Source organism: Pyrus communis, chromosome 16, assembly GCF_963583255.1.
Source record: "Pyrus communis chromosome 16, drPyrComm1.1, whole genome shotgun sequence".
NCBI lineage: Eukaryota > Viridiplantae > Streptophyta > Magnoliopsida > Rosales > Rosaceae > Pyrus > Pyrus communis.
In genome coordinates this window covers 15,410,142-15,480,902 of record NC_084818.1, presented here as the reverse complement: position 1 = coordinate 15,480,902, position 70,761 = coordinate 15,410,142, and the positions used below count along the sequence as shown (strand labels likewise).

Genomic DNA, 70,761 nt, shown 5'->3' with positions numbered 1-70,761 from the left:
TTAAGGGCTAAAATATACGAAAACTTACATGTCACCAACCTCCAAAACCGGTCAAGTTCGAACAGGGCGATCCCGACGTCGAAACACTTCCAACGAAGCACTCCGAGGCTCCTTGGGACCTCACTAAGACACATATGAGCTTCAAAAATCCAAAAACATGCTAAATCAATGTTTGCATGAATAGTACTCAATTCGGAAAACCTCGAATCGACGTGAAAATCGTGGTTTCCTCACCTGAAAATGGTACGTCTGTGTTCCTCTCAGTCTCACGAGTTTGAAGGTGCAATTGATCCCTTCGATCTGTGATGATTTATGTGAGTTGTGTGTGTGTCCGTACGTTGAAGGAAGAAGAAGAAGAAAGATAGATGACTCAGGAGAGAGAGAGAGACAGGGAAAGGGACAGGGAGAAGTGGAGTGTGTGGCTGGGTGTGTGTGGTTCCAAACATGCCAACGAGGCACACAAACAACCAAGACAACATAACGAAAACAACTAGGGGTAGAATTGTAATTTCACACGTACGTTTTAATAATCCCGGGACGGGATGTCACAATTCGTATAGAATTAATTGTGTATATCAAACATTCAAATAGGGGTATTTTAGGCATCAAAATTTTTTAAATGTGTAAAGTCTAATTTAATTAATGAATGAATGATATTATTCTCATCCCAATGTCTTATCTTTCCACCCACCTTTTAATGAACTTTTTAATTACAAATTTGTCCATTTACAAAAAGACTGATAAGGACATTAATTATTTTGTTTTGCTTAATTTTAAAAAAAAAAAAAAAAAAAAAGGTTGGGCATGGGAGACAATTTGTCTACCTTAAACCCTAACTCATATATTTTCATCTCCTTTCATTCAAAGAAAGTAAACAAATAGCGATGGACTTAAAAGATGACTTTTTTATTGAACATGCCGGTGGAAGATGACGCTTCTAGGGAAGAGGTAGAAGATTATGTATCCATTGAAAAGGTAGAAGAATAATTTATGTGTAGGTCATTTGAATTTGTCCATCGTATTTTTAAATTTGTCGTTGCCGAATTCTTTTGAATTTGAATACCTCTATCGTTTCCATTTGAATTTGCAGATCTTAGTGGTTTTCATTTACATATTATTTGTTATATTTTTTAAGAGACAATTTTATAATTTCATATGTACGTATTTATTCAAGGTTATTTTGGGAATAATAGTGTGTGGGAAAATAGCATTTTAATTTTTTAACTTTTTAAGGTGGGTGGGATTATAACGTGGGTGGGAAAATAAGACAATGGGGTGGCTCTTGTAGCTCTCTTAATAAATTTGCTGATTTGGAATCTAGTCAATGGGTTTTACTAGAGTAAAAAGCTTATGTCGGGTTTTATGTGGAGAAAATTAATCTTTAGGGGCCAAAGTCATATTTTCAGTTAAAAATATAAAAAATTATAATTTTTTCTATAAATCCTTAACCATGTTCTTTGTCACATCCCACCCCGGGCCTCCACTGCATCCCGGGCTCGACTTCGCCGTAGCACGATATTGTCCGCTTTGGGCCCCTACCACACCCTCACGGTTTTGTTTCTGGGAACTCACAGGAGAACTTCCCAGTGGGTCACCCATCATGGGAGTGCTTTCGCGCGTTACTCGCTTAACTTCCGAGTTCTCATGGAACCCGAAGCCAGTGAGCTCCCAAAAGGCCTTGTGCTAGGTAGAGATGGGAATTCTAGCAGCAGAGTTCCGTATCAACGAGAATTCGTGGTACTTTTCAGTACAAATGTCTTCTTATGATGGTATAATCATTATCTTACCTTACTGTACTATACCTATGCTCTGTATCACACGTGAAATGGGTTCATACCCGCTCACCGAGCACTCGTGTATTTAGGCACTTTCAAATTTTTATTTATTCACATTTTATAGATTATCACACTTTATGGCTTCGTCACCTTCCAGGTGTTGGCCAGCACGGCTCAATTCGGGGTCTTAATGGACATTCTAAGTCGGGGTATGTCATTCTTCCACTTTACACTACATTTTAATATTTTCAAATACTTTCAACCAATATTTCATTATTATCCGAAATTAAAAATAAGTTATTTTTTATTATTTTATAAAAATAAAAAATACTAATATTTTAATACGAATTGCTTGGGCTATTCAATTTAGGGGTGGAGATGCACTTAAGCAATTACTATTCATTCCAGGCAGTTATTGTTCATTTAAGGGGATTGAGTTGCCTATTACCCAAAAGGGCCTTTCTACATTGGAAGTGCTCTAAAAGAGAAACACTCATGTATCATGTACCGTGGTCGTTCAAGTGTTATAATATGAGTGAACGATAGAGCTTATATTTCTAGTATGAAAGAATGATGAATGTCAATGTATGAAAGAATGAATTAGTAATACCACGAAGCAGTCTCCATTTTTTTTTTAATTTTTTATTTTATTACAAATAGTATTATTAATCTAAGTTGTACTAAAAGATAAAATGAATTTAAACTCGAAACATATTGAGCTAAAGTTAAATACTCTAATCACCGGGGCAATTCAATGCACTACCTGTATAGAAGTTTTTATGTTCACTATGATTATGTCTGCAGAATGACTCATGAATGTGAATTTTAATCAAAACCTTTAATATTTATAAGGTCTTTTACCCAAAATGGTCCCTTTGGTCTCTAAGATTTAAAATTGATAAAAATGATCCGTGAGTTTGTCTACTGTAAATCATTTTGGTCCTTTAGTGAAAAATATCCGTTAAAGAAGATCAAAATGACAAAAATACCCTCAAATTTTGTTAAATTATTTTGGCAACATGATTGAGATTAAAGGGCATCGCAATATTCAGCATATCTCAATAGCACTCAACATGAAGTGTTGGCATTATTTAAAAGTGGTCTCAACATAACTCATAAAGAATTACTGCAACTTATTCAAACTCATAAAAAGTCGAACTAAAAAAACTAAACCCTAGCAATAACGAAAAGAACCCACTTATTGACATGACGAGTTGTCTGAGGAGACATAAATTAGCCACATCTAATAGGAGAATGACACATGGACTTTAAGCTCAATATGACAGTTTGGTTTTGCCCTTTGATGTCGTAAGTAGACCATAGGGTACTACAAGGGGCCTAATATCTACATGCCCTATAGGTATTGAGCCTTCAGGTTAGTTACGTATCAAGGAGCCTTCTGGGCCCATGATATGTCTTGCTACCACGGCATGCCAAGTCCAAGGTGGCAGGAAGCCAACTTTTCAAAGTCTTCACATGGGTGTCCAGCGCTACCACTGTTCTAAAAACCCCTGCCTAGCCACCTAGGCACTAGGCGACTGACCACTGCCTCGATTAACACCTAGATGTTTGAAAATTAAGAAAGGGCGCCTAGCCCTCCCAAACCCACCTAGGCTGCGACTCACTTAGGTAAAAAATATAGATAACTTTCATTTTGCATTTTTTTTTTAATAAATTGTAAGAGACTTGTTGAATACTTTAATGAGCACATATTATATGCTTGTTCCCCATGTTTTCATTATGTTCTAATGCTTCATAATATATGTGTCATTCTATTTTGTAGTTTATGATGAAATTATATATATTTTAAGTATAAACAGACACTTATTACATGAAATATAATCGATTTAGTTAAATCTGCCTAGTCCACCTAAGTGTCCGCATAGCCGCCTAGGTGCTAGGCCCCAGCTTGCCGTCTGACTAGTGCATAACGTCTTTTAGAACCTTAGGCGCTACTGAGCAATTATCAACTAGAGTCATCTGGGACCATTCGTAAGGTGCATGTAGAGACTTGTCTACATCACTCTAGTAGAACATAGCGGTTTGCTTAGTATGACATGCGCCCTCCCCTTCAGCTGCCTACGAGGGTTCACTCCTATAAATAGACAAGTCTAACAAGGAAATCAATAATCGCCGCTTATTGCTCAGAATTTTCTTTGTTATAGTTCCTTTGGCAGACACCATTTTATTTGAGTCAATAAGGCTAACGGTGTTTCTTGTTTAGTAAGTGGAGTTTGACAATTCAACTTTGGACGAAATTTGCATCCACACTGTCTTTGATGTCAACCACGAGGTGGACACCGCCATGAAAATAGAGAATACTGAAATAGCCAAGCACAACTCAAACTTCCATGACAACCAAGTCGTTAACTTGACATAACCCCTCATAACAATTTGCATGCATAGCTAGAGTTAGAAAATCAACCGAAGGTGATATGCTTAAAAGAAAAAAACAGAACTAGCTTGCGTGCTCGAAACAGTTGTTTTCTCTCCGTGGTGTGAGAGTGCTTGCTCCTTTGTGAGATCCGCCGTTGTGCGTGTGGATTGCAGGTTTGTCTTGATTGCGAGACTTGTGATTTTCTTGGTCTCTGCTTTTGTACCTCTATTTATGAAGGTTGTTGGCTGACTGTGAGTTTGGGTAGTCGATGGGTTGTGAGGATAGAGTTAGGGCAACGGTAAGGGGGTGGGGATTTGTCTAATCAGTTTGTTCTTCGTGTGGAGGGTTGGTGGGGTTGTTGTGTTAACCTGGTGGGGGATGTTAATTTCATCCAATTTGGGTTTGTGTGGGTAGGGTTAGGGTGAAGGTACGAATTTGGGGTTTTTCAAAGCTGGCAGATTTCTCTTCGAGGGTTGAGGGGTGTTGGTGAGGATCTGGTAGGGGGTATTAATTTCACTCAATTAGCTGGGGGGGTGGGGTAAGTTGAGTCTGAAAGGAGTACTTGGTGGGTGGGGAGTAATGGGGAAACTGCCAAGGGGTTGAAATGACCTTAAATATGATCTTGACTGGTTCATCGCAGCTGTGCAGATAGGTGGCCTTTCTCAACAAATCTGGCAGACCAGAGTTCATTATGGGCGACTGATAGCTTTTATAAGGGTATTAATGATGAGCTGCTTACTCGGCCGGTCGACAAAATGTTTCAGAAGGCAAACCGAGTGGGATATATGTGTTGTCTGAGGAAGTGTGCAGAAATTAAAGGGTACTCTGCGATTCAGACGGGGCGAGCTCGAAAGTTGGATTCCAACCGGATGGCGAATAGGGGGGTGGAGGAGCTAGTAATTCAACTGAATCAAACGCTGGAGTTATCGTCTATGGAGCAGGGAATCAAATTGGTTGGGAAAGTTCTCACGCAGAAACCAGTGAATAAATGGGGAGTCAGGAATATTCTTAGAGCAGCTTGGCAAGACTTGGGTGAGGTTGAAATAAAATGGGTAAGGGAGAATGTCTTTATCATATCGGCCAAGGATGAAAATGTAGCTACTAAAATCATTGAGCAGGTACCATGGGCAGTGATGAAAAAGGTATTCTCTGTGGTGAAGTGGCCGCCGGAGCTCGCTCTAAAGGAACTGGAACTGGATGCCGTTCCATTCTGGATTCAAATCAGGGGAATTCCTCTGGGTTTAGCTTCTGCAGATAATATCCATCGATTAACCAAAGAGGCTGGAAGGTTCTTAGCCATGGAGGATCCCGGCCTTGCTCGGGGATTTCTGCGGGTTCGAATCCTTGTGGATACGGAAAAGCCGTTATTCAAGGGATGTTGGATTCGGAGGGATTCTAACAGGGATACCTGGGTTGAATTTCAATATGAACGGCTACAGGATTTCTACTACCGGTGTGGTCGGATAGGGCATATCAACACCGAGTGCACTGTTGAGGTGACTGGAGAAGGGGTAGTGGCGTATGGAGAGTGGTTAAAGGCGCCTCCGGTTAGGGATGTGGTTGCAGTTACGAAAGTGGAATGCGTGGGTAGGGGAGAACGCCGGCAGGTAGGTGCGGTGCGAAGACCTGGCAACGCGGTTATTCAGAATCAAGGCATTTTACGGAAGTCGATTGTGCAGGGACAGGAGAGTACACAATTAGTTGAGTCGGGGGGGCATCAACGATTCAGAGCACAGGTCCGAAGAAGTGGCGGAGAAGGATGCGGGTAGAGGGTGAGGACTCGTCGTCCAGTTCTAGTATGGAACGCACCAAAACAAGGGGGGAGGACAGTTGGAAAATAATCAAGGGGTCAATGAAGCTATGTCGGCCCAGGGTGAAGAACCAATGTGGGGGATCAAAAGGGGTGTGGAATCGCAGGATCTAATATTAACTCCAGGCTCACAGAAGAAACCCAGAGGCCTGGATATGGAGGAGAAATGCCAAGGCAGGGAGGCTGAGCTACGGAGGAGTTTAAAATCAAAGGAAGAGTGTCAAATGGTGGAACGTGAGGATTATACTGCGGGTGCAAATAAGGATGTAACAAGTGAGCAACAGGAGGGAAATGAGTTATCGGATGGGGGGTCGGATACTGCAAGGGGAAGGATGGTGGCAAGGAAGGCGGGCATGACAGCTCGGGGCGGTGGCAGCTGGCCTTCAACAGCCGCAGGCCAGCCATGAGTTATATCTTCTGGAACTGTCGTGGGCTAGGGTCGGACACGACAGTCAGGGCTCTTCATGGGCTAATTCGCAATAGGAGACCCTCTATGATTTTTTTATCTGAGACCAAGATGAAAGATCATAGAATTCGTGGGGTGAGGAGGCGTTTGGGCTACTCAAATGGTTTCGATGTATCGCCAAATGGAAGATCTGGAGGCCTGAGTTTGTGGTGGGAGGACAACCTGGAGGTTAACATTATATATTCGTCAAAGCATATCATTGATGCTGTTATGAGAGGTGATAGGCAAACCCACTGGAGTCGGCTTACGGGGGTGTACGGAACCCCGTATAGAAATGAGAAATCTGTGTTCTGGGATTGGATGGGTAATCACTTTACCCCCATGAATATCCCTTGGATTTGTGGCGGGGATTTTAATGAATATATTTGGGATCATGAGAAGTCTGGAGGTGTTGAGGTGTTGTATAATAGGCCCAGGTTCTTAGAAGAGTTTATGTCTTTCTCTCAGTTGTTGGACTTGGGCTTTCATGGGTCGGCCTTTACTTGGAGAGGATTGAGAAGAGGGGATTGGGTGGAGGAGCGCTTAGACCGGGTCCTTGCAAACGAACGGTGGCAGGAATGCTGGCCGAATTCTCATGTATTGCATGGAATGGACTTAGCCTCGGATCATTGCCCAATTGTCCTTAACTCGAGTCTTGAGGGGCCGAAAGGGAGGAAATTGTTCAGGTTTGAGGCTTACTGGGCGGCGGATGAGGAATGTAAGGAGCTGGTGAAAAGTTGCTGGGAAGGGCGGAAACATGGTAGTTCTGTGAATAGATGGGTGAGGAAAATTAAAGAGTGCCGTGCTCGGCTAAGCAGATGGAACCAATCGAAATTCAAGGGGCGGAGCGGCAAAATCCAGGAGCTTATATCCCAGTTAGATACTCTTCAGCGTGATTGGGGTCCGAATTATGAAGAGATAAGAGAGAAATCTCGGCTGATTGATGAGCTAAGGCTTCAAGAGGAGAGCTATTGGTGCCAGCGGTCAAGGGTTAAATGGTTGAGGGAGGGGGATGCCAACACTAAGTTCTTTCACTCTTCTACCCTTCAGAGGCGTCGGAGAAACAAGGTGGTGAAGCTTAGGAATGAGAATGGAAGTTGGGTAGATCGCCCGTCTCAAGTCCGCCAATTGGTGGAAAATCACTTCACCTCGGTTTTTTGCTCGGCCGGGGATCGTGATTGGGGAGCGCTGTTGGATTGTTTGACTCCCTCGGTCTCTAATGAGATGAATGCGGCACTAATTGCGCCTGTGACAGAGGAGGAAATTAAGGAGGCAGCTTTGCAAATGGGCGGTTTAAAGGCTCCGGGCCCTGATGGCTTCCAGGGGATTTTTTATCAAACGTACTGGGAGATTGTGAGGGAGGATATTTTTGCTCTGGTCAGGGACTTGCTTCAGGATTCTGCGGGTACGGGGCATTTAAATCTAACCCATATTGTGTTGATTCCCAAAGTTCCAAACCCGGAATATGTGTCGCAATTTAGGCCTATCAGCTTGTGCAACTACTCGTACAAAATTCTTTCTAAGATTCTCGCCAACCAATTGAAGGTTTTATTACCATCAATTATCTATCAGTCTCAGAATGCTTTTGTGGCGGGCAGACAAATTCAGGACAGCATTGGTATCGCCCATGAGATGTTTCATTTTCTGAAAGGGAGGAAAGCAAGGAACAAGTTTGAGATGGGTATTAAGATGGATATGCAGAAGGCTTATGACCGGGTGGAATGGGATTTTTTGGATGCAGTTATGGAAAGAATGGGGTTCTGTAGTAGATGGAGATCGCTTATTAGTGGTTGCTTATCGTCTGTACATTTCACTGTTCTCCTAAATGGGCAGGCTGGGGCGTCTTTTGCTCCCTCTCGGGGTATCCATCAGGGGGATCCCCTTTCTCTTTATTTATTTATTCTGGTGGGGGAGGTTTTGTCCAAACTGATTCAAGGTGCGGTTGATCAGGGTCGTTTGGAGGGTGTCAAGATGGGCGGCTCGGGTCCTGTGATTTCTCACCTTTTCTTTGCTGATGATACTCTCTTGTTTCTGCGTGCTGATCAGAAAAACTGCCGTAATCTGAGACATTTGCTTGACAGTTTCTGTGTAGCTTCTGGGCAGAAGGTGAATTTAATGAAGTCTAGTGTTTTCTTTGGGGTAAATATGCCGACGGGGATCGCTGATCAGATGGGAAGGTCTCTTGGCATGAATGTGGTTAACAATCCGGGGACCTATTTGGGGGTTCCTGCTATTTGGGGTCGGTCGAAGCAGCGAGGTCTTGCTTATGTGAAGGGAAGAATTATGGAAAAGCTTCAAGGGTGGAAACAAAGCTCGCTATCCCGTGCCGGCAAAGAGGTTTTGATTAAGGTAGTAATCCAAGCTATTCCGGCGTATCCTATGAGTATCTTCAAATTCCCCGCAGTTGTTTGTAATGAGTTGGATGCGTTGGTGGCTGGATTTTGGTGGGGATGTAAGGAGGGAGTCCATAAGATTCATTGGGTTTCAAAGGAGGTTCTGGGTATTCCAAAAGATTTGGGAGGTTTAGGCTTCAGAAATTTTCAGGAATTTAATGATGCTCTGCTTGCAAAGCAGTGCTGGAGATTAATTACTGAACCAGAATCGTTATGGGCTCAGGTTATTAAGGCTCGGTACTTTCCCCATTGCTCGATATGGGACGCGAAGAAGGGTGGTCGGGCGTCGTGGGCGTGGAGTAGCCTTCTTTGTGGTAGGGACTTGATCAGGGAGGGTTCTCATTGGCAGATTATGGGGGGTCAGGAGGTTCGGGTGTGGCAGGACAGATGGCTGCAGTCCTTGGCCCTTGGACATCCGGTGCCGACTGGACCGGTCGCAGTTACTCCTGGCTTACGAGTTAGTGCACTTATTTGTCCGGAGGCGGGGCGGTGGAACCTTGGTTTTTTGCAGCCTGTCATTTTGGGGGAGGATATGCAGGCTATTGAGGAGAAGCCTTTGGGGGATCTAAGTCAGAAAGATCAGCTTGTCTGGGAGTTTAATAAGAACGGGTGTTACTCGGTCAAGTCGGGGTATAGATGGCTGCAAGATAGATCGCTGGAGTTGAGGGATACTCGTCGGCCTTCTGTTCGCGGGGTTCCCAGGGACTTATGGAAAGGTATCTGGAAGTTGGAGGTGCCTCCCAAGTTGCGGCATTTCTTGTGGCTCACTGTGCATGGGTGTCTTCCTACTCGGGATGCTCTTTTCCGCCGGAGATCCTCTCAGACCTCTACTTGCCCTATTTGTGGCTACCACGATGAAACCACGGAGCATATGCTCCTCCCCTGTTCATGGGTGTAACCCATATGGTTTGGAGGGGCGTTGGGTTACAAAGTGGATCGGCTTTCTCTCCCAGCTTGGGTGGACTGGATTCAGGCGGTCTTCTCTCCGAACATGTGCAGCACGGGCGATACGAAATGGAGGCGTTCTTACATTGTGTTCACGTGTTGGTGTATTTGGAAGGCCCCCTATGATTTCATGTTCAATGGGGTGCCCTTATGTCCTCCCAAAGTTTTGGCTGTGATCTCTGTGGCGGTGAGTTCTTTCTTTGGTACAAAGACAGCACTAGGGTGTAGAAATGTGGGCGAAGGGAGGAAGGAAAATCAGACTGTGCGGTGGTGTGCTCCGGTCCATCCTTTTGTGAAGATTAACGTGGATGCTAGCTGGTCCAAGGCCTCAAATTTGGGTTTTGTAGGGGTGATTGCGCAGGGACAGGACAGAAAAATGGTGGCTGCCGCGTGGTACGCTATCAAGGCTCCTTCGGCGGCTGCTGCGGAGGCCACCGCGTTGATGCATGGGTGCCAATTAGGTGCGGCCTTAGGAGTCAGGTATGTCATCTTGGAATCTGACTCCCTTGAAGCTATAAAATGTCTCTCTAGTTCGCTGTCTATGGGTAGTTGGGAGGCCTTTCCCGTGTTGGCTAGGGTTAAGCAATTGGGACGGGATTTTCTAGACTGCCAATGGTCGTGGGTGCCTAGAGTAGCTAATAGTGTGGCGCATGAGTTAGCGTCGGTTGATTTTCCGGAGATGGGTGATGTTGTTTGGGTCGATAGACCCCCATCTTCGTTGGTCTTTGTACTGAACAATGATGGGCTACCTTGTCCTCATTAATTTGGATGTGGTGGTGATGGGGATGACGCCTCTACTAGGTGGGGGGGTCTCTGTGGTCTATCCCTTGTCACTGCTTGGTATTGTTCTGCTGTTTGCCTCTTGTAGGCTTCTATAAAATCGGCTTGTTGGGTTTCCAAAAAAAAAAAAAAAAAAAAAAACAAAAGAAAAAAACAGAAATGAAGATGAAAGAAGATGAGGAAATGGGGGTGAATGGGAGAAAGTTATGAATGAGAAATGATAAACGCATACTGATTGCCTCCGTTTACACTTATTTTAATTTACACCAATTGATTTCGTTTAATTTATTCAATTTAATAACTAGATATAGAGAAGGGTATATGAAAAGCTAAAAAGTGTGTGAAAATCAACTCTCCTTGAAAACTTGCCATGAAAACTTGAAAAAGAAGGAGAGAAACAGAAGAATGGAGAAAAAGTAGAGGAAGAGAAAGGAGAAGGAAGGTGGAAGTTGCCGCCGAGCCCCAAAGCCATAGCTTCAGATGAAGCCTTAACTTGTGATTCAATAATTCAATCAAAGTTTTAACTTGTGGTCCAATAATTCAGTATGTAGACTTTATTAGACTTGACTATCTTAACTAAAACTCATAACCTATGTTTAGTAATATGTAGGCCTAATTTAAAGAGTCATATTACACTTATTATCTAGTTGTACTATTACTTGTACTATTTCTCTAATAGAAGTAGAGCCCACCAATGCATGCGAGTCTCATCTTTTTTTAGAAAGATTATACAGAAGATCGTACAAATAGATAATAAAAATATCATTTTTGTAATTTAAATGAGAATATTTATTACGTTTCCATAAATAATGCTAACCCAATATACTGATCGTTGTTACAAATTCATGAGTTGGTGGAGGACCACCATACAACTCTTCCAATTGACTTTTATGCAGCTTTTGCACTAAATCTTTGTTGTTAGTGTTTGTAACTTACCTATATGTTGTAAATGCTAGTATTCAATATCATGTCCTTTTTCTCTATACTTTTTCTTTTTTTTTGTCAAACGATAAATTTTATTAAATTAGATGTTATATTAGTTACTGATAGAATTTGAGCCTACGTCATCATGCAAGAACTCAACATCTTTTCATTACTGTGGTAAAATGTCACTTGCTTTTTATCTATACTTTTTCATTGGTTTTATAAACAGTTGACTTATTATTTTTAAGTTTTTAATTATTTAATATTTTAATTTATTTTTTTTTCCAACGGTGAATTCGGTCAGGTAGTCTTTCTCTTCAATATTTTGTGTTCCAGTTTAGATAATTCCTTCAATTAGTGTGATTTAGAGTAAAAATATCATTTGTGTTATATTTTGAAATTATTTTATAATTTTTTTTCTATAATCGATGTGGCACCATGATATTATTGGCGTGCAACGTGACCATGCAAATATAATTTTAGCGAAAGAATGAGATTGATTTGTTATACTAAATTTCAAAAACGACATTGATCAATTTTAATTTAAGTACCAAGCTAAGGAGTTAATTTCAGAACTCTTGTGATTAAACAGTTATTTAATATTTGATATTAAAAAAAAAGTTTTTATGGCAAACGAATCCATTTTTGTATTTCTATCTCAGACGGTCAATAATTAATTCTAGCCGTAAAAGCTTCTCTGTCTGACTCTGACTCCCAAACCCCTTGATGATTTGATCTTGAGTCCTCAGAGGCGGATGAACTTGCGTCCTTGGAGATCCAAGAACTCCGATAACCTTGTAATCTTCTGATTTCGTGTTATTTAATTTTATTTGTTCATTTTATTGGTTCGTTCTCTTCCTTTTTCTTTGTGAATTTCTATTTCTTTTACTTTCATCCAACCATTTTATACGCACTTGTTGAATAAATTGTATGAATTTTCCTTTAGGGTTTCTTACTTGGCCTTTTCCATGGCATGTTAGGTGTTGAAATCACAATTTCTTTTAGTTTTATGGTGTTGGGTTTGTCTAATTTTGGCATGGATTTGTTAATGCATAAGGAGATTTGGGTTTTGTTAGTTGCTTCAAATTAACCCTTTGTTTTTGTGATTGCAAGAAAGGAATTAAATGGAGGACAGTGAATTTCGGCGATGGGACGAGCTCATACCTGATGCACTTGGGCTGATATTTAGGAATCTAACCCTTCAAGAGACACTCACTGTAATCCCAAGGGTGTGCAAGTCATGGGGAAGAGCAGTGTCTGGACCTTATTGCTGGCAGGAGATAGACATTGCGGAATGGAGCAAATTTCGTCCGCCAGAGACCGTTACGCGAATGCTGCAAATGCTGGTCATAAGAAGCTCAGGTTCACTCCGAAAGCTCTGCGTTGCTGGCCTTCCCAATGACCAGACTTTCTCCTTTATTGCTGATCAGTAAGTAGTACAAACTTACATTATCAATACAGCTCATAGTTTCCATTTTTCGGATCAATTTTAGTATAGTGACTATATTATATAGTTAAATTGCTTGATTGTATATGTTAGAATTCATCATCACCACTTCTCTCTCTCAGAATTATTTTAAGGGTGCGTTTGGGATGCTTGATTTCAGATTTAGGGATTTAGTTAATGCTTAAAGTATATGGTTTAATTGCTTGATTGTATAAGAAGAATATGGTTTAATTGCTTAAAGTATATGGTTTAGTATATCACAAATACGTTAATGTTTATTTGTATGAGAATAAAAAGAAGAATACATGGTTTTAAATGATTTATCGTATTAATCTGAATTCATTTTGAACATATTGTCTCGAGTTATTTCAAATGAATGTTATCTACTACGTTTATAGGTTTTTAAAACTAATATTGCCTTACTTGCAAATACAAATCCGCTTTAAAATCCTTCAATTCCCAAATTCCAAATTAACGCTTTTTATTTACTCCATGATGTGGAACGCAACATTGTCTTTCCATCTGTTCCCAGTATGTGTAGCTTATGCGTGGGGTTGGTGTGAGTGATATGCCACATAAATATGCATGTGATGGAGTGAAAAATTATGTGGTAGGGAGTAGTTCTTCACCACAATGTTAGGATACAACTGAAAAGTCCGCAGTTTAGAAGACATGCAGCTTCTAAAGGTGGACTGTTGATCAATCTCCTGGTTTTTATATAGGAGCTGATGCACCGTTGTGTTTCGTATGAGCAGTGAGTGCTGTGTAAAAGTGAGGTATAACTTAGTGAGTAACCAACTATTTGAGAAGGCATTCCAAAGTGCTTGAGGTCTGATGTAAAATTGAGGGGTCTCCCATGTCTGTATGCTGGTGTGTCGTAGTGTTACATCAGGCCTTGCTTGCTTGTATGCATTTGTATTATGTGTTTTTTTAGTAATGATGTTTTAGATGTTTCAATGGATGATTATCCATCTTTTGGATTCAGATTTACTTGCTGACAAATCTAATGTAGAAATTTAATGGAAAATGCCTCAAAAGAATATAAAAACAGAAAAGACATGATGTTGTAGCCATTAGAAAGAATTTGCTTGTCCATTTCAAAGCAAGATGTGACATATTATTCAGTGTTCTTTCATGCAAAATCTCTTTTTTGGGAAACTTTGGAATTTGTTTCTACAACTAGCAAGTGAAGGACAGTTATCTATGAGTTGATAACCAATGGAGACCCCGTAAGTCCTCTCTTTGTAGAGGAGATCAGTAGAATATTTAAACAATCTCAAGGATGTCCAAGGGAAACCCCCTCCGCCTCTTATTGAAGTAAATAGAGAATTCGGGTTTCGAATTAGGATTGCTAAATCTTAAATTCAAAGTTAAACATGATCTTCAGTTGCTAAATTATGTAAGAAAAATGTTATGATATTGAAACTTCATGCTTTAAGTTTAGAGCTTGTAAAATTCAGTTTACTTTCCATGATGTTTGGCTTATAACAGCTTGCAATAGACGGCAAGCCAATATTGATAAAATTAAATCTGGGATATTAGCTTCATAAGGCTCTTGGCATGGAGGTTCCAGAGATTGCCTTTAGGGATCAGAAGATTAAACCGAGTTGACTTAAACGTACTTTTCTACCTAGAGGTCAAAATTTAATCATAAACGTGCCGAGATGGATTAGGTAGGTTAGAGCATATATGCTCTGTTTTATAGGATCAAATCAATGATGGTACCCAGTGCTAGACATTTCCTGTTTTGTCGCCATTACTTGTCCCTTTTGATGGAAACTTGAAAGATTGATAGTTATTCTTGGGAGCTGTAGTTCTAACTCATTTTTATGACTAACTTATCTCAGGTGCCAGTATAAACGGTTTGGCTTATGCGTTCATGTTAAGTTATATTATTGGTTGGTTTAAATTGTCAATTTGTTTAATTTATATATTTGTTTGTTCATTTTTTTATTTGTTCTTAGCAGTTCTAAACTTAAAGCATGAAGTATTAATATCATAACATTTCTATAATTTAGCAACTGAAGATTATGGTTAACTTTGAATTTAAGGTTTATCAATCCTAATTTGAAACCCGAATTCTCTATTGCTTCAATAGCAGGCATATGGGGTTTCCATTGGATACCCTCGAGACTGTTTAAATATTTTACTGATCTCCTATTCAAAGAGAGAATTTAAGATGGACCATAACTTAGATTGTTCCAAGATGATATTCGCAATACGAATACAAATGTCATTATAATAATATAGCTGAAGATCACCGTAAAAAACACCTTGTATGCTTAAATGGGAACACCTCATAACCACACCTTGCCTCAAGAACTCTTAAAAGGCCTTCTCGCACACTGCACTACACCTCACTTATATATTTACTACATGGTACAAGCTCATGCATGAAAAAGTGGACCGATAGTTTTTATATAAGTTATTTAGTAGCCATCCTCGAGGTCAATTGTTGAGCAACCTGTCTAATCTACTAAATCAGGAAGTTACGACAATCTAAACTGATCATTGTTAACTTTCCCAGTTGTTTTCTTAATCATGATTTACCTGTTTTTTTTTTTTTTGTTTTTTGGAATACTCAGTGTAACTGGTTGCAATTTCCTTCAACCTTTGCATGATGTCAGTACATCATTTTAATTTCTTAAGTTCTTCAGCATAATATTTGGCCAACTATCAGATTCTTGTAATTTAAACTGATAATCTGTTGATGGGTTCATCTTTGTTATATTTTATTTCTTCAGTATATTTTTTAAATGAAAAAATAATAATTCTGTTTGCTAGTGCCAAATCACTTCGGACACTGCAGCTGCCAAGAAGTGAAATAAGTGATTCCATAGTGGAACAGGTTGCTGCAAGGCTCTCTTCCGTAACTTTCTTGGATGTAAGCTACTGCAAAACTATTGGAGGCCCTGCACTTGAGGCATTTGGGAAGCATTGTAGACATCTCAGAAAGTTGCAGAGATGCATGTACGGATGGGAGGTACTTGACAAGGTTTCTCAAGATGACGAGGCCCTTGCAATAGCGGCCACAATGCCAAAACTCAAGCACCTTGAGATACTCTGTCTGCATGTTAGTACAGAAGCTGTGCGTCAGATACTCTTGAACTGCCCTGAGCTCCAGATATTAGATGTGCGAGGGTGCTATAGTGTGAAACTTGATGAAAAGTTTGTCAAGAAATTCTCGGGGCTGAAGCTGGTGGGACCAGGTTCCGACAATGCGGGCTGGGATGATTGTTCAGATTACTCAGTTTCTTCTGGCTACTTAGCATGGGATGTAATGGATGATGATTTTGACGAAGAGATGTTAGATGGGGCTTGGGAAGACGACCTTATTATGGAGGATGTAGAAATGAGGTTCTATGATGGTTTTTATCTCGATAATGGTGGGTTCGATTGGCCCCTATCTCCATGAATTTTCTTGATGGAGTTTTGGAGGAGGGGTTTAACCTGGTGTAAGTAATGTTGTTTTTCCTACTAATAATCGGCATGAAACTTCCATGTGTATGTTTCTGTAACCATGTTGTACTCGGTGTTGTACTATCTTTGTATGTCAATGCATGTGAAATATGTGAAGCTTTGTAGGTTTTGTTTTGTCGAATATATATGTGTTCACATGAATAAATTTGACCACCATGCTTGGTAGCAAACGAAACCACCTTGTGAGTAGCAAAATTACCTTCCCGCGGAACGAACCCGAACTTAACAAAATCAGAACGCATGGCTAAAGAATCCATATCAAACAGCACTCCTTCTAGTGGTGGATCCCGGTCCATTTGTCTATTAATCATACGAATCAAAGATTGGGAGTCGGACTCCACCTCCACCTCTGTGCGGCCGCAATTTCTGCAAAACAGCTGTGCTGGCCTCACGGCGGCAGCCTCAGCAACAATGGCAGAGCCAAAAACCAATTTTCCCACACCCCCAGCTCGCTTTAAGATCCCAGCAAAGTCTCTTAACACCCACCCAAATCCACCAACCCTAGTCTTTGAGTTCCAAGCACCAATCTGCTCATTATATTTCGATATATTACTTTCTTTTCTTGTTTTTGTTCCAAATGAAGCACAAGACATGGAGAAAGGGAAGATCAAGTCTCAATTGATCTACACATTTAAGCTAAAAAGTCTCAACTACTTCCGAATTATTCAAACGCTAAACGGTGCCAACAATTTCCATACAAGATAGAAGTGGCATCACCGCCGTTTAAGAGAATCTTCCTTGCAATCGATTGTATTGTATGACCACGTTATTACCACGTGATGAAAGAGAGAGACACAAGGTGACATACCAATTTAACCTTTCCAGACGATTATCTTTCTAATTTAACAACCTAGAAAAATGGAAAACCTCAGATTAGGTACTAAGATTGCAGCAGATCCGAGTTCCAACGGTAAGCCAGTTTTACATCAAGTACTCTTTTTTGTTCAAATATCTACAAAGCAGAAAACCAGTTGAGCAAATGTAGTTTCAGTGGTAGGAAACTGAAAAAACGACGAAACAAAGAAGCAAAATTTGCATAACAAAACAGAGGAAAACCTGTAATGCTGACACTGAACCAAAATCCAGACTGGTTTTACAATTTCTTATCTCTGATCTAACATATTGGATCGATAAAATTCCTCGTCTAGTATTAGAGGTGGTATACTCCATGCTCCGAGTGGATTTGCAGACGCACTCCCTCCTGAGAATTTCAAAACGATCAATGAAACCTGACAGAAAACAAATGAGGATGCGGTTTCACATGTGGTAAAATTAGACGGCAGAAAAGCTACCCTCTTTAGTTGCTTCTACACATCTTCTCTGGTAATTCAAGGACAGCTGTGGATCGAGCCTTTTCAGTAAATTGTTGTACTTATCTTCAGCCTCAGCTATATATTTTGCCTGAAGCAGTAAATAATGGTAGGTGTTTGTGAGAGGAAAAAATAAAGACTGCTGTCAAATTTATTTCGAATTTGACAAAACTCCGATTTAAGTAGAAGCTTAACATAATGACAGGAAGATATTAAAGCTAAACGATATAGCAACAACATTGTGCCAAGAACCAACCATATAAAACCTTTCTATCATTCTCTCAGTCTACCGGAATTAAAGCTTATACATCTAAGGCTGCTGCTGTATGTGTAAGAATACCGAAGATCGATTAAAAAACAAGAAGGCTTACTAATAAATGTTAGCCTTGATAAAAGTCATTGGATTTGTAGTTCTCCATTGATATCTCTAAGGATCTGACCCATATCAACTTGACTTGGTTCTGATTTCTCTTGATTTTTTTAACAATACCGAGTCGGGGTCTTTCCTAACTGTACAGAATAGGGTAAGACCCTTCATTTGTTTTTTGTGCTCCTTTGGACCTCTTCTTAGATAGATAATTGCAAGGTTACCTAGGTTCCTCTTCTTGTACTCAAAACGGAATCGGCCAAAACGAAGGTCGATAGGTGCCCATGCATAGCTCAGCGCCTAAGAAAAGTTGCAATCATTGACCGAGTTGATTGAACTGAATCCTTTTTTAATTGTATACTTTTACTGAGATCAGAGCTACAGATGCATTATGAGAAACCAAGAGCCTCAGCTCAGGTGGTCTGAAGCTGTGGTATTGCTCGGTACGGTTGTTCAATCTCCAATCCACAACCCCCCCCCCCCCCCCCCCCCCCCCCCGGGCACGCACACAAACCAAGAAGAGAAAAAGAAAGAAATCGTTTCATTTACTAAATAAAGAAAACAGTGCGAAAATGAAACGCTTGGCAAACTCACCAGCACAGTTGGTGCAGAAGCTCCATACATTTTGACGAACATGCGCAAAATATTGAAACTATTTTCTATTACATCCTCCTGCATGAGGAACCAATAAGGACAAATAAAAATGGGAGGGGATAACTGTAACGGAAAAATAAATGGGGCAGGATACTTAACAGTTATAAACTCTGCAAATTAAAGAGCTCACCTCATAGTCAAACCTGCAATATCATCCTGTCAACTCAATGGCAAATGATACTGATGATGTGCTTGCAGCAAAAAATTTATCAGTAATAATGACATTAGTTGTCCGCTAATAACAGATAAAGGTAGATGTCAAGTAGCAGAGCACTTAGTATTCCTCGAGAGACAGGACATAGAAACACATAAAGGTAGATGTCAAGTAGCAGAGCACTTAGTATTCCTCGAGAGACAGGACATAGAAACACACGTAGGAATATATTCATGCATAAGTTTCAAGAAGCTTCACAGGTATTTAGCAAATGCAACGTAACAAAGACACGGTCTAGGACAAGAAAATATTCCACCTACATGGAGTTACAAATGGAAAGGAACTCAAACATTAATCACGCTATAAGGGGAAATAATGACCACTTAGACCTATAAGATGTATTAGGACAGTTGACTGAAAAATAAAACAAAAGCATGAAGGGTACTCACAGATCATCAGCTACCTCAACTAGGAATTCTGAGATTGATAAAAATTCCATATGCAGCTCATCAACCTTAATGACAGATTCAAAGGAGAACACAGGTAACCAAACGAAATATGCGTGTTAAACATAGGTGAGGCCAAAAGAATAAGCTACACCAAACAGACAAAAAAACAGCAATTAAAGGTTTGGGACCACTTTGGCACGAGAAGTGATGTGTTTGTGTGTGTGTGGCGGTGGCCGTGGTGGGGGTATTTTTACTACCTTGTATTTGATTTTATTATTGATAGATTTGATAAATCTTTGAGAAGCTAAACCGTTGAAAATGAAACACTGAAAATTTATTCCTTCTTTTCCATTTTGTTCTTTTTACAAACAGAGGCTTAAGAACATCTAATTGAATTGACAAAACATTGTAAAGATAACATGAATTCGTCTGTTTATCAAAAGACAAACCAAGTCCTATGATCTTACACCTCAATACGAGGAAAAACATCCATGCCACAATTTTGTTCAATTTAAGAATGACATACAGTGAAAATATTTATTTATGAACAATTTAAATGTCATCAACGAAATTGACATGGACACACAGATACATAAATATGCATACGCTACATGTAAACACAGATATACAAAGAAAAGCAATCTAAAATCAGCATAAGGTTATTCTCTATGAAAATGGATACAAAGCTACTATACCTCTTCACCCCTCAACCGGTACAGTAAAAGATTCAGCACACGGTAATCAAAGGATTTCAGATGAATTGCCTTTACGACATCTTCAACAACTATCTGCATTCCAATTTTTATCATCATCTTAAAAATGAAACCTTGAACATGCCTATGCTTCACTGCTATATAATTCCTATAAATTGAATGAACCTACAATGAGTTTCTACAAGTACAAAATTTAAAACCAGTAAACCCTCAATACCTCAAATTAAAAGTGAAAATTAAACAAGAGAAGTACAATCTGTAGTTATATCAACTTAGTGACTTTTGCAGTGGCAACAAGATGCAGGAGGTTGGTACTTGAAACAATTGGGTCTTTGTACAGGACAATCCAAGGTTTGGATGTGTCAAGTCAGCTACTTATTAAGCCAACAAACTAAAATAATATAAGTTAAGTGGCTGAGAATGGAAAAGTTTTGCCCTATTAATTTAGAGTTAGAAAAACATAGATATTTTTAAAATTACGTGGTGCTGCATTGCCTTGCTTGTCAATGCAAATTAAACGAGACTATGTTTTCTCAAAGCAGGTATGTTCATAGGCACAATGGGGTGACTCGAATGTACCCCGAGCAATCAAATCTTTTCTCATCTCCCTAGGTTCTCTCTTTCAGTTTCTTCATATTGCTATATGTTACTTTTGAAACCAAGGAGACCTGTTATACATCATTTTAGAGTAAAAGTCCTATTCTATGTTACTTTGAAATGAGTTACCAGCTAAAATTATCGACCCTAGATTAGTGGTTCAACAACCTTTTGCACCGTCATAACATTACATAACCTACACGTAACGAATGCAACAGAACAACAGTTTGTGTTTTTTTACGAGAAATTTCTGCACCAAGTTCTGATAAGCATTTCTAAAAACATGTTGAAAAAAAAAATTAAAAAATTAATAACATGGGATAATATCCGTACCTCCATTTTATTCATCAGTGCATAACAAAGCTTTCTTTCCAGCGCCCAATACTCTTCTCCAGATTTAAACTCATCTTGCATCCTGATTCCATTAAACGGAAGTGCAATAAACAAGATAAGTTCAGAGTTCTTTAATCTTCCCCCAAGAAAAGAATAAAATCAGAAAGCACAATGCAGTACCTCTTTGTCAAAAGGCCATGACATTCAAGTACACATGACAGTGGTCTGAATGGAGCACCTTTAAATGAACTTGCACACCGAGCAATTAGCCACTGACCTTCCTGCATCCCAAAAGACATTTGATCAAGTAAAAGTTACTTGTTAAAATAATTTTGTGATTACTTCTCCCAAGTTCTTAGCAGTTAGCACTACCACCTCAGTTCCTCTTTCTGAAATGGTCATTTCACAGCTTGCTGCATGAAGTGTCTTCTCATTCAAAGCATCAAGCTGTAATAATGAAACCATGATGGTAAGAGAAAGCAACAAAAGGGAAGGAATATAGAAACTCAAGAACCAGAGATCAAGTGGTGACAACTCTATTCATCATACCATTGCACTACGAATAAATCAAGGTTGGAATTTCTTAAAAAATAAAAAATAAAAACAATCACTATTTTCAAAGTAGTCCTTTTTTTCAAAATGTTACGAACAAGAAGAACGTCCGACAAGTTCAATAACATTACCATTCTGGAAGCTGCTTTGATTCATCACTTCCCCTTTTGGGAAAAAACAAGAACAGAACAAAGAGAACCTTTTGCTTGTAAAGAAAAAGGGAAAAAAATAACACGGAATTTCACTGCACAACTGTGATTACTACCTGATAAATGTAACTTTCTGTGAATGAAAGCATAGGTAGATATTGGAATATTGACTGTGGTTTGTTTATATCCATTCCATGGAACATAAAATAAGATCTGCACTGAAAAAAAATGAGTTTAAGATTACAACACCACCTGACCGAATTATTTTATAGTTGACAATTGACACACATTGATGGTGAATTTTTGCCCGAAGGCATACAATTGTATGTAGGGGGAACGATAACTGGTTGCATACAACTATACTGCTGCAAAATCTGACTACTGTATCAGCTTTTCAGAGACATAAATAGCAAGATATGCATAATGTTCAATTATGGGTTAAGTGATATATCAGAAACTTATGAAGGGAGCACACGAAATTATTGCATCCCTTGAAAATTGTATCAATCGACTATTTACCACAGAACGTCGTACTAAAACTCCTACTTTAAGAAACATTTAATTTTCTTATAAAAAAAAAGGTGGTAAATGAGGTTGTTGATCTAAGTTTCTAGATGACTTTACCTTCAAAAACTGAGATATAATATAAGATATGCATATAATACTATCAGATATACATATAATCTGCATTTTCCATGGGCAACCAAATTGCCCAGTAAAAATTTGATTCGGAAAGTAAAAGTTGAAGATTGGTAAGCTTTACATGTTAGCTTTACTACTAAGAAATCTGCAATTAGTCATTCCTTCATCCTACAACTCAGTGCTCACTAATTAATATTCATTGCATAAAATATTGCCTAATCCAACACATACATATATAAATACATATAATATATATATATATATATATATATATATATAAATATATGATGTAGGATCTATCTTCAACAACAAAGCCTGCTTACAAAATCTTCAAGGGTAGAATTTGCTCGTTGCATTGCATCCAGTCCAACCATAGCCATCTCTTCAAAATCAGTGTGCAATGAACTAGACTCCAGCTTATGGCCACAGTCAAGCTGCAAAGCATTTTCACAATTTTCTCCATGGCCTGCAAAAATGCAAAAGCATAGATTATACTATATTGTTGTTTTTTTTTTTTTTAATTTTTTTTTGCCAAAGCTATTGCAATACGTGAAGGAACTTGTATATACTTATATAAAGGACTTCTATACCTAAAGTAAAAGAGGCGATGTCCCAAACAAAATTAGGCAAATCAGCTCATAGAGAATGAGCATCAAGAAGAAGACCGAAAGGTCATAAGACAACGTAACTTAGGTGGAACCAAAATCAAGAATACAAAGATCACATATTCACACTTACAATTGCCCTCACAATGCTAATACTCAAAACCCCATAAAAATGCAACACTGGGAGAATGGTAATTCTCTCCACGCGTTCCTTTCCCAATTACACCTTTCAGAAGCATAAATGTACAAAAAGTGTAAACCCTATCTTGGCAAAACCAAACCAGCACGAAATAATGTTGAGCACGCGCACCTAATGAACCCATTAACCTGCTCCAATAATCAGACTATCTTTCAAAATATCGGATCCTATTAACGCAACGGAAATCAATTAAGTGTCGAATGCACAAAGTACGGGGGTGTTTACCTTTGCCGGTAATGCATTTGGATGCTTCCTCAAGAAATGCAGCAGAAATCTGTGAAACAAGTAAAATAAGCACACCCTATTTCTGATGATATCCCAAAGTTAAACAAAATCAGATAATCATAATACAGTGCTTACCTTTGGCGTATATTCTGAAACCAAACTGCACTTTTTCCCCAAATCAAGCTCTCCACATGGTTGTACCTTTTGCCATACCATTTCCAAAAATAAAATAAAATTAATCACAAAATTAATAAAATTTAGTTCCTACGTAAAATTAAGAAAACAATTATATTAAAAACTAAAGGTGAATAATTGAATTTAAAACTTGAAAATTAAAAATGTTGGAAGGAACAAAAGTTGGAAGAATACCAGGAAGAGGATGAGCTTGGCAAGAAAGGAACTCGAGTCGTCATGCGACGACGTCGTTACAAGGCCTCGAGATTGTAAAAACGTCAGCAATCTCTGGACATCTTCCAGTTTCCTCAATTGCTCCATCTCTTTCGCACTCAAAGTCTCTCTGGAAGTAGCGGACTAGTATTCTCTGTACTTGCAGGGCTTCGTGAACTGCTACTCGCGCTAGAAGAAGGCTGCTCATACGGCGTCGTAAAGAACTTGCAATGAACAATACAAATAAGAAGAGCTCAAAAATTAGGGGGTGGGTCCCCTCTCTTTAATAATAATACATTTTACTTTGGTTGATTGATCAAAAGAGATGAATCGCCTATTTATTTACTATAATTTAATACGAAATGCCCGTAGTTTTATTGATTCTTTTTTTTGTTTGTAAAGATGATTTTTATATAGTAATTTATAATATGACTGGTTACTGGTTTCGTTTATAAGTACGAAATTATGTGACTCATCCACAGAGTTTTGAGTATAAATTCATATTGATCCTTGAGTAGTCTAGTATTATCCATAAAAGAAAAAAAATGAGGAATGTATGATAACTTTGTAGTGCTAAAAGCTATTTCTATATTGTAGTGCTAAAAGCTATTTCTATATTGTAGTGCTAATAACTATTCTCGCGTAAGCATATTCATATTACTCTTTTTATGTCTATAAATTTCTTAAAGTGGAGAGTGTTGGTGTAGTTTGGGCCGAAACTAGCAAAAGGGACATGGTTAAGTTTAGGACCAGCACTCATTTCTCTCATCTCTGCGTCTAATCAAAAAGAGAATTAAAATTAAAAACGAAATGATCATCAAAACGGCTCAAAGTTTGACCTAGGTAAGCCTCACACTGACCGATATAGGGGCCAAACATTATGAGATAATCAGGTTTCGAAGATTTGGTTAGAAGCCGACAACACTACACGAGACCAAGATGAACCTGCAAACCAGAAATATATGAATTGTGACAAGAAATAGGATGACTACACAACTGACAATTACAGAACACGAGCGAGGGGAAATTACATTCCTACCTTATTGCTACAATTGAACGCTCAAATGGTTGCACTTCCGTTTTACAATTATACTTTCTTTGTTGATTATCCCTTACCACCCAGCACTGCATACATCCAACAAGCCTAAGAAACTTTTCTCTTGGCTGAAAACCCGATACCCCCCGTGACAAAGCTGCATCGACAATTGTTTGAGAGGAATACAGACCCACGTATTTGGCTTGTGATTAGACAATGTTGGAATACTGATTACATGAGAATTTGTGGCTCCAAAATCCTTGGAAGTCTGCATTGCTTCCATCCGAAGACTCTATTTGGTGGGCTTCCATCTGTTTTGAATCCTCCTCACTTGAATTAGGTACTAACTGTACTATGGTGGTACTTTGTTCATGGTTGCGTAACCTGTCTACTTTCCCGAACCTTCCCAGAAGTCACAATTGCAAGAATTAGCTCAAGTTGTTTTTGCTGCTGCTCCTGCATATGACAATCGGTGAAACATATTAAATCGGACCTCACAATAAATAAATATTTTTTTGCTAACCAAGAGAATTCATGACAGATTTGAAAAGAAAATAAGTGTCCAATCACAAACAGATGGAAACGCGCAGAAAGTCCATTAACCTTGGCATTTTAGCTGTAGAAGGGATAATAACCAAACTAATCAACGATTTTTTCTACCAGCTGAATCACTAATGGAAGAACTCCATGGAAGTTAATATATTATTCCCAAAATCATTGAAAACAGTCAATTCTCGTTTACATACTGAAGAAACCTGAAAACTCTACATTCTGTTTATCCACCACCCGGGAATGGAGAACACTCACCTGCATAGCCAGCAAAAACTTTTGAATTTCTCCAAGCTCCTTTTCCAAAATGTCTTCTTGTGCTGCTACTGCTCGAGTGGCCTCAGAATTCTTTTGAGCCAAAGCTGCAGTCTTCAGAAACAACAAACTAGTTGGATGATGTACAAGATAAGCATCTTGCAATATTATCTGATACAAGTTTATTGATTCTTTAATCAAACAACATTGAACTATTTCTGCATTTCAACATCGTAAATTGATCCATTTTTCAGGGTCAGCAGTAAAAGTCCTTAGGTCCTAACCATTTAAACCTGTCCTAGGCTCATAACCAAAGAGCCTTGAGTATTTTATTTTACCAACTTTACCCATGTTGCTTACCACTTATATCATTACCCACACTATCTTGCATCTGCCAGTAGGTGTCCAAAGTTCCTTAAACATGTTCTGTTGGAAACCTGTGTTACCTGTGTTATGTGGGACTGCCAGTCCCACATTGCCCATACACCATCTTTGACAACTCTTTATAAGTGAGTTCACTCACTTATAGTTTGAATTGAATTGGGCCAAAGCCATAGACCTTGGGCCTTAGACTTGGAGAGTTTGGGTGTATATATTAAATGTCAAAGATGGGCCTTGGAAGAGATCATTGGAATGCTTTAATAAGGGTATTAAGATACTTAAAGCATACAATAAACTATGGTTTGCATTACACTCAATATCCCCCAGTATTAGAAGGATATAGTGATGCAAATTGGATTTCAAGGAGCACAGACAGTAAATCCACAAGTGGATATGTATTTACACTTGGTGGAGCAGCTGTGTCGTGGAAATCATCCAAGCAAACATGTATAGCACGTTCGACAATGGAATCAGAGTTTATAGCCTTAGATACAGCTGCTGATGAAGCTGAATGGCTTAAACATTTTCTGGAAGATATTCCATTTTGGCCCAAGCCTGTGACTGCAATATGTATACATTGTGACAGCATGGCTACACAAGGTCGAGCCAAAAACGCTGAATATAATGGGAAGTCGAGACATATAAGGCGACGACATAAAACCATTAGACAACTACTCAAGAATGGAACTATTTCCATTGATTATATTAAATCTAAGGAGAATATTGCCGATCCTTTGACAAAAGGCCTATCCAAGGATCAAGTGGCATTTACATCGAGGGGAATGGGTTTAAAGCCAACTCAATGAGTTATAACTTGACGGAAACCTAACCTAGCTAATTGGAGATCCCATGGTCTAGGTTCAATAGGCAAACTAGTTGAGGGAAACTCAAAGTAAGATACACACAATCTTTACTCATTCTTATGATGGAAAACAGTGTGTTGCCTGTTAGACGAAAAGGGTGAATAACTATTCTTAATAATGCTAATATCTTATGATTAAGATGAATAGAACAGGATATTCTTTATTAGCATTACCTATATGAGATTGATGTGGGGTCGCATCTTTGAGAATTGGTATGGCTACAATTCTCTAAAGGTCTCATGAAATCAGGATATGTTCAGGACCAAAATGAACTCAACCGTATGAATTGACGTGTGTTCGGATGTGATATGTGTGATACTTATTGTTTCGCTTTTACTACTAGAATGATCAGTTCAAGATAGTCAATTCACTGCTTCATTAGGTAAAACCGATAAGTACTCACTAGAGAAGGTTCAAGTCCAAAAGACACCTATCCCGATGCGTATCATATCTAAGTTCTCTGGAAGTACATTACTAATGTAGCTAGTATCTTATTTTCAATTCAAATGTGGGGTATTGCTAGAGTTTGAATAGAAAATGTGGGGTATTGTTGGAAACCTGTGTTACCTGTGTTATGTGGGACTGCCAGTCCCACATTGCCCATACACCATCTTTGACAACTCTTTATAAGTGAGTTCACTCACTTATAGTTTGAATTGAATTGGGCCAAAGCCATGGACCTTGGGCCTTAGACTTGGAGAGTTTGGGTGTATATATTAAATGTCAAAGATGGGCCTTGGGCCTTGGGGCTCTTGGGCTCGGATGGACGAAAAACACAAGTTACGTTTTTTATTTTTTGGATTCAGTTTTTTCCGAAAGGATAAAACTGATTGAACAGTTTCATTCAGTTTTTAAATTGAATGAACAGTTGCATTCGGTTTTCTTTGTAACAAAAACTGATAAGCATGAACGGTTGGGGAAGTTCAAATGATGCCATTATATATATGGCAATAAAATCAGAAACAGAAATTAATTCACATAATCATTCCTCCATATTCCGCTGAGAACAACACAACCAATTCGCCAAGAATCCGAGTTCTAGTGCAAGAACTTGGATTAGATAGTTGTATCCTGCAAGATAGACGTCCAAGGACTGCTGCATTGGTGTAGGGACGAATTTATGTCTTAGGAGATTGCTTCTGCAAGCCTCTATCTGCAAGAAACAAGTCAGTGATTTGTGTGTTTATATATAATCTTATTAAGTGTTTATGTTCTAATATATTGTGTTTGTCGTTGAGTTTTTTACATTTGAAATAAAACTGTGCAAATTGTTATATAATATACACTTGACGTTTGATTGGTTCTAACAATCTAAGACAGAAATTTATGGATCAATCAAATGTTGGTGTCGTCAAGCAACACGTTGAGAAACCTGAGAAGTTCAAGGGAGTTGATTTCAAACGTTGGCAACAGAAGATGTTGTTTTACTTAACAACTCTGAACTTGAGTCATGTGATTACTTCTGAGTCCCCCAAAGCACTAGAAGAGGGAGATATTCCTGCCGAAATTCTGCAGGCTATAGAAGCCTGGACTCGCAATGAATTTCTATGCAGGAACTACATTCTGAATGCTCTAGATGACTCTCTGTATGATGTTTATTCATCATATAAGACAGCGAAAGAACTGTGGGAGTCTCTGGATAAGAAGTACAAGTCTGAAGTGGCAAGTTCCAAGAAGTTTGTAATTGGAAAATTTCTGAATTACAAGATGAGTGACACCAAGTCTGTTGTCAAGCAAGTTGAAGAACTCCAAGTGATTGTTCATGAGTTAGATGAAGAAAACCTTGGTCTGAAAGAAGGTTTTGTGGTTGGCTCTATCATAGAGAAACTGCCTTCGAATTGGAAGGACTTCAAGATTTATCTGAAGCATCTAACTGAAGACATGAGCATGGATCAGTTGATTCTCAAACTGCGTGTGGAGGAGGATCATCGCAAGAATGAGAAGTATGATATCTCATCGCTGGAGGCAAAGGCCAATGTTGTGGAAGGAGGTGACTCACACAAGGCAAGGCACCATCAGAAAAACAAAGGTAAGGATGCTGCAAAGAAAGCAATGACTGCTGTGAAAGGGAAAACCTTCAAGAAAATCAAAGGAGGTTGCTGGGTTTGTGGAAAGACAGGTCATAGGGCAAAGGACTGCCGCCACAAGAAGGATCAGAATTCTGGAAGTTCCAATCAAGCAAATGTTGCAGAAGACACGTTTGTTGCTGTTGTCTCTGAAGTCAATTTACTGACTAATTCAAATGACTGGTTTGTTGATACAGGAGCAACAAGGCATGTGTGTGCTGATCGAAATTTATTTGTTACACCATCTTTGACAACTCTTTATAAGTGAGTTCACTCACTTATAGTTTGAATTGAATTGGGCCAAAGTCATGGACGTTGGGCTTTAGACTTGGATAGTTTGGGTGTATATATTAAATGTCAAAGATGGGCCTTGGGCCTTGGGGCTCTTGGGCTCGGATGGACGAAAAACACAAGTTACGTTTTTTATTTTTTGGATTCAGTTTTTTCCGAAAGGATAAAACTGATTGAACAGTTTCATTCAGTTTTTAAATTGAATGAACAGTTGCATTCGGTTTTCTTTGTAACAAAAACTGATAAGCATGAACGGTTGGGGAAGTTCAAATGATGCCATTATATATATGGCAATAAAATCAGAAACAGAAATTAATTCACATAATCATTCCTCCATATTCCGCTGAGAACAACACAACCAATTCGCCAAGAATCCGAGTTCTAGTGCAAGAACTTGGATTAGATAGTTGTATCCTGCAAGATAGACGTCCAAGGACTGCTGCATTGGTGTAGGGACGAATTTATGTCTTAGGAGATTGCTTCTGCAAGCCTCTATCTGCAAGAAACAAGTCAGTGATTTGTGTGTTTATATATAATCTTATTAAGTGTTTATGTTCTAATATATTGTGTTTGTCGTTGAGTTTTTTACATTTGAAATAAAACTGTGCAAATTGTTATATAATATACACTTGACGTTTGATTGGTTCTAACAATCTAAGACAGAAATTTATGGATCAATCAAATGTTGGTGTCGTCAAGCAACACGTTGAGAAACCTGAGAAGTTCAAGGGAGTTGATTTCAAACGTTGGCAACAGAAGATGTTGTTTTACTTAACAACTCTGAACTTGAGTCATGTGATTACTTCTGAGTCCCCCAAAGCACTAGAAGAGGGAGATATTCCTGCCGAAATTCTGCAGGCTATAGAAGCCTGGACTCGCAATGAATTTCTATGCAGGAACTACATTCTGAATGCTCTAGATGACTCTCTGTATGATGTTTATTCATCATATAAGACAGCGAAAGAACTGTGGGAGTCTCTGGATAAGAAGTACAAGTCTGAAGTGGCAAGTTCCAAGAAGTTTGTAATTGGAAAATTTCTGAATTACAAGATGAGTGACACCAAGTCTGTTGTCAAGCAAGTTGAAGAACTCCAAGTGATTGTTCATGAGTTAGATGAAGAAAACCTTGGTCTGAAAGAAGGTTTTGTGGTTGGCTCTATCATAGAGAAACTGCCTTCGAATTGGAAGGACTTCAAGATTTATCTGAAGCATCTAACTGAAGACATGAGCATGGATCAGTTGATTCTCAAACTGCGTGTGGAGGAGGATCATCGCAAGAATGAGAAGTATGATATCTCATCGCTGGAGGCAAAGGCCAATGTTGTGGAAGGAGGTGACTCACACAAGGCAAGGCACCATCAGAAAAACAAAGGTAAGGATGCTGCAAAGAAAGCAATGACTGCTGTGAAAGGGAAAACCTTCAAGAAAATCAAAGGAGGTTGCTGGGTTTGTGGAAAGACAGGTCATAGGGCAAAGGACTGCCGCCACAAGAAGGATCAGAATTCTGGAAGTTCCAATCAAGCAAATGTTGCAGAAGACACGTTTGTTGCTGTTGTCTCTGAAGTCAATTTACTGACTAATTCAAATGACTGGTTTGTTGATACAGGAGCAACAAGGCATGTGTGTGCTGATCGAAATTTATTTGTTACACCATCTTTGACAACTCTTTATAAGTGAGTTCACTCACTTATAGTTTGAATTGAATTGGGCCAAAGTCATGGACGTTGGGCTTTAGACTTGGATAGTTTGGGTGTATATATTAAATGTCAAAGATGGGCCTTGGGCCTTGGGGCTCTTGGGCTCGGATGGACGAAAAACACAAGTTACGTTTTTTATTTTTTGGATTCAGTTTTTTCCGAAAGGATAAAACTGATTGAACAGTTTCATTCAGTTTTTAAATTGAATGAACAGTTGCATTCGGTTTTCTTTGTAACAAAAACTGATAAGCATGAACGGTTGGGGAAGTTCAAATGATGCCATTATATATATGGCAATAAAATCAGAAACAGAAATTAATTCACATAATCATTCCTCCATATTCCGCTGAGAACAACACAACCAATTCGCCAAGAATCCGAGTTCTAGTGCAAGAACTTGGATTAGATAGTTGTATCCTGCAAGATAGACGTCCAAGGACTGCTGCATTGGTGTAGGGACGAATTTATGTCTTAGGAGATTGCTTCTGCAAGCCTCTATCTGCAAGAAACAAGTCAGTGATTTGTGTGTTTATATATAATCTTATTAAGTGTTTATGTTCTAATATATTGTGTTTGTCGTTGAGTTTTTTACATTTGAAATAAAACTGTGCAAATTGTTATATAATATACACTTGACGTTTGATTGGTTCTAACAATCTAAGACAGAAATTTATGGATCAATCAAATGTTGGTGTCGTCAAGCAACACGTTGAGAAACCTGAGAAGTTCAAGGGAGTTGATTTCAAACGTTGGCAACAGAAGATGTTGTTTTACTTAACAACTCTGAACTTGAGTCATGTGATTACTTCTGAGTCCCCCAAAGCACTAGAAGAGGGAGATATTCCTGCCGAAATTCTGCAGGCTATAGAAGCCTGGACTCGCAATGAATTTCTATGCAGGAACTACATTCTGAATGCTCTAGATGACTCTCTGTATGATGTTTATTCATCATATAAGACAGCGAAAGAACTGTGGGAGTCTCTGGATAAGAAGTACAAGTCTGAAGTGGCAAGTTCCAAGAAGTTTGTAATTGGAAAATTTCTGAATTACAAGATGAGTGACACCAAGTCTGTTGTCAAGCAAGTTGAAGAACTCCAAGTGATTGTTCATGAGTTAGATGAAGAAAACCTTGGTCTGAAAGAAGGTTTTGTGGTTGGCTCTATCATAGAGAAACTGCCTTCGAATTGGAAGGACTTCAAGATTTATCTGAAGCATCTAACTGAAGACATGAGCATGGATCAGTTGATTCTCAAACTGCGTGTGGAGGAGGATCATCGCAAGAATGAGAAGTATGATATCTCATCGCTGGAGGCAAAGGCCAATGTTGTGGAAGGAGGTGACTCACACAAGGCAAGGCACCATCAGAAAAACAAAGGTAAGGATGCTGCAAAGAAAGCAATGACTGCTGTGAAAGGGAAAACCTTCAAGAAAATCAAAGGAGGTTGCTGGGTTTGTGGAAAGACAGGTCATAGGGCAAAGGACTGCCGCCACAAGAAGGATCAGAATTCTGGAAGTTCCAATCAAGCAAATGTTGCAGAAGACACGTTTGTTGCTGTTGTCTCTGAAGTCAATTTACTGACTAATTCAAATGACTGGTTTGTTGATACAGGAGCAACAAGGCATGTGTGTGCTGATCGAAATTTATTTGTTACACCATCTTTGACAACTCTTTATAAGTGAGTTCACTCACTTATAGTTTGAATTGAATTGGGCCAAAGTCATGGACGTTGGGCTTTAGACTTGGATAGTTTGGGTGTATATATTAAATGTCAAAGATGGGCCTTGGGCCTTGGGGCTCTTGGGCTCGGATGGACGAAAAACACAAGTTACGTTTTTTATTTTTTGGATTCAGTTTTTTCCGAAAGGATAAAACTGATTGAACAGTTTCATTCAGTTTTTAAATTGAATGAACAGTTGCATTCGGTTTTCTTTGTAACAAAAACTGATAAGCATGAACGGTTGGGGAAGTTCAAATGATGCCATTATATATATGGCAATAAAATCAGAAACAGAAATTAATTCACATAATCATTCCTCCATATTCCGCTGAGAACAACACAACCAATTCGCCAAGAATCCGAGTTCTAGTGCAAGAACTTGGATTAGATAGTTGTATCCTGCAAGATAGACGTCCAAGGACTGCTGCACTGGTGTAGGGACGAATTTCTGTCTTAGGAGATTGCTTCTGCAAGCCTCTATCTGCAAAAAACAAGTCAGTGATTTGTGTGTTTATATATAATCTTATTAAGTGTTTATGTTCTAATATATTGTGTTTGTCGTTGAGTTTTTTACATTTGAAATAAAACTGTGCAAATTGTTATATAATATACACTTGACGTTTGATTGGTTCTAACATGTTCTAATCAGCTGCAAAATGGTCTACAGTTCGACAAAATTATTTCAGGAGCTACAATAGATTCAACAGAACCAAATTCCAAGTTCTTCACTGGGTTCTGACTTTGAGTCTTTGAGTGTCTTTGTTTGCATGGATATGAACTTTGACATCCCACAATGATTAATGGTCATGCAGGGAAAGGAGAACAATGCGTCCCTTTTTTTTTGGGAGTTTTAATGAAATACTCCCGATACTGTTCACTTTTAACGAAAAACCATATTCTTACCTTTTCCTGGTACTATTCACTACACCTTTATTTGTCATTTTTTATTAAAACTAAAGTTTTTTTGGACTTTTCATTAGTTTTCCTTTTTTTTTTTTTTTTTTTTTTTTTTCCCTTGGATGTGGGGAGAGAGTGGCTAAAAAGCCTGAAAATATGATTTGGTCACCAGGCAAACATACTGATGACGATGAACATGTACCTGAAATCATAGGCACATGCCAATATTATCATTCGCACAAACTTATTGCAATGTGCCAAAACTAGCCTGATGCAAGTTAGAATCATGGACTTCACCCTTATTTTGCGCTTAATGATGACAGAAACAACAAAGGTGTTAAACAAACAAGGAATGACGGGTTTCCACAAGTAACTTCAAATTTTGACTTAAATGATAACCAATTAATCAATGAAAGTGGTGGCGATTATTAGACAGAATAAAACCAACAAGGGTGTGGTGATGTAATACACAAAATTTAGACACCATTCGAACAAGGAGTTTAATCCTACTGAGCTATAACGAACATATTCTAACCATGTTACCTTCCAATAATAAAAATAACCAATCTCAATCATTTTAAGATACTTCACATTTATGGGCATTGTACTGAACATTTGGGTGGAGAAAACTCAATCAATTGGACACAGACAGATGAAAGATCCAAAAGTGAGCATATACTATAATTTCCACAATTTGACAAATAACAAAATGAGTTATTCAGAACCAACAGCACAAAGCTCCCAATCAAATAGTCACTAACTTAACCATATACTGTGTATCACATATTCTTGTTTTCCCTCAGAGGTTAGTCTATATAGGGAACTTAAAAAGTAACAGATAACTCAATCGATACAACCATTAAATGTGCAATCAAGTTATATTCCATCGCATTGGAGCTATGACATTTTGGGTTCGTATCAAGTACTAGTCAAGAGTAACTCAAAAGGTTTAGTTTAATATGTAAGATAACCAGAAATTAAACCAATACACACACTAATCATGTCATGTTCGAGTTACTACGTGTTAGTTATGAACAGAAACTCAAACAAAACTATAACCTCATATCATTTTTGCCTTTGTACTAAACTATAATCAACCTTAACCCACTAAACTATAATCAAACACTCTTATCAATTTTATACATTTCCCGTGAGAAAGGCAAATTTCTAAAGCAAGCAATTTACATTCCAACTAGAACGGCAAATTCTCGTAAAAAAATTCAAGTATTTTCTTTTTTATATCAAACACTAGTTCTCCGAAAAGGTCGTGTACATTAAAATAAACAGAAAACTGTATGCCAAACTCATGAATCATCCAAAATTTGACATTACCTCAGCAATGGGCTCCTTCAAAGCCTTACAGGTAAGGTCATCTCCAACCGAAGGGTCCAGAGGGCCAGAGGGTCAGAGGGCCGAAAATAATCCAAAAACCGTCTCCAACCGAGGGCTAGGTCAGAGGGCTTTGGAATCTGAGAGGGCCCCACAGAATCGGAGAGGGCTAGAAGGTTGGAGGGCTGGCTAGAAAATTCAATTTTCTTGTCGGTTATAACCGACATGAATGCTTAAGAAAAAAATTCAAATGCAACGGCTAGATAACGTCAGCTAGCCGTTGCATTTGAATTTTATTTTATTTTTATATAGTTTTATTATTTTTTTTTATTTACAAAATTTTTCCTATAACTTCTATTTTTAATTTTTTTTTTAAATTCTATTTTTTTCTATAACTTTTATTTTACAAAATTTGTTTCATATTTTTTTTAAATTATATTTTTTTCCTATAACTTCCTAAGCCATTATACAACATTAAATTAAATTAAGTAACATGAAACAACATTAAACAATATGAAATAATATTAAATAACATTAACCAACATACAAATTATACAACATAAAAAAAAAACATTTAACAACATGAAACTTAAACAACATTTTTAAAAACATTTAACAACATAAAACTTAAATGCCTACTCCATGCTTCTTTTGGCCCAAAGATGTGCAACAAGATCATGTTGTAGGTACTTGTTTGTGGCACGAGAACGTATCATTCTATAGCGCCTCATGTAATCATTTATAGAGATACTACTAGTTCTTGGATTAAAAGGCAAATTAGGCTCATCATATATTTTTGCACGAGACCTTCTTGACCTATTTGGATCTTTTTGGTCATCATTGGACTCTCCATCAATATACCCATCTCGCTTATCCTCCACTATCATATTGTGTAATATGATGTAAGACATCATGATGGAGTCCAAATTTTCTCGATTCCACCCTCTTGCCGATTCGCTAATAATCTTCCACCGTGCTTGTAGAATACCAAGAACTGTAATGTCATTTTGGGATCCACGGACTCCAAAGAAAGCATGCCAAATCCATGTGTCATATGAGGCAACCGCCTCTAACACAACAGTTGGCTTTCTCGACCTTTCACTAAAGCCTCATTGCCATCTGATGGGACAGTTCTTCCAATCCCAATGCATGCAGTCTAATGACCCTATCATGCCCAAAAACCCACGATCTTCAGCTTTGTGAATGAGTCGATTCAGATCTTCTTGATTTGGCTCGCGGAGGTACTCGTCTTTGTGAACTTGAACAATTGTGTCATGGAATTATTGAAGAGTATCAAGGCATGTAGACTCAAACATACCATGGGTTTCATCCATCGAATCAGCTGGGGAGCCATAGGCCATCATTCGAAGTGCAACAGTAACCTTCTGATGAGGTGAGAAACCAGGGCGGCCTGCTCTGTCTCGCTTATGTTGAAAGTATGGATTGACTTGCTGGACATCACGAAGTAAACGCTTGAAGACATGACGCCTCATCCGGAAGCAACGTCTGAAATCCTCTTCTATGTACACCGAGTTGGTATGCGACATCGCTCTGTTTCGTGGTTTGTAAGAATGACCAGCAATAGAGCCACCCCATTGAGGTTATTCCTCAGTTGGCTGACACACCACACCATGGTTACAGCCATGGCTGCTGCTATGTTTTATTTGTTGCGCCTTACTTGAACTTCTTCATCAGACTCCTCATCTTCTCGTCTCATTTGCGCCCATTTTGCTTCCAATTTGGAATTGGATGAGAACCCCCAGTTGGAATCCGAAGAGGATCCAAAGTTGGAATTCATTGCAAACTTGAATTGAAAAAGATTGAATTGAAATAGATTGAATTCAAAGTTGTGTGAATTATAGCCCAATATCTACCCTATTTATAGCAAAAGAAAAATTCAAATCCAACGGATAGCTGACGTCATGCTGACATCACTTAGCCGTTGGATTTGAATTTAAGTTGTAGTTTTTAAATAATAAATTATGTTTGACCCTATGGCCCTCGGTTGGAGACGGTTTTTTGTGGCAGGGCTAAAACGAGCCCTCTGGCCCTCTGTTGGAGACGGAGGCAAATATGGTCATGTACTGTTCATTAAAATATTAATATCTTGAAGAATCTTGGAGGGCCAGAGGGCTAAAACGAGCCCTCTGGCCAGCCTTCGGTTGGAGATGGCCTAACCCAAAACCTTATCCCCAATTTCTCAAGTTGCCTTGACAAGACCCAAATGATTGTGGCCAAGCTCCTCAAATCCTCCTCCAATTTCTCAATTATCTCAAACAAATTCACCTCTATCCTGCCCTTCACCGACTCCCTGCACATCCGCCTCCACTGCAGCCACCGAATCCACGCCCCAATCCCAACAGCCATTACCAATGCCAGGGCCCCAAACGCTAAACCCCAGTTCCCCACTGCCACAAAAGACGTCTTCTTTAAGCTCATAGCCATGCAATTCACAGTGAAACCCATCGAAACAACCGCCGACGACGCAATGCACAAAAACTCTACAATCGATAGGAAATAGTCCAAATTGAAAGCACCATTGACGACGTTGTTTGGTTGCAGAGCGGCTTCGGAATTGTAAACTCGGAGATGAAATTGATGGCAACTGAAAGTTTGGGGATTCACAGGATTGTGGTTTGAGCTTGGGAAACGCCGGCGAGTGGTGATTGGGAGAGAGAGAATGGCGGGGGTTTTGGGGAGAGAGGCATTGGCGATGTAAAGGGAAAATTGAGCTCGAGAAGGTGGATTTACAAAGAGCTAGTGGCAAGTGAATGACATTGTTTTGGGGAGGTGGGTTGCTCTGTGATTATGCGATTGGGTTCAGTTAGGGTTTTGGATTTTGGTCCATTTGATGTTGCAGAGAGAAAGAGGAGAAAGAGAAAAGGACAAAGTATTAGTGATACGTTCGATAACAGCAAGGAGGTGTGAATTTTGCCGACAATGAAGGTGCCAAACAAATGTCCCAACAATGTGGAACCGATGCGAACCAACAATGTGGAAGATTATTTCATAGTGAAGTCCTACCCCTAAATGATGTCAATGAAAGTGTGAATTTTACCGACAATGAAAGTGTCGAACAAATGACCCCAACTTCTTCTTTTGCAAGGCCACCGGGTAGAGATAAGCAAAAGGAAGCAAAGAGAAAAAGGAAGTCCCAAGATCCGATATGTGCATAATTTGCTAGCGAAATGGTAAGATTGAACGAAAACCATATCTTTCGGCAAGAAGAATCGGCCCAAATGCGTTTGGCCATGAAGGAAGAAGGGGATATGGAGCAAGAAAGGTTCGAAGTTAATTTGATGATGCAAGACCTCGACAAATACACTCCAGAGAGGAAGAAATACTTACGTGGTAAGCAAAATGACATTTTACGAATGAGTATATTTCAAGATGATGATTCATCTCAAGACTATCACCCAAGTCCATCACCAAGTCAAGATGGTGGATATCATTATTAAGTTTACGTAGTTTATGAGTTTTCGATTGCATTAAGTTTATGTGGTTTATTAATTGTCATTTGTATTAAGTTTAAGTGGTTTATTAAATGCCGTTTGTATTAAGTTTATGTGATTTATCATGCTTTTCATGTGTTGATTTAGTGATTTTTGAAAATTTATCGGAATTTAAATATTTTTAGGTTAAAATGTTCATATAATTAATTTAGGATAGTCTAAATAATTTTTTTTAAGTTAATTTAAAAAAAAAATAGCCTTAATTCATTATTTGATAATCTCGGGCTAAAATTTTAGGCCAGAAGGGTTAGAGTAGAAAAACTGTTTCTGGGCTAAAACCTAAATTTTTTGGACTAAATATTTTTAGGTTTTAGGTCACTATTGGAGATAGTCTTACAAAGGCCCCAGAGCTATTCACCATTTAATTCATCCAGTGATAGTAACTGCACTTAATGAACAGTAATTGCCTTTTGCATCTTTATCCCTACACTGAATAGCCCTGGCAATAGGCAATAAAATATTAGTATTTTTTTATTTATAAAATAATACAAAATAATTTTATTTGTAATTTCGGATAAGATTTTTATTTGTTCTCGTTGTGACACGTGTCATTATCCGAAAAGACAATTATTGGTGATGGATTTCGATAAGATTTTTATCCAATGCCATCGTGCCACATGTCGTTACCTTTTCAGAATCGTTGATGATAGATTTCCGATAAGATTTTTAACCAATCACGTTGCGCCACGTGTCACAATCTGTTTAAAATCTTTGAGAATAGATTTCGATCAGATTTTTAACAAAGGACGACATGCCACGTGGCATTATTTATAACCTAATCCTTTCTGAATCCTCCATATAATCCACCATCCATTCTAAAAATCTCACACCAATTTTCTCAAGATCTCTATCATTATTCATAATTTCTACTTCCTTCTTCACCCAAATCAAAATATGTATCATTATTGATAGTTTTTGCTTCCTTCTTACAATGTCTTCTTCTTCAAGGATGATGTGGGAAATCGATCAGCAAGAGGAAGAATTGTTCAACCAATCAGAAGGAATGTTCAATCTCCAGGTGGCCCAAAATGAGATGGAAGAGGATGAGGAGCGTAGAAGGAGATATGACGAAGCAAGAATGACAAGAGCCTCACATTCCCGTCATGTCATCCAAGTTGTGGCTCAGATCTGCAGGCCCAGCCGTTCTGTAAACCTTGATAGAAGCAGGCAACGACGAGGTACGGATCTCTTAGACGATTATTTTGTCCATAACAGTGCATTCCTTGATACGTACTTTAGACGTTGTTTTAGAATGGAATGACATTTGTTCAACAAAATCATAATTGCTATTTGCAACCATGATTCTTGCTTTGTGCAAAACAATGATGCTTTTGGTGTTATGGGTTTCCTTCTTGAGTAAAAAATTATAGTTGCCTTGTGGATGATTGCATATGGAGCATTTGCAGACCAAGTGGATAAGATAGCGAGGATGGGGAAATCAACCATTCTTGAGTCCTTGATGAGGTTTTGCAGAGCAATCGAATCTATCTACGCCGTAGAGTACCTCCGGAGACGTACTGAGATGGACTTGCAAAGGCTTCTGAAGAAGACCGAGATGCGAGGTTTTCCTAGGATGATTGGAAGCATCGACTGTATGCACTGGACTTGATAAAACTGTTCAAGTGCATGGCAAGGCACTTATGGGGACAGAAAATGAGCAAAAAGTATCATTTGGAGGTGGTGACATCTTTTGATACATAGATTTGGCACGTCATTTTTGGGGTTCGGGAGCTCAAAATGACCTCAATGTTCTTGCCCAATCCCCAATGTTCAACGATGTTCTGCAAGGAAAAGCACCAAGAGTCACATACTAGGTCAACAAACATAAGTACTATGGGCCATACTACCTAGCAGATGGCATTTACCCAAGGTGGTCATCGTTTGTCAAAACAGTATCACGTCCTCAAAGTGCAAAGGAAAAATACTTTGCAAGCTGTCAAGAGGGGTGCAAGAAGGATGTGGAGCATTGTTTTGGTATCCTCCAAGCTCGCTGGGCAATTGTCAAGGGTACTGCCAGAATGTTTGATTTAGAGCCACTTCGATCCATCATGATGACGTGCATCATTCTTCACAACATGGTTGTGGAAAATGAGTACGATTATGATGTCGTTGATGAATATGAGCCAAACGCAATGAACAATTTCAAAACACAAATATATTGTGCTCATGACACCACCAAAGAACCCGTGCAACACGAGCCATTAGAAAGGGATGAACATTACAATGAAAGGCTCATTCAACGATATACTGCACTTCAGGAGCCATATATGCAAAATGCCCGACAAATTGACTTGATAGAGCACCAGTGGGAATTGAAACAAGCTCAAGATACTTAAGTTCATTTAGTGTGTTTGTTTTTATTTGGTGTGTTTATTTAATTTTATTTGGTGTATTTTTTAAGTTCATTTAGTGAGTTTTTTTTATTATTTGGTATTGTTTATCTAATTTTATTTGGTGTGTTTTTTAAGTTCATTTAGTGAGTTTTTTATTATTTGGTATGTTTATGTAATTTTATTTGGTGTGTTTATGTCCTTTGAATAAAGATTGTCTTAGTTTAAATAAATTACCAAATTAAATAAATATATTCTTCATTTAAATAAAGTACTCTTTTCAATAAATAAGAAATTACAACACAAAGTGATTGGAAAATTATGGGTTCCAATTACAAACAAAGTGATTGGAAAATTATGGGCTTGGAAAATCATCACCTAACCAATTTGTGGTGCTAAGATCATCTTCTCTTGTGGTGCTAGGACCATCTCCTCTTGCTCTCACTTCTCTTGCATGCCTCCTTCACAAAACTTTTGCTTTCTCCGAATTCCAAAAATATTTAGAATTCAGAGACTTCCATTCTAAAGGCATGTTCATAATGTCACGATCTCGTTGAGCCCTTATTTCTTCTCTAATCTCTTCCCTTTCTTGCCTAAATAGCTCTCTTTCTTTCTCATTAGCTTGAAATTCTCTCTCAACAACTGCAACTTTTACCTCCTCTCTAACCTTATCAGCCTTAAATTTAGCCATTTCCCGGGCCAAAGTCAATTCACCTTGGCGAGCAAGTTCTTCCATGTACTTTGCATAATCATTCTTGGAACCACTCCCTTTTCTCTTTGAAGCCTTCTTACCTTGAGGCCTAATTGGATAACGGGTCGACCTCGATGCTTGTTCAGGAAGGCGTTTCGGGCACTTCTTCTGCATCATCTTCATGAACATGCGAGGCATGATTGGGCGTAGAGTGTAGAGGGGTGTTGTTCATGAAAACTTCTGGACCGACATGCACAACTCTGAATTTAGGACAATCTTTGCAATATTCCAACATTCCCACCGGTTTAATGATTTTTTTTTTGCTTTTGGTTTTGGCATTATACCAAGCTTGTACTTGAAGTGTCTACACAATGCGGGAGAAGAAATAATTATAATCAAAGTAGGTAATGTAAGTTTGTGTATAGTACAAACAAATAAATAATCTGCTAAATTTTCCCCACTTCGAAAATTACTACTAACTTGTGTCAAGGCGTCTCTCCACATACTAAACGATTGGTTGAGTATTCTCCAACGGCTGGACATCGATTCTTTGGTTCTTTTCCCACTAATTTTCTCAAGATAATTGGCATGAATAAGACTCCACATTTCTCACAACTGCATCTTATTACTCGTAATCGGATCATGAGTAACTTCAACCCAATTAGGTCACAACGTAACATCTTCAATAAGCGTCCAATTTGTACCTACATTATTAGTCATTTTGTTGGAAAAAAAAATTGGATTGAAACTTTGAGAGAAAGATAGGAATGTGGTTGAAACTAGTTGACAAAATATGAAATTGTGGTGTAAGGTAGAAGATAATGAGAAGGTATTTATAGAAAAGTAAAATCAAAATTTTTTTTTAATTTTTAATTTTTTTTTTTTTGGATTTTTATCAATTTTTTACATTTTTTTTTAATTTTTTTAGTCACATAATTAATCTCTGTCGTTGGATTAAAAAAAATTGAATTCCAACACTCCAGATTGTGCCACGTGGCACAACGGTAAGATTTTAGAATTTTAAACTGTTTTTTTTATTTATAAAGCTAAATAACGTGGACCGTTGATCTCAGATCCAACGGCTGAAATAAAATAGGGTTTAAAATTTTTTTTTATCGTTGGAAATCCAACGGTCCATAAAATGTTGTTGTTGAAATCCACCGGACGTGGAGAAGCCACGTGGCCTCCCCAATGGTAACATTTCAGAAAAGCGCCGCGGGCCCCACGTCTAAAACCGTGTCGGACAACGTCCACCCAAGCGCGCTTGAAGTGCACGTGCCTGATGCAAAAAAGAGAGAAAATGTGGCTGACGTCGCCCTGACGTCAGCCTTGCATCATATGCACTCTGGGCTCTCAGGCCAGCGACTCCCCACAAGCCTATCGCTCAGGCCCCCTTTCATCCACACGCCTCTGTGGGCTGGAGCATGCAGCTCGGGCCATTGGGCTGGTGAGGAAGCCTGTCCATCGGGTTATGTAGCATGGTGGAGGTGTTCTAATTGGCGTGCAAAGAGTGACTAACAAACCCGAAGCAATACCTGAAATAAAATGGGCCTCCATTTGGTTTTGAACTTTTCGCATTTTTTAGTTTGTAATAGAAAATTCAACTCGATCAACAAAGTTTATAACTAACAATTTGACTAGCGGATGAGATGTCTGGTCTAATGCATTGAGCTTAATACAATAAAGCACTAATTGCATTTAGGTATGGAAATTCAGGCTCCATATAATACCCTGAAATTTTAAATATATGAATATGCGGAGGAAAATCGAAAATAAATCGATTTAGGGTTATGGAAATAGAATTGGGAAATTTTAAAATTTGTTCCGGAAATTATTATAATTTACGTATTTGGATTATTGAGATTTTATGTTATTTTTTTGAGGAATTATATTAATTTACTTGAGTTTAGTTTCAAATTAAACTTGTTACGAAGTTTGACGCTTGGAAATTAATTAATTAAAATCCGTAGACCTTTGGAGGTCACAATTTATATTTTTGAATATAGCTCGATACCACGAATGCGTAAGCGCAAACCGTTCGTGAAACGGAGTTATAATAAAGAAGTTATTAACGTTTAAAGTCAGCGATATATTGGTGATTTTAATTCCATTTAGAAGACTCCAGAAATCTAGAGCAATAAGTTGTGCCACATGTGTGGCTGTGATGAAAGGAAAATAAATGATGGACGACTGAGATTGAAAGAAAAGAATAGAAAGGAGGGAAAGGAAGAGGGAAGGAGGGGAGGGTGACCAATGGAAGAGGAAAGAAAGGAGGGAAAATGAGAGAAAGAGGGCTGCAAGGACCCCTGACCCGTGAAGGGGCGACCAGACCCGGTCGGTGTTCTTGCCATTTCCGATGAATTTTAACCGTTTTTCCGGCGAATCCCATCAAACCACCACTTGGGAAACTCTCCATAAACTTCCGTCTTCCTATTGCACCCTAAAAATCATGAGATTTGACCTTAAAAATTGGGAAAAACACACCGGTGGGTGCGGCGGTGATTGTTCGAAATCCACCAAATTGTGAAATAATGTCATCGAATTACCACTACTAGTAGACTCCCCTTGAGGCCTGGAACAAAACACATGCATTGGTTGGGGCGTCGGAGTTGTTTTGGAGTCAAATCAAGGACACCCAAAAAAAAGGGTTTCCGACGGTTCGTGGCCAATTTGAGGGGTTGCCCGACCAAATTGGACTTGGCTGCAGGTATGAAACTTGCTCCATTCATTGAGATCTACAACCTTGTAAAATTTGGTAGTTTTTAGAAATAGTTGAATTTTCCGGCAAGTTGTGGTGTCGCACGGCCAAGGAGCTAACATTGTGTTTTTATGCAAATTTCGTTATTCTAATTATGCTTTTGAGGTCTATCTACTGTGGTTTGAATATTAACACAATTGTGGTACATGTATATTGGATTAATTGAACATATTCGGATTTGGTTTGAATTTTGGAAATGTGAACTACGAAAGGCTTGATCCCGCTCAAGGGTACGTAGGCAGTCTAACAGAGGTTAGATGCAGCCTTAAATAATTGAGAATTAATGTTTAGATGGAATTTTGATCTAAGAGAAGGAAATGGTTCTAAATTGGAAGTGAAATTGTATGTTTTGGTAAATGATTAATGGTTATGGATTACGTGGGATGAAGGAAATTATTTGGAGAATGATGAGTAATGAAAATGAATTTAAAGATATGTTTTGACATTTTAAAAAATATGGATAGCTTGTAAGAATTTGAATATTGACTTAGAGAAATGTGATTAATGGAAATAAATTAACTATGATTGTAAGTTGGGCCTACTATAATTAACTCCCGAAAACATATATTTCGGGGGCGAGGCGTGACACTCCAAAACCTCTTCTTCATCCTTTTAGAACTGAAAGGATCTCGTTTAGCATTTAGCATCCAAACAACCATAATTGTCTTATCAAACCCGCACAAGACACACTCCCAAATAGTTGTCTTTACCTTTAGGGAATGCCGCAGTATCTTGAAAATTTGTGAAATAGACCTTAGTTGCGAAATCCTTGAATCTTTCCAAGATGAACGGACCTCACTACGTCACACATGATAGATATGGTTGAGAGCTCTTGTCGAGCATATTCAAAATACATATGGATTTCATCCATAAAAAAAAAGTTAACACCAAGCATATGCCACCCTTCTCACATGAGCAAAGATTGAAGTCAAGTTAATCTGATCCCAAGACAACTTTGTTGACCTCTTTACGTAGTCACAATCAAAGTCAACCATCCAGAAGCATGTTCGAGGAATTGGTATGCACTATTTCATTTGCAACGCTTGTAGTTCTCATGAGGAGTTTTGCCGAACTTAAGGTAGTATCATGAAGTATACTTACTTGACCTTAATGTACTCTTTTTTGCTTAGACCAGAAGCATTTTCCCACTAGATTTTTGCTACCTGACGAGGTTTTAACGAGGCACCTATCCTGAGCTGGTCATACTCTTATGTGCATTTTCTAGTGCTTATGTCCTGAAGATGTTAAGTATCAACATGTTGCATTAACTAATCTTTTCTCCTCAGACTATGCGTTGAACTCATTGGGTTTTACCATAACCAAATTTTGGTGAGACTTACTCCCAGATGCAATCCCCATTAGAGACTCGTGTTTGCTATTTGTGCTAATCAAATGAGACGACTTCATCAATTGCTTCTACATTTTCCTAAAGATCTAATGCGATATCTACATGAGTATTTACACGTATGGTTGTGTAAATTACTAATAGATTGTATTTATGATAGTATAAGATTCTATCTCTTTATGATTGTATTACTTGTAAGGCAAAGAATCTTATCATGTGTACTATAAATAAAAGTACAAGGCATGAAAAATAACATACACGAAATTCCTCAAGCCCTTCTCCATCTTTCTTTGCCGCACTCTCTCTCTCCCTTTAACAATGTAGACCACAACACTAAATTTATTATTAATCCATCAACAATCATATTTATCTCTCTCTGTATATGTGATTAATAGAAAATGAGGAAACTGATGAATGAGATATCAGATGTATTCTAACATAGTCTTGATTCGTCGAGGTAATCTGTTAGAGCAAAATTGGCAATTCTTGACAAAATGCCTGAGTCTGTAATAGCTTAGATTTGTTACATATTTTCAATTGAAATTGTTTAAGTCTAAGGATGTCTCTCACACTTTCGATGCAAAGATGTTATGTAAACAAGATACTTATTCAGGTACGTGTGCACACATGCATTCAACTACATTCACCTGTTATCTCATGTTATTGTATTTGGAATATGACTCTTGACCATTGTGTGTTTTATCTCTTTTAAATGACTTATCCTTTCTATATTAATTATTAAAACACACTTTCGAAAGCAATCTGATTGCATTGGGACTAATCTGATTGCATTGGGACTTATTTGATTGCATGTTGGTGGGAGTCATCTGATTACATGGATTGCGTTCTTATCGGTTTGCATCGTGCGGTGCTTTGAGTCTTTATAAAAGATGTCAGAGTCTTGTAGAAGTCAAGCCGCATATGCATGAATATTTGGTTCTTTGTTAAAAGCATCGGCATTAGCTTTGTGTTTTGATAAAATGAAAAATAATTTTTATGTTGCTGTCATCTTGTGGTTTCAATAGCATGCGTGTTTAAAGAAAAAATATTATTTTCATGCTATTTTCATTTAAGTTGTTAATTGAATGTCAATTATGAAAATGTGCCTTGTGATTTTCGTAATTGATTGTTTTTCAAACAAACACTTCATCATATAAATATTCTGCATGATCGAGTTAGTATCTTGCAAAGTTCGAGGAAAAGATCGACGATCGCGTTAGTATTGTGCCACTTCAACTCGAAGACCGACGAAAGATCGAGTAGCAAAGCGCGAAGAAAAAGCTGCCAACTAGTATGGTTGTCTAGTTGATGAGTTCTTGTAAGTCTTTATGTATTCTTTCTTTCTTAGTGCTTCCTGGCTTGGTAGCCCAAGGATTTTTCCAGTGGTGGGTTCGTTAAATCATACATCATGTGCGTACTCTTTATATTTATTCTGACTATTTGTGTAGGATTTAGTTTGCATAACTGATTAATTTAAACCTTAATTTGGATTAGTTTTAAGTTAGAATTTATTTATATTTCTAAGTTAAATTAGTACCCATCCTAGGACTTTCATAATCGAATTTGATTATGAATTGATTCATGTTGTTTTCTATACAAATTTCAGTTTTTCTTAGTCAAATGTACAGAAAGTTGAATTCAACTAACCAGGATGAGTACGTCATTTAAAATTACATCTCCGGATGGAAATTAGAACATAAGATATCATTTTAAGGTGGATCCCATCGATTTAGGGAATAACATACATGAAAAATGAATTTTCAAGTATGGAATAACAATGAAAATTATTAATGTGCTCTATATCCATTCTTTCTCACTCATCCTCGACTCTTTTGATATACATTTCTTCTCGTCCATTACAAATAATTAAACATGCGCCTAAAAGTGAGAGGAATATCATCGCAAAGTTGGCACAACAAAGCATGAGAAAAAAAACTTGAGTTATTTAAGATTTGAGGCAACTAACTTAAGAAAAGCATGTGTCATGTGGCATCTATTGCTTGAGTTCATTCCCCATACATAGGGGTGCAATTTGGGTTGGGTCCTTTCAAACCCATTCATGTCCAACTTGACTTTAAACCCGAACAAGTTGGGTTTTTTTTTTTTTTTTTTTAATTTTTAATTATAGCCCGCCCAAACCCAACCCAATTTTAACCCATTCATTGATTGGGTTGAGTTGGGTTGATCATTTGGCCGTCCATCCCCAACCCAACCCAACCTAACCCGACTAACCAAACTCAATCTAACCAAATTGTAACCCATATCAATTGATGATCATACTACACCCAAGTGTGCCAAGTCCAAAAAGCAACACTTGTTCTAATATATATATATATATATATATATATATATATATATATATATATATATATATATATATATATATTTTAATAGATTACCCTTTATAATTACTTAAGCTTTTAGGGAATAAGAGGCTTTGATTAGTCAACCCATATTCGTAGTCTCTAAATCCTAAAGTTTTATAGTATATTGATTTATGAAATTAGAGTAAGCTAGCTTTGATTCTACTTGGCTTAATTTTTTTAGGTTCTTGGAAACTAAGTTGTTACAAAATTAAACTTGAAAAAGTTGGGTAATCCAAACCCAACCCAAGTAAAGCCTAACCCAATTAAATATGAGCCCAAATGAACCCGAATGAAATCCAACCCAAACCCGAGCCCGAATTGTAACAGATGGGTTTATAATTGGGTTGACATTCTAACCCGTCCAATCCGTCCGAGTTGCACCCCTACCCATACACAATAAAACATAAGAAAAGCGTGTGACAGGACACATAAATTGTGTTAGGATCCAGGATATTCCTCAATAATTCACACTTTTATTTGATATTTTTTATATATTTAGTATCCGTTTAAAGATTCCATTTTTAAATATGCCCTATTAAAATAAAAATAATATAATTGTGGCCGCTACTTATGTCAATAAATTTGAATGATCAAATGGTCAAGCATAGAGACGAAGCAACTTCTTCACTAAAAGACATTTGCTATAAGTTTTCATACAAAGACCATTCGAATTTCTTTTTGTTTTTTTTTATTAATATAACGAGATGTCTGTAGTAAAAGGTTGAGGAATAAATTAATATTGAATTCATAGTTCAAAACATTCAAATTTATTTATTTATTTGTTTTTTGTTTTGAACAAACGATGATCTATATTAAAGGGATAAGAGATTTGGTTAAGCCTCACAATAGGTTAATAATAATATGGTTCAAATTCATCTTTGACGAGAATCAAACTTAAAATTTCTAACTTACAAGTATAGAAGAATATTACTAGACTGCAGTATTAAGTAACAGAAATTTAAATCTAAAGCTTCTCAATTACAAATAAAATAGAATATTATTACACGAACTTAAAACTTCTTTTAAAAATGTATCGTGACTGTGCGGTGGTTGATGTAGTTGATGGAAGGGTAGAGATTGGGAAGGAAAAAAAAATGATTGGAGCAATAATGTGATCGATTCGACTAGGACCATATCATATATTTGGTAGCCGAATTTAATGAACGAATTATTGCCATAAATAAAATAAATATAAATAACAAGGGCAAGCATCCGAACAAATGCTTGGGGGGATTGCATCCTCCCTATCGAAATAGGATCCTAAAAGAAATTTTGAGATCATTTCATCGTGTTCGTTTATTTGTTATTTTTGTGGCAAAAAATTATATAAATTTTTTTATTTAAAATTAAATACAAACCGTATGTATGAAAACTAATTGTAAAATATATGATAAACGAACGTAATCAAACAGTCTCTGGAATCCTCCAAGAGAATCGGAGAGAATTCTCATCCCTCGCTTACCTACCAAACTGACTCAATTGCCCCTTTACCCCACCTAAATTTCCCTTCTGAATACCCATGTGACCCACTGACCCCCTCTCTCTATTTCCTACTTACCACTCTACCCCTTCCTCTCGAGAACTTGTGTGGTGTTTTATGTCAACACATTCTTGCGTGCAAATATTATCCACGTGACAACTATCGAATCCACGTAGCGGTAAAGCCGTTACATGCAAATGCTCTTCTACTCTTCCTTTGGAGAAAATTTTAATTGTAATAAAAATACGGTATACCACGTGTTTTTATGTAAGTGATAAAAAAATTTATTTTTTAAATTATTAACTTTTTAACACATATGTCTCTCATTTTGTATATTAACACATGGTATGTCAATCATACTGAAAAACCTCTCATTCCGTAACTATCGCCCTCCTCCCCTCCAAAAACCTTATATAAACTCCTTCAAACCAACATCTCATTCTCAGAGCCTCCTCGCCAAACTCCTTCTCTCTCCAGATATTCCAGTTTTCAGACAGCGCAGGAGAGAGAAACAGGAAGAGGAGGAGAGACAAGAACAATGGCTCTGACAAACCCAGCAACCCTGTCCTCCAAATCAATCTGCAACGGTCACTCTCTCTCCCCTCCCACCCCTCAATCTCACCAACCCATTTTCTCCCCATTCGCTTCCAAGAAAAAGACACTCCACCCCATCTCCGCCGCCGACTCCGGTAAGTCTTCCGTCGTGGCCGAGAAGCCTCCCAAGTCGGCTTCGGCGCCCACGAAGCCTGTTCCGGGCAAATGGAGCTTGGACAGCTGGAAATCCAAGAAGGCCCTGCAGCTTCCGGAGTACCCAGATGTGAACGAGCTGGAGACGGTGCTCAAGACCATCGAGTCTTTTCCTCCGATTGTGTTCGCCGGAGAGGCCAGGCACTTGGAGGAGAAGCTAGCCGAGGCAGCCTTGGGCAACGCTTTTCTCTTGCAGGGCGGCGACTGCGCTGAGAGCTTCAAGGAGTTCAGCGCCAACAACATTAGGGACACCTTCAGAATTATGCTTCAGATGGGTGTTGTTCTGATGTTTGGAGGACAAATGCCTGTTATCAAGGTAGTGTTTTTGATGATTTCATCTGGGTTTTTGAGAAATCTTTGATTTTTGTTTTACGATTTTGGGAGTCCGTTTGATAACCATTTCAGTTTTCGGTTTTGGTTTCAGTAACTGGAAACGAAATGGACACCAAACGTCATTTAGTTTTTGTTTTGATTGATTTTGAAGGGTGTTGATGTGGCGTTTGTTGATTTAGGTAGGAAGAATGGCGGGCCAGTTCGCGAAGCCAAGATCAGCGGAGTTCGAGGAGAAGGATGGGGTAAAGTTGCCGGTTTACAAAGGGGATAACATCAATGGTGATGCTTTCGATGAGAAAAATAGAAGTCCAGACCCCCAGAGGTTGATAAGAGCTTATTCCCAGTCTGCGGCGACTTTGAACCTTCTTCGGGCCTTTGCCACTGGAGGGTATGCTGCTATGCAGAGGGTTACTCAATGGAATCTGGATTTCGCTGAGCACAGCGAGCAGGGAGATAGGTGTGCACTCAACCCACATTTTTAAACTATATATCCATATCAATGTTATTTTACAGGACTAAATGAAATGCTAGAAAATGTGCTTGAATATTTGAGCAAACTAGCTATTAGATTTTTTGAAGAAAACTGGTACAAAAACGGAATTTGGACGCACAGGAGTTTCAAAGATAAATCAAATTTGAATATCTGACTGGAGTGTCAATTCGCTTATTTGCATTGTTACTTTGATTCAACAGGTACCACGAACTGGCTAGCCGGGTCGACGAGGCCTTAGGGTTCATGAATGCTGCTGGACTTACAGTTGACCATCCTATCATGACAACAACTGATTTCTGGACATCCCACGAATGTCTGCATCTACCCTATGAGCAATCACTCACAAGATTGGATTCTACTTCCGGTCTGTACTATGATTGCTCCGCCCACATGCTTTGGGTTGGTGAGCGTACCCGGCAACTGGATGGTGCCCATGTAGAGTTCCTAAGAGGACTCGCCAATCCCATCGGCATCAAGGTAGGTTTTTGTAAACTCCAGGCTAATTTGAGTGTTATTAGTGGCTTCACATGGTGTGTGTACACTGATAGATCAAACTCGTCGTTGTTGAGTGACTAAATGTGTCAGTAATTTAAGCTGCGGGTTCATTTTTTCCGTAACGTTGTGTTAAATGGCTTAAAATGATATACTTGTGACGCAGGTAAGCAATAAAATGGACCCAAAAGATCTTGTTAACATCATCGAAATCCTGAACCCGAGTAACAAGCCAGGAAGGATCACAATCATTGCTAGAATGGGTGCTGAGAACATGAGAGTCAAGCTTCCTCATTTGATTAGGGCTGTCCGCCAAGCAGGGCAGATTGTGACATGGGTCTCTGATCCAATGCATGGAAACACTATCCAGGCACCCTGTGGACTCAAAACACGTCCATTTGATTCAATCTTGGTATAATTTCTCTACCTATTTCTTTTCGAAACATGAAACGGAAAAATCTCTTGGTATTTCCCTTTCTAATAGTTTGCTATAGGTAGTAGATTGACTGCTTAATCTTGTTGCACCACCTGCACATATAAATCAACGTACCAATACTGCAACTGCATATCCTTACTGTCGGCATCATTTTTCCATGCCATGTCGATTAGTATCTAAGAAAATGTCCAGTAGACTGAAAAGTGCTCATAATCCTGCGGTGGCAATTCATTGTTGCTAGCGTCTAGAGACTCAACCAATACGTCGGTTTTCAACTGGACGGAAAAGTTATTATCTGCAACATTGTATGCCTTGTGTATTCTACACCATTTAATCTTTGCCATGGTTGGTTTATTGTATTTGTTTGCAGGCCGAGGTGCGAGCATTCTTTGATGTGCACGAACAAGAAGGGAGCCACCCAGGAGGAATTCATTTGGAGATGACTGGGCAGAATGTGACAGAGTGCATTGGAGGCTCTCTAACAGTGACTTTGGACGATCTGAGCTCGCGATACCACACGCACTGCGACCCGAGGCTCAATGCTTCTCAGGCTCTTGAGCTATCCTTCATCATTGCAGAACGACTTAGGAAGAGAAGGATGGGAACTCAAAGTTTGCTCTCGTTGGGTGGCCTCTGAACAAAACTTCCAAAGTCCTCCCTGCGTTATTTCAAATGGTTCGGAAACTTGGTGTATTGAGTAGAAAATAAACTTGATGTATTTCGAAACTCCCCACGTGAGTCATGATACATGTACAATTCCTCGGTCGCATTCAACGCTTTACATGTCATTCGTGTAATCAATTTTGTGAGAGGAATTATTATATGCAAGAATCTGTTCCTCATACAATCGATGTATACAACTCCTCACGTGACCTACTCATCTTATTGTTCGTTTTATTTTATTTTATTTTTCATTTTTTGGTGTAAGGTTAATGATTTTGTTGACTTGGTAGGCAAATAACAATCTTTCTAGATCTAGATATTAATTTAAAGACTAAAAGAACAATTAAGGCCAATCTTCACATCCTATCCGTTTATTGTATATCATACCGTTGTCATTTTAATTTTTTTATTTAAAATTAAACACAAACAGTACTTAACGAAAGTTGGTCACACAATGTATAAGTATCTGATAAAATATGAGAATTCCTAAAATATTCACATTACCGGTCAAGATATATATATTAAGGATTGGTCGAATGATAAAGCTTGAGAATGCCGCTACCCCGTTGTTATTTGATAGGGGGAAAGATAATCCGAAAAGAATTTTCATCCTTGTAGTTGGACCAAAGTTTTGATATCTTGTAAACAATTTTATAGAAATCTGCACTGCACATGTACACCTGTGAAGTGCCTGCAGTGCCACGCATAATATATGTTAGGTATGTAAATTCAAAATAGAGACAATTATACACACACGTGTTCTCTTTCTATTGGGGCAATGCTCTGATTTTCGTTTTCAATAATCCGATTTTTTTTTTTTCCATTTAAGAATTATAGTTGCAGGTAATTATTCAAGAAAAAAATATAAAATATAAAACCGTGTACATCAATGAAATACATTGTTGAGTAAGCGTTACAAAATGTCGATCAAGTAAAGTCGCTCTCCCTATAGTATATGTTAGATTCCTTTGTCAATAAGCCGTGTAATGATTAGTTGTCAAGACTCTGTTCCGAATCTTGTTTCAATTAAATCGAATTATTTTCTTCATTTAAAGATAATCGTTGCAAGAAATTACTCAGAAAAATATTTAACAACTGAAATTATTTATATCACTGAAATACCGTGCTAAGTTAGCCTTACAAAAATGTCTGTAACGTATAGTCACTCTCTATAAATATGTTGGTCAGTCATAGATGGAACCCTTCAAGACTCGAGAGATCTAGTAAATTTAGTTGTTGTGGCCACGAGGAGAAGAGGTGGATGAAGCCCCAACTAGTGGTCAACTTGAAACCCCCATATGTATAATTGCACATGATTCACGTGCCCATCTAATTATATATTCTGGATTTTTCGGCCTTATTGTAGATAGATTATTTAAGGATATTTGTTTTGGCTATCTAGCATTCACCCACAATTAAATGAATAGATAAACCACATCAACTACTACATGATGGTTCAGTGATTGGGGATAAATTCTAGATCCGTATTTCACAAGGTACGTACTAGTTCGATTTCTAGAGCTAATGAATTGCCCGATGGTGTCAGAAGGAGGTTGAAATGTCTTTCTGAGTCTTCCTTACCCATTGAAGAGTGGACCGCCATGGCAAAACCAACACCTAATCTCCTTTTAAAAAAAATAATAAGCACGCATTTATTTCAACATTATCCCCTCTAATGGTTTGTTATCATGTTCTACACTTACAATTTTCGATTTCATGTTCATTTTCTTGATGAAAAATCACATGGCTAGGTAAAAAGGGCATATATATATATATATATATATATATATATATATATATATATATAATGTATTCAATTTCAAAATCAAAAATACTTAATATGACTTGCCAGCGTGCGAAAATTTGTTTAGATGCAATGTTTTGAACATCTTTTTGTAAAACATGTTTTGCAGATTTGCAATCAACTCGTACTAAAAATTTTTGATTTAATAAATCATCTTGAAATTTGTTAATGCATAATACAATAGATAGTATCTCTTTTTTAATAGTACTATAATTATTTTGAGCAGAATTCCAAACTCTTGGATGGAAACGAACAATTTGTTCAGGAGCTTCGAAAGAAGTTTTTTGCTTGAGGATACCTCCATAACCGATATCGGATGCATCGGTTTCGACTATCTTGAAAGAGTCGGGAGTTGGAATGCCAAGACAAGGCAAAGTCTTGACATGATTTTTTATCTGTTTGACAATAGAAGTATGATTCTGAGTCCAAGATGGAGGATTCTCCTTAAGTCGATCAAACAAGGGTTTGCATTGTTGACGAAGATGAGGATAAAATTCTGAAACATAGTTGAGTGATCCAAGAAAACGCTGGAGTTGGGTTTTATCAATAATTTGATCTGGAAATTTATCAGCAAATTGGATGACTCTATCTATGGGTTGAATGGTAGATCTGTAGATGTGGTAACCTAAAAATCTGACCTTGGTTTGAAATAACTTAATTTTGGTTGCCGAAACAACTAACCCATTGGACTTAATGATCATAGCAAATGCATGCAAATGCTTCCAATGCTCATCTATTGATTTCGAAAAGATTAACACATCATCAATATAAACAATCGAAAAATGGCTGTATTGATTAAAAATTTCATTCATAATGTTTTGAAATTCACTTGGTGCATTTTTCAAGCCGAAAGGCATTACATTCCATTCATAATGTCCGAAAGGAGTTACAAAAGCAGTTTTGTATTTATCAGATTCATGAATTTGAATCTGCCAAAAACCTGATTTCATATCAAACTTAGAAAAAACAGTTGCTTGAGAAAGTCTCTTTATTAAATCCCTTTTGTTGGGAATTAGATAACGAATCCATTCTAAAACATCATTCAAAGGTTTGTAGTTAATGACTAATCTTGGAACACCTCGTTCCAATTCTGCATTCTTTTGAACATAAAAGCAGGGCAAGACCATGGAGATTTACTTTTGCGGATAATTCCTTTTTTCAAAAGCTAGTTGATTTCTGTTTTACAAAACTCTAAAACTTCTTGGTTCATTTGAATCGGTCGTGCTTTTGTGGGGATTTTTTATTCAACAAAATCTTTAACATAAGGGAGTTTAACAATATGCTGTTTTCTGTGCCAAAAAGCATTGGGGAGATCCGAACAGATTTCCTTAGCAAGCTTATTAGAAAACTGGCTAATAGATTCTAACAAAGACTTATTTGTTAGCTGTTTTTCAACTCGTTTGTGTTTAATTTCTTCTTGTAAGAAATTAATTTGTTGGAATTTTGCAGTAATCTGGTTGAGAGTTTTTGAAAAACTGTCTTTTTGAAGTTGTTTTAACTTTTTAAGATCTGTTTCCATGCAAAATTCAAAGGTGATTTTTTGGCCAAAAACCTTGGTAGAAATGCAGTTATGGTGAACTTTGAAAGGATAAATTAAAGCAATGAAAGGGAGTCCCAAAATAATTGGATCAGAAATATTTTTTATTAAAACAAATGGAGTTTTAAAGCAAACATTTTGTTGACAAACATGGGCTTTGGGAATTTCATATTTTAGCTTCATCGGGGATTGGTTTGCAGCACTAAGTATTTCAGTAGACTTGTGATAATACTTAGTAGGTATTAACCCTTCTTGAATGCAATTTAAGTCTGCACCCGAATCAATTAAAGCTATGGTTTCTAAATGAAAATCTTCGATTATTATCTTGATTTTAGAATACCATTTTCTAATTCTGATTTTGTCTAAAAGACTTAAAACAAAATCTTTTGAAGAAGAAGACTTGCTCGACTGAGCGTCAGAATCGGAGTTTGAAGAAGAACTGCCTTGTTCTTTTACAAGTGCTTGAGTACGAACTCTACTGAGTTGTGAGCAGATTTCTGTATTTTCGGATTTTAAAAACTTAATTTCCGATTTGATTTGGTTAATTTCTTTTTGTAAATCCTTGATGGTGATTTCCTTTTTGGGTTTATTAAAACGTTCCAAAGTGGTACTGAGAGAAATCTTTTGAGAAGAAGTTTGGCTAGTGCCAGGTTCTTGAAGAGAAATCAAATTTTTGAGTTTTTTCAAATAAAAAGATTTCAAATCGGGATCATCAACTTTACTGATTAATTCTATCAAAAACTCTTCTTGTTCTTCTTGCTTATTAAGCATTGAAATTTTGTTACAACAAGTGTCTGTGCATCCAAACTTAATATTTGGCGAAGAGATTTCGCTAGAACTGCTATGATCAGAAGAGGATAATTCCAAATCCTTATCTAATTGACTAGAGTCGGTGTTTCGAAGTTCTAAAACTTGAATAAGTTGTACTTTCTCTTCATCAGAGATTTTTAGCTGATTAATCGTTTTCTTAACTTTACATTCATTTGCAAAATGACCAGATTTGCCACACTTGTAGCATTTTCCTTTTTTATTTTGAAAATCTTTTTTGGGTTTCCGAAAAGGTTTCTTTTTGGGATTTGAAAACGGTTTTTCATAAAACTTGTTGGTTTGAAAAGGTTTGTTGGAAGACCTTTTATTTTTGTAAAATCTGGAATGAGGTTTAGAAAACTTGCTAGTGTGCTGAGCCTTTTTCTTTTTGCTCGAAGGAGCTATCGGAGGTAAACCATATTGTTCACAAAACGTTCCAAGTTCATATTTAGCAATAGATTTATCTTTATTGACTTGTTTTGAAATCTTCATGTCGATACACATTTTCAATCCTTCTTTTTGGATAACATTAACTATGTTTCCATAAGTAAGGGTATGATAAGGTATGACACCTTCTTCATTTACTAAAACATTTCGGATTTTGTGAGCAAAAAGATTTGGTAAACCATTGATAAATTTTTCTTTCCAAAAAGGTTGATTACTATCTTCGCAAAGCATAACTCTGGATATAAAAACATCTTTATACCATCTGAAATCACTTAAGGTTGGACACCTTAAATTACTCAGTTGGTCGTGAATACGAGTAGTAACGTTGCTAGGTGTTCCTATGAAGTGTTCTATAATGGTGTAAAGTAATGTGTTTACTCCGTCGGGTATTCCATGTCCTATTGTTTCATCAAAGATAGGAAATTCTTCCTCATCTTTCTTAACCGCATGGCGTATCTCGTCCCTGGATTGAGAAGTTAAGTGCTTCTCCCACCAAGAATGAAGCATTCCGGTGAAACCAGTGACTAAGAGGTCAACGATTTGTGTTTGTGTGAAGTTGTGATTAGAAATATAGCTATTAGCAACCATAGACATGTGTTAGAGTTTGTTAAGAAGTTCTTATTCTGACAATCCATCTATATTTCATTCATAGAGTTTGTCAGCAAAGATTGAAAATTGATTTTGAATATTTCTTTCTTCAAATTGAAGATCAGGAGGGGTTGGTCTGGGATACCAGTTTTTTGTAAGAGAAATGGGATTGACCGGATGGGTGCAAATACGTTTCAAATCAAAAGTTGGCTGAAGATCAATGTTTTGAAAAGTATTTTCAATTTTCTGAATAGAAGAATCAGTTTCTGTGTCCCGAGAAGATTCTGAAGTAGTTGTTTTTTCTTCTTCAACAGAAACATCATGGTTTTGCAAAACATTAACAACTTTTTCTTTTTTGAGCTCATTGAGCATTTGATCAATTTTTTGCATAGTAGTCATAGACTTTAAAGCAGTAGAACTTGAAGAAGCATCAGTGAAGTTCACTAATGGTTTTTCTTTTTGAGAAGATTTTGGCTGAGACGATTTGTCGATTTTTGTTTCGATTTTGTCTAACTGTTTTCCAATAGTATGAAGACTCTGGTTTGTAAAATTATTCTATTCAATGACAGATTTAAAACCCGAATCTTCTTTTGAAATTTTAAAAGGAGTTGCTGAAATGTTGGTATTGCCAGTGGAGATCAAAATAGTTTCTTTGGGAGGATGACTGGAAGAAATCAAAGTTTTGTCTTCCTTTACCCAATTTTCCTTGGTAACAACCGTAAGTTTGTTTTTGGTTTCATAAAGTTTTTCAATAAAATCAAAGAAAGATATTTCAAATTGGTATTGTTCTACAAAAGTTTTCCATTCAGCATAAATGGCTAGCTTTTCTTCATCACAGTACTTTTTTCTGAAAACATTTCTTCTGGAAATATTTTCCTCAGATGCGATGTCAGCTTTAAGCTTCCTCCATCGGATTTTGTGTTTTTTGTTTAAAACAAGTAATTGGTGATTCACCGATGTTGTTTCAAAATCAGAAGTTGTTGGAGAAGTTGGTTCTTCCTGATTTGGAGGGTGATAAACAGGATGTGCAACTTGCGAAGAAGTGTCGACAGACTTTGATTTTATCAAATCATTGATTAGTTCTTGTTGTGCAGTTTCCTGCTCCTTTAATTTTTTTTGTTTACTAACGATTTGATTAAATCTTGATCTCGACCCAGTCTATCAGTTGACGTGGATCCAGAAAAAGACTTTCTGCTAGAAGTAAAGGATTTATGCGAATGCACTGATTCGCAAGATCTTCTTGCTGGTCTATCGAAATTAATTTTTACCATGCCATCAAAATATTGTTCAACATTGTCAAGGTTGACAAGGCTGTTTTGTATAGCAACCGGCTTACTTTCGTTGATTAAACACCAATCCAAAGGGAGACTGATGTCTGACCACCTAATGGTTCTGGGAACTTTTATATTTGCATTTTCTTGCATTGTTTGAATCAAAAGAGTATGGTCGCGAGGACTTTTGGTTAAAGCTTGAAAATTCATATGTGTGCCAATGACTTTGTAATAAACTCTGTAGATAAGTGCCAAAGGCTGTGTTCCTTCTAGGACTTGGTATCCTGAAGTTTTGATGTTAAGTGTGAGTGCTTTCAGCATGTGTGGGTCTGAAAGGCTTATCGTGAGATCTGGAAAACAATCAAAATGGATAGGTCTGTTGTAAAGACTGGATTCAATCATTCCAAGTATACTATCACTGAAGTCAGTGAATCTAGCATCTCGGAGACACAAAAGAATAGAGGTATTAAGTCCTTTTCGTGTTAATGGTTTAACAGCAATTTGAACCAAACCAATATGAATATAGTTATGACCGTCTTTTCTATGAGATTTAATTTGTTCTGGAGAAAATAATTAACAAGTCTCATGTTCTTTACTAAGAGCATAAGCCTTCTCAACTGTTTTAACATGATGTTCGGATTCCGGAAGCGGTGAGTTTTCTCGTAGGACTGTGGCAAGCAAGGCACAGTCAGTTCCAGTCCCACGCTGGGTAAACTCTTACTCCCGCCTCCCCCATACCTCTGCCACTGATGATGATTCAACTATAATTAGCTCGATCTCTGCTGGCGATGCGCCCCTGTATCTCGACCCAGTGGAACTCCTGACTCTTGCTCAATAAGATTGAAAGATCTAAACCTTCCTCTTCGGAGCGGAAACGGACGTGGCCAAAACATATAAAGATCGGCGCAGTCGCTCATAGGGGCATATCTATCCGGATAGAGGATAGTCTAGATCGATTCATAGATAGATTTCTATTCGGTATCTCCGTGGGTAGAGATAAAGATAGGGATCCATCTAGATCTTGATTCACTATTTCCTTTTTTCGGATCGGGTATTACTTAGATGTGAAACTTGCAGACCTCATTCGTTGTGATATTGATCTTACGGGGGGAACGAAATCAAAGAATATATAGACTTGTGGGGACCCTCTATGTAGTTGTCTATCTAGGGCGATCGATCTACATCTTTCCCCATAGCCCTGGGGCTATGTTTCGATCTCCTACGTGCGAAATCTGAGGGACTAGTTCCAATGGGGATTCCCCTTGGTCCGCGAAGTAGCTCCCGAATCAAAGTGTGAATGTCCCTTAGAAGTGCCGCATGCTCGTTTTGATCGGGAGCGGGGTGGGCAACTTCAGCCGGTGCTGGCGCCTGCGGCGGCGCCTCGTGCAAAAATGGGCTGTCTCCTCTCTGACGATCTTTTCTATAGGTAGAACTACAGTGAGCGGTCTAAACTTCGACCCCTATTTCTTTCTTTCTTCAAAAAAGATAAAATGAATCTAGCCAAAAATAGACTCGATCAAACGATTGCCTTTTTCTTTCTTTTGATCTCATTGCCAATCTCGATTATTTAAAAGAGTTCAAAGACCATTTTCTCTTGTAAATATTTTTGCTTGAAATCTTTGGAATGTTCCAATCAGAAAAATCAATACTTTCATCGGTTTGAAAATCAAGTTTTTGTTCCTCATTGACAATGTCAGGTATAGTTCCTAAATTGGATCTAAAGCTAGTGTTGGCCATTGAATTAGATCTAAATAATCTACTCATATATATATATATTAGGGGAGAACATATCTACCTTTAAGGCATCTTCAATAGTATACAACCTGATACCATCTACAAGGGAGACGTCAAATACGTCAACTAAAACTAAAAGACATTAAGGTTTTATTTCAAGAAAATTACATAATTGACATGACAGCTGAGTTATTTAATGTGTGCAGTCCATAATTCACCAACAGATTACAACTTTTACCTATTTTAAATTTTCCTTTTAAAAAAAAAAAAAAAAAAAAACCGTAGATGTGGGAACAATATATATTAAAATGATAATTTTAACACACCTCTTAAATTAAAAAAAATTTTGACATCAACCTTCAGACAAAATATTAACAATTCATATTTAACATCTCCAATAAAGATGCTCTGAGTAGGCAAAATGTATTCTACTCCAAAGAACTAAACAAGCAAAGTAAGCGAAAATATATTGTATGATTCTCTTTCATCTCTTATTAAAAAAAGTAAATGGTAAAACTAAATTGTGGGACACATGAAATATTTTTTTTATTAAAAAAGATGTGAACTTGATAAATTTACTCATGTTATAGTACGCAAACATTGTACTCGACACAAAAATTTGCCTACTGAGAAACAAGACACAAAATTTATGAGGTTCCTCTACAGTAACTGTGACTGGAGTACGTCCTCGGAGCAGCAGTGGTGCTTCCATTATAATTTAAAATAATAAAAGTACAAAATAACTCTCTCTCTATTATCCACTCTCCTCTTCCTCTCTTTTCTCTCTTCCTCTTCTTCTCTTTTCTCTTTTCCTCTTCTGTGAGCCTTGTGTCTTCTGCCTTATCTCATTTGTGTTGTGTGGGGTGTTGTATTTATATAGAAAGCATGAGTCGTATGAAGTAAGCTTCGGTAGATAGTGGAAAGGCAACTTGCCCATTATTTAATAATTTGAGTGGGCATCCACTGTTATACAACACTCCCCCTTGGATGCCCACAAGTCTTCAATTGACTTGTTAAAATCTTGATCTGTTTTGGATGCTCCCCCTGATGAGTATCTCCCCCTGATTTCAAATCATTTAGGCTGATCATTGATCATTCTACTTTAGTCTCTTAGCAAGAAGAGTTGCCGAAAGAGGTGTTTTACTTGTTGTTAACTTTCCACAGGCTTGTTCTTGAACTGGGTTGGAGGGCATTCTGCTAGACTTCCTCCAAATGTCTGAATTTACTACTTTTATCTAGAGCTGAATTTGATTCAAGGGTGGTGGACACTTGATCTTGAATTGGACTTGTGATTTCTTCAAAGGTCGTCTAGGCTTAATCTTGAATGAAATTAGACCATGAGGAGCTTCATGTGGCAAGTGATCTTCGGCTCCGTCGGGGATGAATCGACACGTGTTTTGTTGTGCTTGTCTCCACATGCTTCAATATATCATTTTCACTTGCCTTATATGTTCCCCTTGCACAAGTGGTATTTTCCCTAGTTTTCCCATATGCAGGTGTGACATCTTCTCTTGTAGTATTTGTCCCCTGATGCAGCAGTGGAATGCAACCCTTGCATTTGAATGGTCCTTCAGAACATTACTTCTCAGCAACTTATCATGCTTGGCAGCTTCAGTGTAAATAACCAACATCATATCACTAGTTGAAAATGAGTACTTGAGAGCAATGCAAGGTAAGCAACCAGGCAAAGGTTTCGGGCAATCAATTCCAAATCATGAGCTTGATTCCATGTGGCGACTGATTGCTCTCTTTCTCCTTATCCTGCAGGTGAAAACAAGGACAAAGGAAATAACAAGGAGATTTCATGATATAAGATACTCTTGCTCTCGTCCCTGATGATATGAGATAATCTTACTCTAGTGTGACTGGTTTTGAATAGGTATTCTCAGAGAGGAAGAAAATTGGGTATTTCGAGATGCTTTGTTGAAGATACATTCTTGGAGATGAGGAAGAGTTAGGTATTCTTGCAAGTTTGCCTTGTTATGGAGAACGAAGGTCAACATATATAGAGATTTTTCAATATCAAGTAGTGGTGATGTGCCTTTACTCTTGTCAGCAACTGTGATGTAATTAGAATAATAAGATTTATGCGTTTTCAACTTTGTCAGATATTTTTGATAAAGTTGCACCCAATATCCGAAAAAACTGAGATTGCGTTTGAAAAATGCCAATGAACTTTATTCAGGAAAATCTGGCTTCTGAAATTCGGAGAGCGATGCCTCTTCAATCTCTGAACAAGTGGCTTTGTTGCCTCTTCTTTTATAGAGACATCAATTGTGTTCAAGAGTATGCTCAGAAAGTTGCTGTCTGTAGAAATTTTCCCCTTCTTGCACTTCTGAGATTTTATTTGACCTCAATTTTCCTTCATCATTTCTGAAAATGGCTTGCCCATCTAACATTTGCTTAAATTTGAGTCTTAGGAGTGATACAAACGAGCAGCGTCAAGATAATATATGGCGTCCGTTCTTCTTATCTTCTAATGGTTCTCTTACGGTTGGGGACTCTGTGATGAAGAATAACATAACCGCTACTATGGTGGCTAGGAATCTTCTCATTCCAAAGGATAACAGAATCCTTTCAAAATGGTCTGATGAGTCGGCCGTTCAAGACTCCTTGGCTCTCAGTGTTCAATATGCGGGCTCTGTATCCAATATGGGCCAACGCCTACTTGCTCGAACTCACCAAGTTGAATCATTGATGGCTGAGGTGGCAAGTCTTAAATAAGAGATGAAAGGGCTCAAGCACGAGAATAGAATGTTACACGTGCTTGCAAATAATTACTCGACAAGCATGAAAAGAGATCTCGACCAGCTACAGGAATCTAAAAGTCGGATTCAAAGTGATCACTAGAGGTTCGTTGCTAGATTTCAAAGGCAACTGATGCCTTCCCCTTCTGGTGTTTTGCCAAGTACTGGAGTGTCACGTGATCAATCTCCAGTGCCTTCCCCTTCTGGGGTACTGCCGAGTACTAAGGCTTCACATGAGCAACCTTTGTGAAGGCTTCATCCTGTTTGTTTGTTTTAACTCATGTGTATGTAATTTCTCGAAGATATTAATAGATAAGCTTTATTTCATTCAATGTATTATGCCAAATACAATAAAGCATATACTTCACTAAGATGTGGTACTTCTGGGCCAAATATCAATTTATCTTTACCCTCACGAAGATAAATAATCATTCTTAGTGTCTACATCATTTGAGTATTTAACTCATAATTTTCAATCCATACGATTTTTTAATATCATAAACATCATGGATAAGATTCGTGTTGGCATATTGTTCAATCTGCAGTTCGAGACAATATTTTTCTCAACACTTTATACTCTTTCTAGACTCATTGGGAGTTTCAATTTAATATCATCAACTATTGTAAGAGATTTTAGTATGTTGCAACAATATCATAATAATAATACTTACTGACGCAATTTATACCATCCATTGGTATTGAGTACATATTTTTATGCTTCACCCTTCGGGGCTTACTTCAAGTAATTTGAATTCTTCAGGGATTTTTTACACTTCATGACACATTTTCCTTTGAAATTTATACATAGCAATTTGCTTCCATGTATATTTGAGGGATTTACTTATGGAGATATGATGTGGGCGACTCATAACCCTTCGTATATAATTCTCCATTCATATGAACTTGTTTATAATCTTGCATCATATCATGTGAGTGTATTTCACGGTATTACAAATACCCATATGTAACCTTCTAGGTTCAACATCCTTTGGCTATTTGTATTGTATTCAAGTATATAGGTCAATTTTTCCACGTTCTTACAAAATTGTAATGGAATTGCCTTTCTCCATTTTGGCCAATAATTTTGTTGACGGAATAAGAATAGGACTCAATATCAACACAGCTCATTGATGAATTTAGTAACTACTTGTAAAAATCAAAATTATCATTGGTTATCATCAATCTGTGATCTCATATTCTCATGTGCATGCACATGCATAAAAACTTTTTATTTATTTGGATATCCATTGCCTCTTCAAGGGCATTACACTATCTCTTCCAGGATAGTCATAGTTTAGAGAATACAGATCATAACCTCCTCTAGAGCGTTATAGAGCTTGGATTTTAATCTCCACTTCGGGAGTTGAGTCATTGGAACCTATACATCTATCATGCTTCATGCATGAGACATCAACATTCCCATGTCCGTGAATTGTCCTTATTGGGACAAGTATCCTTGCGGCAACTGTCATGCTTCTGGCATGCGACAGTTATGCTTCAGGAATGCAATAGTTTTAGTAGTGCCATATTCTTCTTCTTTTGAAGGACTGAACCTTTTGAGTCTGAGGGTTTGCCACGCTTCGGGCGTGCAATAGATAAATCATTTGCTGCCACATTATTTTGTCTAATAGGGACATCAATTCTTGTAGGCATATTTGCAGCAAGTATATGTGATTTCATCACTTTCGTGGTATCATTCAATTATTCTTACTTCATTTTCTCATTGATCGCTTCATGAATCAAAATAAGATAAATTTTATTCATTCTTCTAGAACGGTCTTTTCTCATCATTCTTCTGGAATGATATTTTCTCATCGTTCTTTTGGAACGAAGTTATTTTCTCCCCCTAACAGCAGGAAAATTGTCTTATCAAAATGACAATCTGCAAACCACGCGATAAACATATCCTTAGTCAAAGGTTCCAAATATTGAATGATAGATGGTGTTCAACGTTAATGCCCAATCCGCGATGATGCCTCATTTCAGTACGATGTGGCAATGCAATAGGCACAAAGATAATACAACCAAAAACTCATAAATGTATAATGTTTGGCTGGTTCCCAAACACGAGTTGTACTGAGAAGTATTGATGGTTGGAGACAGGTCACAACCAAACTAATAATGCATCATGACATGTCACCATGTAGAAAACTTGACAATTTTGTTTTCATGAGCAAAGTGCGAGTAATCAATTTCATCCGCTTAATAAATATTTCTGCTAAACCATTTTGAGTATGGATATAAGGAACTTCTGGTCCTTATTTAATAGTCTATAGAGTGAGACTCTTATGACTTTTATTACAATTAAGTTGAGGCACTGCGGCACTTTAAAATTACTGTACTCATCAATGAACTTTATGTCCTAATCTTGAGGATCAAGGGACTTCATGCCCGATCTTTTTGTACGATGGAACTTCAGGTCCAATCATTTTATATGATGAGGATCAAGAAGCTGCAGGTCTGATCTGATCAAGGAACTTCAAGTCCTGTATATACTCATCGTAACAAAAGATAAGTACAATACGTAAACTTAAAGCAATAGGTGGTAATTCCAGCCATAATGAATAAATTGCATTTTTAGTAAGGCTTGTGACAAGGGCTTTAATTCAGTATCATTCACATAAATCAAAACCTAAAGCAGTAGGCAGTAAAACCGTCCATGGTAAATAAATTGCTTTAAAGTAAATAGAACTTGTGAAAGGATTTTAAGCTAACACCATTCACATAAATAAATATATATATTTTCCTTCTTTCTTTTCAAATGGTGTAACACCATCCAAAAACCTTTACCCCCTTTTTTATTATTATTATTTTTTCTTATTCAGTCACATGGTGCAAAAATCCAAAAACCTTTGTTTTTTTTTCTTGGTTTCCACATGGTGTCTGACGCACCATCATTTTTCCTTTTATTTTAATATTTTGTCTTATGCTTTTTCAAAATGTGTTGATGCATCATTCTATTGCTTTTGCCCCTTTTTCTTTCTGCAAAAACCCACAGACTGTTACTGTGACAGCCCGTCCCGAATTATTCGTACCGTAGATGTGAAATGATGATTTTGCCCCTAGTAGTTATTTGTCATTTTGGGTGATTGTTTTGTGGTTTTGTTGGTTGCATCTAGACCATACACTCTGATCCTCATCATCATTCCCCGTATCCCTCTCTGTCTCGAACACTTTCTCTCTCTCTTCTTCTCCCTTTGTATGGACGAGACCTAAATCCCTTGCAAACGTTGCAGATTGAAGTGGAAATTAATACTTTTGTGTTCGTGAGGACCATACGAGTTCAACCATACCAATTTCAGGTAAGGAATCCTTCGATTTCACGTCGAACCAGGAATCTCCGATTTGGTCACTGTTCATGCGCATGTGAATTTTTGACTTTCAGGGAATTTGAGGCTTTTAGGAAGCTTAGTGAGGTCCTTAGGAAGCTCGGGGTGATTCATTGGAAGGAATTGGACCTCGGGATCATGAGTTGCAAGTTTGGCCGATTTTTCTTGAATTTCTCCGACGACATCTCGTGATCTTTGAGGTTTCAAATAGGTATAACGTTGTTCTAGTCATCTCCAGCTTTCCATTGGTGTAAATTTTATAGAAATTGGTGAAAAAACGAGTGAGAATGAAGGGTTTGAAGTTTTTTCCAGGTTTCCGACGACCGGCGACTCGCTGGAGAAGATGACAGAATATTCCGTTAGTTTGGACAGAATATTCTAACGCAATTAGTCAGATTTAACGGATTCCTTTAGGGTTTAACGGAATATTCCTAATGGCGTTAATTGACGCCGTCAATGTGCCTGGCCCGCGGCCGCGCGTTGAGGTGCGTAGGGCCATGCCCTTGCCGGCACGTGGCGGCACGTGGAGCTTCGAAAAATTATTTTAAAAATATGGGGATGTTCGTGAGGTTGAGTAAATCACGTTGCTATATCCAAACATCCCGTTTGAGTATTGTATGAGAAGTTATTACCTAGTTTTGGTTATGTGCTTTAAATTGACGTTTTTATAGTTGTTTCGCATATAGATGAGACCTATCCTGAGGACAAGCGCAATCACTCGAGGCAAGGGGGTTACGACCCTTTCACATATCAGTGAGTGAGCTTTTGGTTTTCCGTATATACCTATATACTTGTGGTTTTTCCCAGAAAATGAAATGGAATGTTTATATGTTTTAAATGCCATGCATTGTGTTTGCCTATTTATTTATGCATTAGTAGTTGCATATATTTATGATTAGTGCTGCGGACGCACAGGTAAGTGCCAGGTAGGTTTATGGTTTATGATTGTGAATTAGTGGTTATGTGAGATGCATAGAGAGCTCATAATCTGCACCCCCGGTGTTAGTGCTCCCACCTAGAGTAGGGGATAGTCGTTCACGTGATGTTCACCTCCCGCACCACACGCTCATCTTGGATCCAAGTTAGGTGCACAGTCCTGTCGTACAGACCACTCTAGGTTGTTCCGACTCGTGGGTGACCCGCGATTATTTGCCCAGTCTTCACGTGATCGCAGCACTTAAGCATATTTATTTACACCCAGTCCTGTCGTATAGACCACTTTAGGTGGTTCCGACTTGTTTGTAGGTATAGTTAGTGAGTTAGGGATTTGAGCTCTAGATTCAGTCGTACAGCATGTTAGGTGACTCCGATTGACATGTTACTTGCATTGATTAACATTACCTGGGTTACTTACATTTTATGTGGAGGCATTCGACATGGCATATTTCTGAACATGTTTTCGATATATGTGTATATTTTATTTTCTGGAAAACTATACAGGTTTTACGACGAGGGGTTAGAACTTTTGATAATGAAATGATTTTGAAAAGCTTTGTTTTTGCCCACTCACACTTTCTGTTTTGCGCCCCTCCAGGTTCTAGTTAGAAGCAGCTTTAGTGGTTCACGAGGACTTAACGGTGGTTCTGACAGAACATCACAAATGTAGGATCACCTTTGGGTGTTGTGTAATTAGTATTCGTTCTTCTGGACTGCAGTTAGTCTTTCTGTGCTCTGATTAGGTTTATCACACTTAGTCTCACACTAGTGTGTTTCTTTAACTAGTTTATTTAGTAGTCTGGTTTTTATTTATTCGTACTTTTATTATTATCTTTTGCTTCCGCACTGTGCACATGGCTACGTCACCTTCACGTGACGGCCAACACGCCTTGATTTCGGTCGGGGTGTATCAGTTACTTTTTCCATGGGAGAGGCCAGATAAGGAATACCATTTCCCATCCTCATGTTTTCTTCAATTTTCCTTGCATGGTCCAGAGAACATGGCATCACGAAGCAAGAACTTCCATACAGGAACATAGATGACATCGAGGTTGATGGAGGTACAAGAGACGGAGGCCTATGTAAAGTCATTCCTACCATCATCATCTCAGATAACCGAGTATTCATAGGAGTTCTCAAGATCCGTCGAAAATGACGCGATCTGGGTTTCCAAGTTTGATGAGATTCTTCTGGATCTCTGGAAACTAGTTGTCAGATACGAGTTTTCTTATCTCGTGACGACTACAGGTCGTTGTAAATTTCAATTCTCACCAGAATTTGGTGGGGCACTTCTGGCGCGGTGGGAGAGACGAAAAAATGGATATACCTTTGCTTGTTTTGTTGTACCTTTGTTTGTCCAAATTTATGGCGTTATGCTTTCTACTGACATGAGAGCTTATCGTGCTGATAACGTGTTGTAAAATCAATGATGTGTACAGTGGAATAAAAGAAACAAGACACAAAATTTATAAGGTTCCTCTACAGTCAGTGTGACTGGAGTACGTCCTCGGAGCAGCAGTGGTGCTTCTATTATAATTTAGAATAATAAAAGTACAAAATAACTCTCTCTATTATCCCCTCTTCTCTTTCTCTCTTTTCTCTCTTCCTCTTCTGTGAGCCTTGTGTCTTCTACCTCATCTCATTTGTGTTGTGCGGGGTGTCGTAATTATATAGAAAGCATGAGTCGTATGAAGCAAGCTTCGGTAGATAGTGGAAGGGCAACTTGCCCATTATTTAATAATTTGAGTGGACATCCACTGATATACAACAGGCTCATTAAATTTTATTTTCGTACTCAATTATCTATACAGCTGCAGATGCTTATAGACTAAAATGGCCCTCTACGTATGCAAAAGTGAGACACATCCGTGAATTCTCACAATCAGAACTACAGACTAAAAGTGAAATTTTGATCCGAAATGAACAGAATAAAAGAAGTAAATATTGTTGACACTCTAAAATTATTTTTTATACTTTAAAATACACTTATAAAAAATATAAAATGAAAAATTTAAAGTGTCCATAACGATTTCTGAAAAAATATCTTTGATTTAAGATTCGGTCCAACCAACAAGCTAACCTCATTTCCTTCCTAGTTTTCCGGGTGCTTTTTGACAGGATGCAACAACCACACAGTAAAGGAATGACAAAAGATAGGTTAAAAGTTTAGGCAGGGCCCCACACCTAAAGAGGGAAAGGAAAGCTGGAGTGAAGAAGCAGGTAGTGTGTGGTTTGAAATAACACACATACACAGACGTACACACCACAAAGTCATACCAGGGGCCTTTAAAAGTGACATGCGAGTCCCACATACTCAAACACAGATGGCACTACGAGCTCACAGCTAAATGCTCTCACCAAAATGTGCTGGGTTCAATCGCCCACACGCACATCAATGACTGAGAGCTACAGATGGGCCAATATGCATCAACGGCTTAGTTACCCACCAGTATGCACGTAAACAACTGAGCCTAACACATCTCTAATAATGCTCGACCCTTGAAAACACAATTTTAGAGGCATACCAAAAATATTGCTTGCATGGATGGAAGGAAATTTTTTTATAAACCAAACAACAGAAACGAAACTACCCACTGCTGGGCCAATAAGAAACTTTTATTAGCTACTTCAACAGCAATATAGGTAGGTGGCTATTCATCCAGTTCATAGTGTACTTAGCAGTAAGGGCATATCGATACAACTTACCAGATTAAAACTAAAAATGAACTGTAAATATGAAATGACAGGCCTTGTATTTGATTATGCAACCAATCTTTTAGTAATACGGCATGTATCGAGCTGGCCTTCTGAACCTCGGAACCTTTCTGCAGATGAATGAAAGGAAAAAGAAAGCAAGATAAATCAGGCATCTGGCATCTCATTTTGCCTAATAAATAGAGAGTGAGAGCACTGGAAGGAACATACCCATATCCATAGGGCGAGTAAAAGTAAGGAGGTACATATGGCCTCCTGAAGCGGTAACCCATATAAGGATTGAAGCGTCTAGGTCTGTATTGCTTCATACCAGGAACATTCGTCCTTTTAGGCAAAACCTATACACATATTTAAGATGAAAATGAACAAACGCGACAGCAAAAATAATGGATAAGAACATCCAGAC

The 70,761-nt window shown here is 38.0% G+C and overlaps 7 protein-coding genes across 9 annotated transcripts in view; 4 read left to right on the top strand and 3 right to left on the bottom strand.

The window, feature by feature from the left end:
* Positions 1-9,791: 9,791 nt before the first annotated feature.
* Positions 9,792-10,508, top strand: LOC137719877 (uncharacterized). Its single transcript, XM_068458873.1, has one exon. The coding sequence runs from the start codon at positions 9,792-9,794 to the stop codon at positions 10,506-10,508; it is 717 nt and encodes a 238-aa protein (XP_068314974.1).
* Positions 10,509-12,086: 1,578 nt separating this feature from the next.
* Positions 12,087-16,497, top strand: LOC137721235 (F-box protein FBW2-like). The gene is made up of 3 exons (XM_068460335.1): positions 12,087-12,246; positions 12,563-12,878; positions 15,681-16,497. The coding sequence occupies exons 2-3, from the start codon at positions 12,574-12,576 to the stop codon at positions 16,309-16,311; spliced, it is 936 nt and encodes a 311-aa protein (XP_068316436.1). The 5' UTR covers positions 12,087-12,246; positions 12,563-12,573; the 3' UTR covers positions 16,312-16,497.
* Positions 16,498-17,302: 805 nt separating this feature from the next.
* LOC137720725 (uncharacterized) lies at positions 17,303-23,910 on the bottom strand. Of its 2 annotated transcripts, none has more exons than XM_068459834.1 (14): positions 23,695-23,910; positions 23,461-23,526; positions 23,326-23,374; positions 22,620-22,762; positions 21,771-21,872; positions 21,329-21,400; positions 21,134-21,234; positions 20,954-21,035; positions 20,006-20,098; positions 19,311-19,375; positions 18,838-18,850; positions 18,648-18,725; positions 17,669-17,777; positions 17,303-17,577 (listed from the first exon to the last, which is right to left on the bottom strand). In XM_068459834.1, the coding sequence occupies exons 1-14, from the start codon at positions 23,818-23,820 to the stop codon at positions 17,480-17,482; spliced, it is 1,197 nt and encodes a 398-aa protein (XP_068315935.1). In that variant the 5' UTR covers positions 23,821-23,910; the 3' UTR covers positions 17,303-17,479. The 2 variants fall into 2 exon arrangements, with proteins under 2 accessions (XP_068315935.1, XP_068315936.1); XM_068459835.1 differs by having other exon boundaries at positions 21,771-21,867; positions 23,695-23,863.
* LOC137719875 (uncharacterized) lies at positions 23,832-37,502 on the bottom strand. The gene is made up of 6 exons (XM_068458872.1): positions 37,448-37,502; positions 36,966-37,361; positions 34,798-34,826; positions 25,556-25,666; positions 25,151-25,204; positions 23,832-23,936 (listed from the first exon to the last, which is right to left on the bottom strand). The coding sequence occupies exons 1-6, from the start codon at positions 37,500-37,502 to the stop codon at positions 23,832-23,834; spliced, it is 750 nt and encodes a 249-aa protein (XP_068314973.1).
* Positions 37,503-39,735: 2,233 nt separating this feature from the next.
* Positions 39,736-40,642, top strand: LOC137719874 (uncharacterized). The gene is made up of 2 exons (XM_068458871.1): positions 39,736-39,898; positions 40,200-40,642. Exons 1-2 carry the CDS (start codon positions 39,736-39,738, stop codon positions 40,640-40,642), a joined length of 606 nt encoding a protein of 201 aa, XP_068314972.1.
* Positions 40,643-49,655: 9,013 nt separating this feature from the next.
* Positions 49,656-52,685, top strand: LOC137720694 (phospho-2-dehydro-3-deoxyheptonate aldolase 2, chloroplastic-like). The gene is made up of 5 exons (XM_068459793.1): positions 49,656-50,339; positions 50,536-50,813; positions 51,050-51,326; positions 51,508-51,753; positions 52,148-52,685. The coding sequence occupies exons 1-5, from the start codon at positions 49,815-49,817 to the stop codon at positions 52,412-52,414; spliced, it is 1,593 nt and encodes a 530-aa protein (XP_068315894.1). The 5' UTR covers positions 49,656-49,814; the 3' UTR covers positions 52,415-52,685.
* Positions 52,686-70,240: 17,555 nt separating this feature from the next.
* Positions 70,241-70,761, bottom strand: part of LOC137720985 (polyadenylate-binding protein 2) — a 4,421-nt gene continuing 3,900 nt past the window's right edge. For both annotated transcript variants that reach the window (XM_068460114.1, XM_068460115.1), the window contains 2 exons: positions 70,566-70,693; positions 70,241-70,465 (listed from right to left, as the gene is read on the bottom strand). In XM_068460114.1, coding sequence (XP_068316215.1) covers positions 70,417-70,465; positions 70,566-70,693 — 177 coding nt within the window. In that variant the 3' untranslated portion in view covers positions 70,241-70,416. The remainder of the gene's footprint in view (positions 70,466-70,565; positions 70,694-70,761) is intronic.

What these genes read in the sequence shown, in the direction of transcription:
- LOC137719877 (XM_068458873.1), top strand. Translation starts at nt 9,792, where the DNA reads ATGTGCAGCACGGGCGATACGAAATGGAGGCGTTCTTACATTGTGTTC.
- LOC137721235 (XM_068460335.1), top strand. Translation starts at nt 12,574, where the DNA reads ATGGAGGACAGTGAATTTCGGCGATGGGACGAGCTCATACCTGATGCA. An exon ending in TTCTCCTTTATTGCTGATCA is followed by an intron (nt 12,879 to 15,680) that starts GTAAGTAGTACA and finishes TCTGTTTGCTAG; the next exon opens with TGCCAAATCACTTCGGACAC.
- LOC137720725 (XM_068459834.1), bottom strand. Translation starts at nt 23,820, where the DNA reads ATGGAGCAATTGAGGAAACTGGAAGATGTCCAGAGATTGCTGACGTTT. An exon ending in CATGGCCTTTTGACAAAGAG is followed by an intron (nt 21,036 to 21,133) that starts GTACTGCATTGT and finishes TAATGGAATCAG; the next exon opens with GATGCAAGATGAGTTTAAAT. An exon ending in TGTAGAAGCAACTAAAGAGG is followed by an intron (nt 17,578 to 17,668) that starts GTAGCTTTTCTG and finishes TGAAATTCTCAG; the next exon opens with GAGGGAGTGCGTCTGCAAAT.
- LOC137719875 (XM_068458872.1), bottom strand. Translation starts at nt 37,502, where the DNA reads ATGCCTCTCTCCCCAAAACCCCCGCCATTCTCTCTCTCCCAATCACCA. An exon ending in CTCCCAATCACCACTCGCCG is followed by an intron (nt 37,362 to 37,447) that starts GCGTTTCCCAAG and finishes ACAATTCCGAAG; the next exon opens with CCGCTCTGCAACCAAACAAC. An exon ending in CAATTGTGACTTCTGGGAAG is followed by an intron (nt 23,937 to 25,150) that starts GTTCGGGAAAGT and finishes GTTCATTGCAAG; the next exon opens with TTCTTTACGACGCCGTATGA.
- LOC137719874 (XM_068458871.1), top strand. Translation starts at nt 39,736, where the DNA reads ATGGGGAAATCAACCATTCTTGAGTCCTTGATGAGGTTTTGCAGAGCA. An exon ending in GATGATTGGAAGCATCGACT is followed by an intron (nt 39,899 to 40,199) that starts GTATGCACTGGA and finishes TTGTCAAAACAG; the next exon opens with TATCACGTCCTCAAAGTGCA.
- LOC137720694 (XM_068459793.1), top strand. Translation starts at nt 49,815, where the DNA reads ATGGCTCTGACAAACCCAGCAACCCTGTCCTCCAAATCAATCTGCAAC. An exon ending in GACAAATGCCTGTTATCAAG is followed by an intron (nt 50,340 to 50,535) that starts GTAGTGTTTTTG and finishes TTGTTGATTTAG; the next exon opens with GTAGGAAGAATGGCGGGCCA. An exon ending in CACAGCGAGCAGGGAGATAG is followed by an intron (nt 50,814 to 51,049) that starts GTGTGCACTCAA and finishes TTGATTCAACAG; the next exon opens with GTACCACGAACTGGCTAGCC.